General features: G+C 43.0%; 2 protein-coding genes across 4 annotated transcripts; one reads left to right on the forward strand and one right to left on the reverse strand.

The window, feature by feature from the left end:
• Positions 1 to 9,808: 9,808 nt before the first annotated feature.
• Positions 9,809 to 20,718, reverse strand: rasgrp2 (RAS guanyl releasing protein 2 (calcium and DAG-regulated)). Its single transcript, XM_038965663.1, has 17 exons — positions 20,597 to 20,718; positions 19,812 to 20,131; positions 19,514 to 19,616; positions 19,284 to 19,340; positions 17,103 to 17,234; positions 16,735 to 16,885; positions 16,389 to 16,562; positions 15,139 to 15,255; positions 14,703 to 14,984; positions 14,531 to 14,611; positions 14,316 to 14,414; positions 14,120 to 14,235; positions 13,859 to 14,000; positions 13,116 to 13,152; positions 12,592 to 12,750; positions 11,713 to 11,775; positions 9,809 to 11,499 (listed from the first exon to the last, which is right to left on the reverse strand). Exons 2-16 carry the CDS (start codon positions 19,879 to 19,881, stop codon positions 11,717 to 11,719), a joined length of 1,779 nt encoding a protein of 592 aa, XP_038821591.1. The 5' UTR covers positions 19,882 to 20,131; positions 20,597 to 20,718; the 3' UTR covers positions 9,809 to 11,499; positions 11,713 to 11,716.
• A 9,146-nt stretch (positions 20,719 to 29,864) lies between these two features.
• Positions 29,865 to 43,676, forward strand: LOC120021531 (glycogen phosphorylase, muscle form-like). Of its 3 annotated transcripts, none has more exons than XM_038965323.1 (20): positions 29,865 to 30,110; positions 34,428 to 34,529; positions 34,741 to 34,819; positions 34,996 to 35,099; positions 35,403 to 35,534; positions 35,840 to 35,951; positions 36,126 to 36,208; positions 36,405 to 36,548; positions 37,051 to 37,143; positions 37,827 to 37,973; positions 38,177 to 38,340; positions 38,498 to 38,612; positions 38,809 to 38,910; positions 39,016 to 39,163; positions 39,405 to 39,463; positions 39,593 to 39,734; positions 39,844 to 40,054; positions 40,630 to 40,764; positions 41,559 to 41,625; positions 42,001 to 43,676. In XM_038965323.1, the coding sequence occupies exons 1-20, from the start codon at positions 29,868 to 29,870 to the stop codon at positions 42,151 to 42,153; spliced, it is 2,535 nt and encodes an 844-aa protein (XP_038821251.1). In that variant the 5' UTR covers positions 29,865 to 29,867; the 3' UTR covers positions 42,154 to 43,676. The 3 variants fall into 3 exon arrangements, with proteins under 3 accessions (XP_038821251.1, XP_038821252.1, XP_038821253.1); XM_038965324.1 differs by having other exon boundaries at positions 36,405 to 36,515; positions 37,018 to 37,143; XM_038965325.1 differs by lacking the exon at positions 34,428 to 34,529 and having other exon boundaries at positions 36,405 to 36,515; positions 37,018 to 37,143.
• The last annotated feature ends 13,221 nt before the right edge of the window (positions 43,677 to 56,897 follow it).

The raw sequence follows: 56,897 nt of genomic DNA on the forward strand, positions 1-56,897 counted from the left end.
ATGAAATACATTCCGTGGTGTTTTTCCACAACTCTTAACAAGATTTTTTGAATTGCTGAGATTTCCTTAAAAGCATCCTCCAACGCAAAGACCATTATAAACTACAGTGCAAAGTGTAATTCCATCCTCGAAAAAACCGCAACACAAAACAGGACCGTGTCAAGTTCCTAGAATGCAGAATAAGCCAAATCTAACAATGAATTTGCGTGCAGCAAACAACCTAGCCTGGCTACCCATCCACATCGTTCCGGAAAAATGGACATTCCTTCTCCACGATGAGTCTGGATTTGCCTCCCTCCCCTATGATTTGTAGAACACAAAGAACATTCTGACCGTTCTGATTGGTCCCAGAAACCGATGGATTGGGCCAGAGCCAGTCTACATGATGACTTCATCAATTTTGATACTCTGATTAGTTTTGGTTGGTTTTGTAGAGCGCCCCTCATTTTAACGTTACACAAACGTCTCCTAGGATGGCAGATTCAGACTGAATGTATGTAGCTATTGATATCAGAGGAATTGATTCAGGGTGAGTTGTCAGGTAAACAACCCTCATCCTGTCTCACACATCCCCTCAGAGTTCTGCACCACAACAGCAGGGGAAACGTTTGGCTACGGCATCTTAGCCAGAATCTGAGAGCCTTGCAAGGGATCGGTGAGCAGTGACATCGATGTGCTACGGAGGATCTACATGCAGGCAGGACAACACTCGAGACAAGCTGCTTTAGAAGAGACATCCTAAGGGAGGGCACAAGCATTTTTTGCAATGCGGCATAGGGATGGATTTTTCTGTGCGTATACTATTCCAAATCAGCATGAATCTCTCTACCAGGGGAACAGCTGCAGAGACAGACAGTGTGAATTGACATATAGGAGTGTGCTCCAGCTTTTACCAGCATGGCCCTGCTCACCAGCAGTGCCTGGGCCCCGCACAGAGCAATGTGATGGATGGACACCCAGACAGCTGCTAAACATCTCAAGATTTACACATTGCCTGATGCGTCACTCACTGACCGATTGCGCCCAAGTAAATCGCAGGTCTGGCATCAATGTGACACGATAAGCAAGAGGGACTGGGGAAGAAACAGCAGACCCTTCTTCTTCTTCATCTTATCCCAGGTCCTTGTTTTGTAAAAGGTGTATCCTTTCTCTGCCTCCTTTCCCTTCAATCATGCTCTTCTTCTACAGAGCCATTCTCCTCCTGCTGCTTTCTGTCAGAGGAGACTGGGAGTCTTTATTGAATGATGTCTGTGTTTGGCATGGCTTTAATACATCTGATCCCTAGGGTGACTGGCCCTAACAACACAGTACTGATGGGTCCTTTCTAAATCTGCTTTACAGCAGCGGGCCAACATTGGTGCATTTCTGTTGGGGTTGCCATTTGTTTCCATGGACTACTAGGTGTACCTGCATAATGTATTAGCCTGACAGGCTGATATCCTGTTTCATATCTCTAAGGGCATAGACTACACTGGCCACATCTTATTTAACAGCACAGTTGGAGTATTCTGCCCTCCTGTGGGTCACAGAGTAACAGTGTGTATCAGCGGAAAGTTTCAACTTACCGTTACACTTCCCAGCGTGGGAGATAAACAGAGACAGGACCACTTCCTCCACACAGTATCACCACTAGCTTCTTTGCTCCTCCGACTATTAGGTTTCCTTATCAGCCGATTACACAACTCATGGTGATGCTTGACACAGTTAACATGTAATAAACAAAAATGTGTGAGTTCACAACACCTGTGCTAAATCCATGTACAAACTGTGCCTTCCTGTATTAAACTTATGCAGCAAAAAAAAAAGTTTTCTATTCTACTGAGCCATTTACTTTATGTTCCTATTCTTATAATTGTGTTATTTCTTATTGTTGTTCCATTGTGGAGAAGGAACCTGCCAGTAAACATTTCATTGGATGGTGGGTACCATGCGTATCCTGTACATACGACTATTAATGCGACTCATACAGGACTTTCCTGTGTAAACTTACTGAAAATGCAAAGTCCCTTCCAATACTCACTGCATTGGGTTATGACTTGTTATGCAAATTGGACTAGAAAGACAAACTGACTCATTACAACAGGCTGTGTGGCCAGCATATCTAACATAGCATTGTGATGTCTAGCTCTCTCTAGTTTAAGCTCATTTAAACATGGGCTATTCCCAGAGAGCCACACACTCCCACATCCAATGTGTTGCTGCATCCTGAGAACCACTAAATCTTCTGCTCTCGCTCCCTCTCTTTTCTCCAGATCTCCTCTCACTCTTTCTCCAGATATCCTCCTCTCTCTCGCTCTTCCACAGATCTCCTCCTCTCCCTCTCTTGCTCTTCCTCAGATCTCCTCCTCTCTCTCTCTCGCTCTTCCACAGATCTCCTCCTCTCTCTCCCTCTTCTCCAGATCTCCCCCTCTCCCCCCCTCCAGATCTCTTCCAGATCTCCTCCTCGCTCCTCCAGATCTCTTCCCTCACTCGCTCTCTCTCTCTCCTCCAGATCTCCTTCTCGCTCTCTCCTCCAGAACTCCTCGCTCTCTCTCTCTCCTCCAGATATTCTACTCTCTCTCCTCCAGATCTCCTCCTCTCTCTTTCTCTCTCCTCCATATCTCTCTTTCCTCCAGATCTCCTCCCTCGCTCTCTCTCCTCCAGATATTCTCCTCTCTCATCCAGATCTCCCCGCTCTCGCTCTGCTCCCTCACTCTCTCTCGCCTCCAGATCTCCTCCCATCTCTGTCCTCCAAATGTTTTCCTCTTTCCTTCAGATCTCCTCTCTCTCTCTCCTCCAGATCTCCTCCTCTCCCTCTCTCCTCCAGATCTACTCTTCCTCCCTCGCTCTCCTCCAGATCTCCTCTCCTCCAGATCTCCTCCTCTCCCTCTCCTCCAGATCTCCCACTCTCTCCTCCAGATCTCCCACTCTCCCCTCCTCTGTCTCGCTCTCTTCCAGATCTCCTCAATCACTCTCTCTCCTCATTGCTCTCCCTCTCCTCCAGATGTCCTCTTCCTCCCTCTCTCCTCCAGATGTCCTCCTCTCGCTCTCCTCCTCTCCCTCTCTCTCCTCCAGATCTCCTCTCTCCTCCTCCCCTCTCTCGCTCTCCTCCTCCTCCTCCTCTCTCCAGATCTCCTCAATCGCTCGCTCTCCTCCAGATCTCCCTCGCCTCCTCGCTCTCTCTGCTCCAGATCTCCCTAGCTCTCTCTCCTCCTCGCTCTCCATCTCTCTCCTCCAGATATTCTCCTCTCTCTCTTCTCCAGATCTCCCATCGCTCTCTCGCCTCCAGATCTCCTCCCCTCCCTCTCTCCTCCAGATCTCCTCCTCTCCCTCTTCCCTCCAGAACTCCTCTCTCCTCCAGATCTCCTCCCTCGCCTCCAGATCTCCCTCGCTCTCCTCCTTGCTCTCTCTCCTCCAGATCTCCTCCCTCGTCCCCTCTCCTCCAGATCTCCTCCCTCGCCTCCAGATCTCCCTCGCTCTCCTCCTTGCTCTCTCTCCTCCAGATCTCCTCCCTCGTCCCCTCTCCTCCAGATCTCCTCCCTCGCCATCTCTCTCCTCCAGATATTCTCCTCTACAGATCTCCTCACTCTCTCCTCCAGATCTCCTCTCTCCTCCAGATCTCCTCCTCCTCCTCCAGATCTCCTCTCCCTCCTCCACCTCTCTCTCGCTATCTTCCTCTCTCCCCTCCAGATCTCCTCCTCTCTCTTGCTCTCTCCTCCAGATCTCCTCTGTCGCTTTCTCCTCCTCTCGCTATTCTCCAGATCTCCTCCTCTCGCTATTCTCCAGATCTCCTCCTCTCGCTATTCTCCTCCTCTCTCTTGCTCTCTCCTGCTTTCTCCTCCAGATTTCCTCCTCTTGCTATTCTCCAGATCTGTTCCGTCTACGTGGCATCTAAGCAGCCTCTCAGGATTCATAACGACTTGCAGTTATTTTGGGCTGTTATTCTCTGTTTTTAATAGGTACCAATCAGATACCCTTTGTCAATCAGCTGTTAGTGCTGCTTGTTTTCTTCAGTCATTTCCAATGTTCACTCTTCCTGGATTTTAGTATTATCCTTCTGGATATAAATACAATTAATCTCAAGTGTTTCCTCAAGAAAATAGCACAGAGACCCACATGGGATTTCCACCATAATGCCTTGTATTCCACATAATGCCTTGTATTATTGTCATGTGCACATGGGAACCTACGGCATAAAGCAAATCATTCCAGTTAGTAAGCAAAGTTCAACGAAGCCAAAGCCCCAGAATGAAATATATAAAGCAGTGATCCCTTAAGGTGTAGAGAAACAAATATCTCAACAGTGACCTTTTTTCCTCTTCGTCATCCAGGGAAGCGCTCTCTGTTTGGCTGTATGTACAGCTGGCATGCGGCTGAGTCACGCGTCAGGCCTGATTAAAAGCAGCAGTGCTCTCCGGGCAGGGCCCATTTCTCTGGCAGGGCCAGGAGTGCAGTGGGCCAGGGCCACTGTGCTCAGTCTGTGGACATGACCTTGGTGGGGCATGATGGAGAAGGAGACACACAAGCCAGAGTGACACATGGTGTATATAACCCCGCCAACTCACACACACACACACACACACACACACACACACACACACACACACACACACACACACACACACACACACACACACACACACACACGTCATCTCCAACTGGGCTCATCATCACCTCAAGCACAACTCCCTGTCTCCTTCAATGCATATTGACTGATATGCTTTGACTGAAACATTTCTGAAGAGAATCAAATCTACTTACAAACCAAATAGTGCTGCATTAGTTAAGTCTCTACAGCTGTCATTCAAATAATACAATTATATCAAGAATGTACATGATGAAAAAAGGCTATCCAGTAGCTTCCATTTAAAAAAAAACAAATTGCGTAAATATATCTATTTATTTTATCCCTCAACGGGCAACAGTCTAAGGCTGAGTTTCCCTCATTATAAATACAACAGGAACAGTTCCAGTGAGATGAAGGCAGCACTCTGTCGGCTGTGATGTGACAGAGAAAATAACATCAGGTCTAATGCATCACAGCTCTGGAGCAGGAAGCAACCATGTTTCTTAGGACAACAGACGGTTCAATGTTCACTGCAGTAACATCCTTAGGGTGGTAAAGTAAAGACATCCAGCAGCTTTCCACATACAAACTGTTGCTTATAAATAAGCTTTGTTCAAAGGCTGGGACATACAGCACAGGGGTGCTGTCCACAAGTGTGGTGCTGAAATTAGATACCATCTCACTGAGTAGAGCAGCAGTCATCTCATCTGCTTCTAGATAGAGATGAATAGAACTAAGAAATCAGTGTGTTTTACTATTGTTTGGATTCACAGTATGGCAACCGAAAGAGAGACCAGCGAAAATAAGATCATTCTTTCTACCCGCTCCATCATACATTCACATTTGAATAATTTAGCAGTTGCTCTTATCGGGTGATTCAAACCAGAAACCTTTCGGTTACTGGCCCAACGCTCTTAAACGCTAGGCTACCTGCCATCCCTTCCCTAATAACTCATTACCATTAACATGTTGATTGTCACTGGCCATTAGACAATTACAAGGTAATCTCTGTCACGTCTACACTGTTAATTTGCTCCCTTCTCACGGCAATTAAAACACTAGCACTAGGCGAGAAGACATGTCATTAGTCGCACTATGAGAGAGAAGGAACATGGGGGAAGGAATCCAACAGTCATCCTGGTCCTTCCAGAGCCACCTCCTCACATGCTCTATATGGAGTTGTATGACACATCCAGATTATGGGATTGTTGTGTTGTTTTTATACTCAAGCTGCCCTTCTGGTCAGGCCTCTCACCAAAAAAGAGATAGGATTTTTATCTCAAGTGACAAATGGCTAAAGAAAGGATCAACACAAACAAAAATATGTAATTGATGGGAATAAGAAGCTTCCTCTGTATCCGATAGGCTACCTCTTTACTCTGTTTGAACAGGGCTGATTATCAGGTAGCTGTAGGCTACCGCTTTACTCTGTTTGAACAGGGCTGATTATCAGGTAGCTGTAGGCTACCTCTTTACTCTGTTTGAACAGGGCTGATTATCAGGTAGCTGTAGGCTACCGCTTTACTCTGTTTGAACAGGGCTGATTATCAGGTAGCTGTAGGCTACCGCTTTACTCTGTTTGAACAGGGCTGATTATCAGGTAGCTGTAGGCTACGTTTGACCACTAATCAGATGGCCCAGAAAGACACAAATCAAACAAATCCCATCTGTAAGCTATTTAAACATAACATGTAATCAGATCACCCTAGAAGGCTAATCGGTCAGTGCGCTGCAGTTCCAAGTCTGAGTGAGTGAGGCCCTGCTGCTGGATCAGTTTGACCACTGGGGTGTGAGGTGCAGGTGGGATGATGCTACATCATTAAAAAGAGAGAAAGATATTGTTTATTTCACTTTTGTTTATGATCTAGTTCGCTTGCATTGGTAATGTAAACATCTGTTTCCCATGCCAATAAAGCCCTTTGAATTGAGAGAGAGAGCTGTGGACAGTTGTTAATAAAGCGCATCACACTAGGACACCTCTACCGGCTGAGAGTAAGGTGCCGATGGTGTGTTACCCTTAACGGGGAGCTGAGAAGATACACCACCAGAGGCCTGAAGTGGCCTTGTGTATTTAAGTTCTCACAGACAGGGAGATGCCCCCAGGTGTGTGTGAGAGAGAGAGTCTCGCCAATGTTTGGAGCAGAAGCTTACTTCATTCCAGAGGAAACAAATGCGGTGAAATGACAAAAATGGTCATGATTATACTCTACATTATTGGAGGGACTGTGCGTCACCTAAAACACAGAGCACCACCTTGACAATAGTTTCGCCAAGTGTAAAACTGGCCCGTTGCCTACATCTGCTTATAGGCTACTACACGTCACTGTCTAATTCACACTATTCACTATTGCGTGATGTGAGCCAGCAAACAAGCTAAATCTGCGGGCAAGCTTGCCAAGCCATTACTACCCGCATGCAATTAAGCGACTTTATGCTCTCATAGATATATATATCTATGAGTTTGACTGTACTCTCCCCTCAATTGATGCTGCTCTAACCCAGTCAATACATAAAGAAACGGAATGACTCCGAGAAGCCTCATTTATAGCATAAATATAACGCATGTCCTATTACTTGACGACAGACAATGATTATTTAATGATTGGAAAGCAGGATATTTGTAGGCTAGTGCAGACAATCACAGGTCTGGTGATAGCGAGAGAGATCCGTCCTGCTAAATCAAACCACGGGTCGGAGTCTACGGATACAATATTTACTGCAACACATGGAACAATATGTCAATGTTTATTTATCGAGGTCATTCCGCAGAGAAATGTGTAGTGGTCTCACCTGGGCATTATTCTGTGCTCCAACACCCGATAGAAATACAACGTGGTTTGTTAGAATTATCCCGGGGTTCGGGGCAGAATTCCTGCGGTCTTTTGAATATTTACATGGAGGTGATATGCTGCAGACTTCTTCGTCTTCCGGAAGGACAGACTTCAGACTCACATGCCGTTATGAGCCCAGCCGATCCACCTGAATCCCCGCATTAGACAATGGTTGTCTTCCTACGCCGCACTGAAGGTAGCAGCAGAAGCATCAATCCCCGTACTCACCGGTGCTGATTGTTCCGTATATGGTTGAGGGCGCGGTCAGCAGCAGTTGACCAATCATTTGCACTCCCAATGAAACTTACATGTGCGTTGCCATGGAGGACAATCACACCGTTAATGGGTTCAAGCTGTATCTCCCTATTATCCGATCAAATAGAGCCACAGCGTTGGAACATTTTGAGAGCATTATCGTAACCACCAAATTAATTTATTAACTCAAGGACAGCTGTTATAACGGTGGCAACTTTCAGCATGAGCATTTTGAATATAACGTCACCAAACCTTTTCATTGTTCCTTTTTAAATGTTTCATGTTATGTAGCCTATTTCACATGCAACATACTCTGGCCTTCATGTAAATGTTACACACGATAACTGGCCTCGGAGCCGTGCTCCATCTGTTCCACAAAACTGTTAATGCAGTGTGACAAGGTCATATGGGTTGGAAATCTCCCTCAGTAATAACCATGTTTCAGTAGGGGAGAGTGGGAGGGAAAGTTGTGGCCTTTTTTCCACATTCAGCATCACTCCGTCAAGGGGTAAGGGGGTAAGGGGGAAATATAGGGGTAAGTTGAGCCAGCTACAAAGATCTGCACTGAATAAAACATTACCACTACCTTTTTAAAAACATGTCTTAGTTTCCCAAACACAATCCCTTTGTCTTTAATAATTTTAAGCATCTTTTAAACACAGACAGAACACCTAAAAAACAAACCCTTTGTACTTTTTTAAACACTTAACATAGGCCAAGCCCTGTTTCCTCATATCCAAATGGTAACGCCTTGCATTATGCCTGAGAAGAAAACACTAACATTTGCCTCAATTTACCCCAAGGCAAACATTTTTACGATATTATCCCACACAGCTACAAAGACGCACTTTAATGCTAGGTTAAGGACCTAATATTGAAGCTTAGAGACCAACTGGTGTATAGAACAATATTAAAATGATATACTTTGGTTTAGATACAAGCAACAGGAAACCTCAACACATTCATTTGACTTGGTGAAAATCAATTTTTGGATCTAATTTACCACTTTTCCCATGTGGTTTCTTCCTTCAGACTCCATGAAATGACCACGCTCTTCCTAGATCTTTGATCCAATTTTTAATTCTGTGTATGTTTGAGGTTGATCCAGTGGTAGGATTGAGGCTGACAATGAAACTGTTTTTTTCTGCTCACAGCTTTTATTAGCAAACATGAAGATAAATAGCCACTGGAAACTGTACAAGTATTTACAAAACAAATTGGTCATGGCAACCAAAGGATATACACGAATAACACTCTTCAACCAAAACCCAGCAGTTTGCTGTGACATGATTTAAGTACACATACCCACAATGCATCAGCCAATGGGAGGAAGACTTGACACAATGATCAATTAACATTCATAATGCATTAACTACAATACAACATGTTCAGTTCATAGACACGTGTTTATACAGCACACATGTCAATAAACTCTAACACAAGTTTCTTCTCTCTTTCACAGATGATTATCAATCAAAAGAGCATCGCTAACCACACAATTACAATTAATAAATGTGTTTCTTATAAATAATTAACCGTTTGCAATGTCTGATTATTGATACTAAGGCCCTGCTTTAGATGAGGTGACAGTGGACATGAGGAGGATCATCACAGTATGGTTTCCTAGAAACAAGGGTGGCTCAACTTAACCCTTTGGCTCAACTAACTCCACTCTCCACTATAGGGAACGCTACCACAATAGGAACAGGACTAGCCATTGTGAGATGGCTTCAGTTGTCACAGGCCAGTAATAGCCTACAGGATACCCGGTGTGGTTACTATGGTGACAAATCCTCAGCTGGACCCAGGTAGCCTACCACAGTTGGCAGGAGTCATCAACACCTGAAGGCTGTGAGTTTGCAAAATGAGTGGTTCAAATAAGGACAGCACAAAGTGTTAAACATTTACATCATTTTGCAGACGCTCTTATCTAGAGTGACTTACAGGAGCAATTAGGGGCAGATGGAAAGAGCTTTCACCGATTCAGTTCAGGGATTTGAACCAGCTACCTTTTGGGTACTGGCCCAATGCCGCCAGGTTACTTGCCTCCAACACGATCAATATCTTTTATTCTCACAGTATCTACAAAAGTTCATTGCAACAAAATGCTTTAAATTGGAATCTGTTTGAAAGTGGAAATAAGGAATTTAAACTGGGTTTCAGAGCATAACATTTATTTAGGATAAATCACAATATTTTTACATGACACCACATTCATTATTTTTGATCAGTTTGGAATATATTTCAAAATGATAGTTTAAAATGTAGCCTGTATTTGTGCTGCTCTCCCATTTTACAGTGTCACTGAAGCCCATATGTATAAAGGTAGAACAAACGTGTGGAGTAGTTTCTGTACAATGATATTACTATATTTATAATTTTATATTCTAAAATAATTACAGTATGCATGTCTTTTAAATTGTACCACAGGATTGTCTAGTTGAGGAAATAACCTCAATTGATCTTGTCATTAACAATCCACTCCCACATTTTTCCTACTCAACTAGACCACACAAACAGGGAATGTAAAAAGGCAGTGTTAGCCTACACTATCCAGTGTTGTGACACACAAACAGGGAAACACTAAAAACAGGGAATGTAAAAAGGCAGTGGTAGCCTACACTATCCAGTGTTGTGACACACAAACAGGGAAACACTAAAAACAGGGAATGTAAAAAGGCAGTGGTAGCCTACACTATCCAGTGTTGTGACACACAAACAGGGAAACACTAAAAACAGGGAATGTAAAAAGGCAGTGGTAGCCTACACTATCCAGTGTTGTGACACACAAACAGGGAAACACTAAAAACAGGGAATGTAAAAAGGCAGTGTTAGCCTACACTATCCAGTGTTGTGACACACAAACAGGGAAACACTAAAAACAGGGAATGTAAAAAGGCAGTGGTAGCCTACACTATCCAGTGTTGTGACACACAAACAGGGAAACACTAAAAACAGGGAATGTAAAAAGGCAGTGGTAGCCTACACTATCCAGTGTTGTGACACACAAACAGGGAAACACTAAAAACAGGGAATGTAAAAAGGCAGTGGTAGCCTACACTATCCAGTGTTGTGACACACAAACAGGGAAACACTAAAAACAGGGAATGTAAAAAGGCAGTGGTAGCCTACACTATCCAGTGTTGTGACACACAAACAGGGAAACACTAAAAACAGGGAATGTAAAAAGGCAGTGGTAGCCTACACTATCCAGTGTTGTGACACACAAACAGGGAAACACTAAAAACAGGGAATGTAAAAAGGCAGTGGTAGCCTACACTATCCAGTGTTGTGACACACAAACAGGGAAACACTAAAAACAGGGAATGTAAAAAGGCAGTGGTAGCCTACACTATCCAGTGTTGTGACACACAAACAGGGAAACACTAAAAACAGGGAATGTAAAAAGGCAGTGGTAGCCTACACTATCCAGTGTTGTGACACACAAACAGGGAAACACTAAAAACAGGGAATGTAAAAAGGCAGTGGTAGCCTACACTATCCAGTGTTGTGACACACAAACAGCCCCATCTAGTGGAGAAGCAATCTTCTGCAGTCATGAACCACATACAAATACACACAGGGATATGCATATACTGTAGGTTTACCTACTGTGAAAGCTGTGAGCAAATAATATGATGTTGAAGGATGAATCAATCAGATGAAGGATGAATCAATCAGAAAATTTAAAAAATCCTTCCTCAGATGCGAAATGCTCTTAAACTGGAAAATTGGAATGTTTCTAACATCCGTTGTATCTTCAAACAGGAGCATTACGTTTCCATCACACTGAGATCTTCAGAGTGCCGTTGCTGCCGGGAACATGGGCAGTCATTGTTGTTTTTGTCCTCAATGTTGGTCTTCATTCTGATATAAAAATGAACTAGTAAGTAGACTACAAAATTAATTCAAGGAAAATATAGAAATGCAATCTAAACGGGATGTGCTTAGATATGATATGCTTAGAGACCACTTCAAAACACCTGCAGACAGAGCATAATGGTCCAATTCTGACCAGAACCTTTTCTTGCACTTGGATTACTCCAACACATATACCCTGTATTCTCCTACACCTCTTACCTCCTCAAAGGTGGACATCAAACACTTCATCCCCCAGGGAGTCAGGAGCTTCCTCTGTAATGACTGGGGAGAGAGAACAAAGTCTATCTGTGTTAAGGGCACCACATCAGCCATATTGGAGAACAGCAGCGTTCAAAAGCATTTGCACTGAGTAAAAATACACACCTGTAACTATGGTAACTATGTATCTGTTCATGGTTATACCAAGAGGTCTACGGGTAGAAAACTAGATTCAGCCACTGAACGGACCGTAATTATAATAATTTGTACACTGTAAATTGACCACAACTAAGCCCAAAAAGAGATTTTATTTAAAAATAACAATAAGTTCATACCTTGATGACATTGAGATATGATCACGTCTCTTTTTGTATTCGTGGGAATACTTGTTGAACATATTTCCCAAATTAAACAAATATTGAGCTGAATTCCTGGTGATTTGAGTCTTTTCTGACCAAAAAACGAGAATCTGCAATTTTTGGGGGGGACCCAAAAAATCACTCGTGGACTGATTTTGGCCCGTGGGCCACCTATTGCTGACCCCTGATCTACGGTATAAAAGCTTATAGGCTTATGAATATGAATATATTAATGTGAGAGTGAGCCATTAATCTTTATTACTATGACAATGTTTCAAGTAGATTGGACAGGAGCAAAAGCTCATTTGTGCCAGCTACTGACATGAGATAATATGCACTAAATTGGCTAAATATACCATACCTAACCATACCTAACCATACCTAACCATACCTAACTGCAACAAGCTGTACAAAGTACTGTACCAGTCCTTGTGCTTCAAGACTACAGTAAGTTTGAAACATCCAGGTAAAGATTTGAACATAAAGGAAAAGAGAGGTGAATTGGGAGGTGTGCTTGTACCTGTATGTTGTACAGTGTGTAGTGGCTGAGCTATAGTAGGCACACTGAAGGAACGGGAGTGTTGGGGAGAATGGTATTCGTGACAGGTGCTCTGTGTTCGTTTGCGGCACTCCACAGCAAGGCGGCTGCGACAATCTTTGTGGCAGCTCACCCCACAGGCTAGAATAGAGAAGAGGGGTTGAATCTCTTACATCTGAAAACAGACAGCATTGGTACTGGCATTGCTATTGTATTGTTATATATCTAGCCTTGGCTTCCTATAGGCATTGTAATATGGCTTTTGTGTTTAACTACACAATGTGTCTTGGAAAGGTCTTGGAAAGGTCTTGGAAAGGTTTTGCTCAACTTCTTACTGTGTACACTAATCAGTGTCTGTCTCAATGAGCAAGAGTATCTGGTAAATAACTGAATCCTGAAATATAAATAAGCAAATAAGCAATATAATGTTGGTCAACATTACACAACATTGTGCGTGGGGTGCGATAGGTGCAGAATACCCGACAGAGATCATTTTATTTGTGTACCTTTACACTTGTATCTTTGTTTGTAAAATCTCCACATCTGAAAAATACAATACATCTGTTACATATCATATTTAGCATTAGAAAAAAAGACAGGTTAATGGTGACTTTGTAAATGAAACTGATTGTTGAATAATCTTTTTATTCAAATTTCACATGCATTAATTTCAAAGCCTTTCGTCAACAGTGAGCAGTTAATTAAGTCTTGTTTGTAACTGTCACTTCAGCTTTCTCAGGAGTCAACAAGAGTCAACTGCTGACAGCTTGATTGGTTCACAATGATAAGTACAGAACAGACCTGAAGTGGGGCACCATAGGCTACAGTATGAAAGGAAATTAAATGAAGTGTCCTCAGAATAACAGACTAAACATGAGTGAGAGACAGTACGAAACACTTGAAAAAAGGAAACAGAACTGTTGTGTTTGGGTGGAAGCCATCAGAAAATGTGAGATCAGGAAGTCAGTTCTTTGTTTTGTTAAGCAATGTCACCAATAGAACCATTATCTTTCCACATCCAAAATGGTGTCCTCTAAATACCTTATTCCAAAATATCCACTATTCTGGTCACAATATGTGCTTCCTATAATATGGGTACCTTAACATCATTTGTATATACAGGTCCTCATAATAATTGGTTTATACCTAATTGTTTCATATTTATTTACTTATGATTGTATATTTTTTGTTTCTAATAGCTTTTACATGGAGTTGTACACAGTTGAAGCATAGGCATCATTGTACTTACCATGCCTTTACAGTGATGGCAACGCATAGGCTTCATGCAGGGCTTCTCTGAAAATGTGTGGATGAACCCCATCTTGCTGTTCAGTAAAGAGCTGGCCTTGGTGAAATAGTCAATCATCTCCTCCTGACTTATTTTGCCGTCCCTGAGAGGGTGAGGGGTCAAAGGTTGATATTACAGTAATAGCAAGATGCTCTGTGTGACTTGTGGATCTAAAGATAGTTGAAATGTTGGCCATCAATAGTTATGACTTGTCATACTCACTGATTCTTATCCAGGTCGTCAAACTTGCAGAGGTATGGGAAGTTAGTCCTAATGATCTCAAATTCCTCCTGAGTGACGTAGCCGTCTCCATCAGTGTCAAAATTCTTAAACACAGACTGAAAAATGACCAAATGTAAGTTCTCATTGCCATCTTTTATAATTACATTTCATATTTCAAATATGTTGAACAGCCTACCTCTACCATCTTCTGTATGTGTTTACTGATGATGGTGGGGTCAGCTTTGGGCTTCACTGAAGATGCCCACTCTTCTATCATAGGTGGGCTTGGGGTAGACTGGCAAACCAAAATAAATATTTGACAATAATTAATATTTCCTCTAGATTACATACAAGCTCTGTGTCTGTGTCCGTGGCCATGTCTGTGTCCGTGTGTCCCTGACACACACTCACCAATGGCCTGGCTGTGCGGGGCTCCCTCTGCAGGGACAGCTGATAGATCTCTTCCTCTGAGTGATACTGGTCCAGAGACACCTGAAAGGACCCAAACACAAACTGTTCAATCAAATGCCAACAGGTTAAACAAATCTACCAAGTCGTACAGTATCAGTCAACAGGGCCAGACCATGAGCAGGTTGAGCAGGTCCATGTTGGCATCGACGCTGGGTGGCATGGTCTGGATCAGCGCAAGCTCCTGGAGGATGGCATACAGCTGTTGGGTCTTGGCCAGGTTGACCTGCGTCTTCTCCCGGTCACTCCAGTCGGGCAGGGCTACGTGCACAGCAATCAGGTCCTTGAGGTGCACGCCCAGGATGGGGAAACGGAAGCCTGTGCTCTCTGAGAAGCGCTGGCGGTACTGGCTATAGTTCCCACAGGATGTCACAAGCTCCACCAGGTTGTTGAACACCTGAGGCAATAAGGATGTCACATAATGTTGGACATCACATAGCTAGAGCCAAATAATAGGTCACATTTTGACGTAGATCTACATTCAAAATGCAAATGTTTAGTTGTAATTGGTAAGTAAATAAAATAAAATAATTATGATCGAAACTGTTTACCTTGCTCACATCGTTGCTGATGTGTGACTGTGTGTCTTTGAGGCGTGAGATGGAGCTGTTACTGAGACCCCCCACTACTGCCATCAGAGTGTTGAAGTTCTGCAGCTGTAACAACCTCTACAGAGACCAGATACAAAAATATAACCCATCTTAGCCCTAACAGAGCCAACAAAAAACTGCATGGAACACAAGACAGACCAACTTCTAGAGGGAGTTTGGATTCCATTCACTGAGAAGCAGTGGCACTAATGGACTTCTCTTTATCTGAGGGATGATTCACACTGACTTGGGAGATGACTCAGTTAACAGGGAGTGGACTCTTTCTGACCTGGTAGCTGACTTTTTCTGACTCGGTAGTTCAGCCTGATCTCATAGTAAGATAGTAAGGTACATCCGCGAAACACTCAAATTAGTATGATATGTTATGTTTAATATGGTTACGTAAGACAGAACACAGCTAACTTGAGCATTTCACCTAATAAACAACTTTTCAACTAGTTACTACTTTTTAGCTACTTTGCAACGTCCTAGCATATTAGCTAACCCTTTCCCTAACCTTAACCCTAAACTTAAGCCTTTTAGCTAACCTTCCCCTAACCTTAACCCTAAACTTAAGCCTTTTAGCTAACCTTCCCCTAACCCTGTAACCTTAACCCTAACCCCTATCCTTAACTCTTAGACTAACTAATGCTAGCCAGCTAGCTAATGTTAACATTAGCCACCTAGCTAACATTAGCCACAACAAATTGGAATTCGTAACATATCCTAAATATTTCAAATTCACAGCATATTCTAACACATTAATACATACCATACGAAATGTAACATCATTCTAAATGGAATGTCTTGGATATACAGTACATACAGAATAATATGAAATGCTCTTAGACCAGGTTGGTGATTATTTTTTGACCTGGTAGTTGACTCTTTCTGAGCTGGGAGTTTACGCTTTCTGATTTGGGAGTTGACCCTTTGTGACCTGGAAGTTGACTCTTTCTGACCTGGTAGTTGAGCTTTTCTGACCTGGGAGTTGATTCATTGACCTGGGACTGGGAGTGATTCATTGACCTGGGACTGGGAGTTGATTCATTGACCTGGGACTGGGAGTTGATTCATTGACCTGGGACTGGGAGTTGATTCATTGAACTGGGACTGGGAGTTGATTCATTGACCTGAGACTGGGAGTTGATTCATTGACCTGGGACTGGGAGTTGATTCATTGACTTGGGACAGGGAATTGATTGACTGACCTGTGCGACCCTAATAAAGTGGGAGATGACTGCAGCCCTCTGGGGGGCGGTGGGCTTGCTGAGCACCATCAGCTGGATCCACTGAGACACGCTGTTGAAGAGGGTGATGAAGCGTTCCAGGATGGGGTTATCCACTGTGCAGCCATGCATCACAAAGCTGTGGTAGTCCTGGAACTGGAGGGCAAGGGACCATTTTAAAAACAATGTCCAATATGCAAACACACAGTCTATCTTACTTAAACCACAAATACAACAACTACTGCATAATTCAGCCAAAAGCAAAGTCACCTGGGTGAGACCCATAACGAAGCTGGCGAACAGAGCCACCTGCTGGCCACCCACTCACCAGTATCCGACAGAAGGACTTATACTCCATGTAGGTGAGGTGCTCTGCTAGTTCAGATGAGTCCAGGTGATCAAAGAGGAGAGACGTCTTCCTCTTCTTGAAATCAGACTGAGCTGGTTGGCTCACCTGCCTACTCCACTCATATGACGGCCTAGGGAAAATAAGAAAGGAAGCTCAACTATCAGTAGTTGCGAGAGTACTGCGAGAGTGGCCGAATGTAGATGCACTCATGCACTCTGAAAACTGTTCTACTGTATCATTGAATGCTAAGCTGTCACTGTGTCACTGTGAAGGAGACTATGCCTGCCTGGCTGGTTAGCTGCTACAATGCTTGTATGATTGCCTGGCTGAAGACAGGGGGCACTTACACACTGTCAACGTTGATGAGTGTGCTCTGGTGCTCCTCTCCCTGCTGAGCCAGCTGCTCCTTCAGCCCTCTGATCTGCTCTGCCAGCTCTGGGTTCAGGTCAAACTCTGCTGGGAACTCGCTGATCCAGTACCTTACGGTGCAGTATGGAGAGGAGAGGCGGGGTTTACAGGGACAGAAAGGTAGGACAGGAGGAGTTAGTGTTGTCATTTCTGGCTCGGAGCCAGAGAGTATGGAAATCATATACCTACATGGAGATTGTATACCTACATGGAAATCATATACCTACATGGAGATCATATGTCTACATGGAGATCATATGTCTACATGGAGATCATATACCTACATGGAGATCATATGTCTACATGGAGATCATATGTCTACATGGAGATCATATGTCTACATGGAGATCATATGTCTACATGGAGATCATATGTCTACATGGAGATCATATACCTACATGGAGATCATATGTCTACATGGAGATCATATGTCTACATGGAGATCATATGTCTACATGGAGATCATATACCTACAGTGGCAAGAAAAAGTATGTGAACCCTTTGGAATTACCTGGATTTTTGGATAAATTGGTCATCAAATTTGATCTGATCTTCATCTAAGTCACAACAATAAACAAACATAGTGTGCTTAAACTAATAACAAACAAATTATTGTATTTTTATTGTCTGTATTGAATACATCATTTAAACATTCACAGTATAGGTTGGAGAAAGTATGTCAACCAGTAGGCTAATGACTTCTCCAAAAGCTAATTGGAGTCAGAAGTCAGCTAACCTGGAGTCCAATCAATGAGACGAGATTGGAGATGTTGGTTCGAGCTGCCTTGCCCTGTATAAAACATTCACAAAATTTGAGTTTGCTATTCACAGGAAGCATGGCCTGATGTGAACCATGCCGCGAACAAAAGAGATCTCAGAAGACCAAAGATTAAGAATTGTTGACTAGCATAAAGCTGGAAAGGGTTACAAAAGTATCTCTAAAAGCCTTGATGTTCATCAGTCCACGGTAAGACAAATTGTCTATAAATGGAGAAAGTTCAGCACTGTTGCTACTCTCCCTAGGAGTGGTCATCCTGCAAAGATGACTGCAAGAGCACAGCGCAGAATGCTCAATGAGGTTAAGAAGAATCCTAGTGTCTGGCAAAATATTCTGTGGACAGATGAAACTACAATTGAGTTGTTTGGAAGGAACATGCAACACTGTGTGTGGAGAAAAAAGGCAAAGCACACCAACATCAAAACCTACCCAATTGTAAAGTATGGTGGAGGGAGCATCATGGTTCGGGGCTGCTTTGCTGACTCAGGGCCTGGACAGTTTGCTATCATCGACGTAAAAATGAATTCCCAAGTTTATAAAGACATTTTGCAGGAGAACGTTAGGCTATCTGTCCGCCAATTGAAGCTCAACAGAAGTTGGGTGATGCAACAGGACAATGGCCCAAAACATAGAAGTAAATCAACAAGAGAATGGAAGAAAAGACAGAAGAAAACAGAAGAAAATACGCCTTCTGGAGTGGCCCAGTCAGAGTCCTGACCTCAACCCGATTGAGATGCTGTGGCATGACATCAAGAGAGCAGTTCACACCAGACATCCCAGGAATATTGCTGAACTGAAACAGTTTTGTAAAGAGGAATGGTCCAAAATTCCTCCTGACCGTTTTGCAGTTCTGATCCGCAACTATAGAAAACATTTGGTTGAGGTTTTTGCTGCCAAAGGAGGGTCAACCAGTTATTAAATCCAAGGGTTCACATACTTTTTCCAACCTGCAGAGTGAATGTTTACACGGTGTGTTCAATAAAGACATGAAAACGTATCATTGTTTGTGTGTTATTAGTTTAAGCAGAGTGTGTTTCTCTATTGTTGTGACCTAGATGAAGATCAGATCAAATTTTATGACCAATTTATGCAGAAATCCAGGTATTTCCAAAGGGTTCACATATTTTTTCTTGCCACTGTACATGGAGATCATATACCTACACGGAGATCATATGTCTACATGGAGATCACATGCCTCCACATTGCTTACAGGGAAATCATATACTGTACCTACAGTACATGTGTTAATGTTGACAGACAAGCACAGAATCTATCTCACGACTAAGACCTATAGCAGTGCTTCCTCTGTGGCTCCATGATTTTCTATGCTGTATTCACTCACTTGATAAGATGGCAGATTTGTGACCTGAGTTCAGGCAGACAGTTTTCCTCCAGCGACCTGTTGTGTGGTTAAGGAACAAAATTCCACAAAAATTTCCACCAAAAGCATTTGAAACCCCTGGTCTAGTAATCCTTAGGCCCATCACTATTATGGAAAAAAATAAATCTCTGCTAGCATCTCGGGACATACATTTAAGAGAACAGTGGTGTGTCATTCATCTGAAAGGATACTTGCTGGAGAGTTTCTTGGCCAGGTCAGCAGAGGAGAGGTACCATGGATGCATCATGAGAAACATCCGGACCAGAGACTCATCATTCAGCCTGCCTTCATAATCTACCAGGAGAGGAGAGACCGAGATACATGGATGAGCTTCACTGTACAAGGCAAGCTGCCACATATTGTGTAAATCATTTATATATAGGCAACTACTGCAGTTGTACAACCAAACAACAATGAAAATGTTATCTAAGCATGTACTGTCTGCAACTATTTACACCAGGAGAGAGGCAAAGGGAGAGTAATCCTGACCAAATGCTTTGATGCAGGCCTCCGTAAGCTCATCGACTGTCGCCGACTGATCTAATTTGATAGACTTCATCCTCCTCTGGTTCTCTCTCCAACAGTCCTCTCTGTACTCTCCTCCGTTGAAACATACACAGTGAGACTGTGATGAGGTGTGGGATTTAGAAGAATGGCTGTGTTCTCTATTCTGTTGGGCAACCTTCCAACAGAGTCCTCTGATGAGTCTGTTAGTCCTCAGGCAGGCAGCTACCCTGCTCCAGTCAACAAGCTAAGAAAGTCTCTTCCTCTTTTATGAAAGCTTTTAGTTTGTGTGCTTCCTGCCCCACCTTAAAACAAGAGCATTGGTATAGTCATGAAAAACCCCAAAACCCAGTTGAGAGTAGGCCTTTAGCAATTCACTATTCAATTGTTTGCTTACTGATGATAATACAAACAAAACATTTTTGTGACACAAGAACCTGCAATATGGCAATACTAATTCACCCTCCACATACATTATCTATCTGATTATTCATGATGCAAGGAAAAGATAATCCCAGCCAAATGATTACCCATCAGACAGAGATTAAAGTGTGTTGGTGGCTGTTTTCCCAGGTATCAAATACATGTCAACAGTTATCTCAAACACAATTAGAGATTGCACTGTTTTGCACTTGCAAATTGAGTTTAAAAACATTGACTGGTTTTATAATTTGATAATTTATTAGATACAGTACATGAGTCATTAAGAAATGACACCACAACCAGTCTACCAAACTATGTTATATCATACTAATAAAAAAAGGTCTTACCCTCTTGAATTGACCACAGCAGTCTTGTCATAAGATGTGGAAAATCACAAGACTACGAAAGGTGTCTGCACCCCTCCATTGCTTCTTCAAAGCAGTTTGTCTAACTAAGTGACAGTTATATATCCCTTCAGTTGCCTTTTGCTCTCAGTTTCCTTTTTGCTGTGCATTTTAGTGCGGTCACATTTCCTCTTTACAGACCGTGCCCCAAAGTGTCAACCAGTCCTTCTAAATGAAATGCACTTTCACTGTCAAGGCAGTGCTGTTGGTGGTGAGATTTCAATAAGTATTATTAAGGGTACTTAGATGAAATAACAAAGCACTTACATGTTGTAATGGAAATTATATATTATTTGACAATTTAAAATACATAAAGAAGCCACTCCAGGCAACAAATACATGAACCACAACGACAGAGGATTATATACTGTAGAAAAAAAGTTAAAAGATGTCTGTCTATCTTGCTCTACACACACGCGCACGCACACACACACACACACACACACACACACACACACACACACACACACACACACACACACACACACACACACACACACACACACACACACACACACACACACACACACACACACACACACACACACACACACACACACACATACACACACACGCCCTGAGGGTGTTATGCTGGTTTTCTAGTTATTCAGTTGCTCTGAGGTAGCAGATCCCTGACTTCATATACAGTGCCTTCAGAAAGTATTCACACCCCTTGACTTATTCCCCAAGAAATTGTGTTACAGCCTGAATTTAAAATGGATCAAATTTAGATTTTTTTTGTCACTGGCCTACACACCTTTTTTTTTTATTAATTACAAACGTGAAGCTGAAATGTCTTGAGTCAATAAGTATTCAACCACTTTGTTACTGAAAGCCTAAATAAGATCAGGTGTAAAAATGGGTTTAACAAGTCACATAATAAGTTTAACATGATTTTTGAATGACTACCTCATCTCTGTACCCCACGCATACAATTATCTGTAAGGTCCCTCAGTTGAGCAGTGAATTTCAAATACAGATTCAACCACAAAAACCAGGGAGGTGTTTCAATGCCTTGCAAAGAAGGGCACCTATTGTTAGATGGGTAAACATTTGAAAAAGCAGACATTGAATATCCATTTGAGCATGGTGAAGCTTTTAATTACACTTTGGAGGGTGTATAAATACACCCAGTCACTACAAAGATACAGGCGTCCTTCCTAACTCAGTTGCTGGAGAGGAAGGAAACTGCTCAGGGATTTCACCATGTGTCACACCCTGATCTGTTTCACCTGTCTGGTGATTGTCTCCACCCCCTCCAGGTGTCGCTTATTTCCGTGGTGTATATATCCCTGTGTTTCCTGTCTCTCTGTGCCAGTTCGTCTTGTATGCCTTTCAAGTCAACCAGCATTTTTCCCGTACTCCTGCCTCTATTCTCTTTTGCTAGTCCTCCTGGTTTTTGACCCTTGCCTGTTTTTCTGGACTCTGTACCCGCCTGCCTGACCATTCTGCCTGCCCTGACCTCGAGCCTGCCTGCCAATCTGTACCTCCTGGACTCTGAACTGGTTTTGACCTTTTGCCTGTCCACGACCATTCTCTTGCCTACCCCTTTTGGATTGTTTAATAAATATCAAGACTCAAACCATAAGCCTCCCGGGTCTGCATCTGGGTCTCGCCTTGTGCCCTTATACCATAAGGGTAATGGTGATTTTAAAACAGTTACAGAGTTCAATGGCTGTGATAGAAGAAAACTGAGTATGGATCAACAACACTGTAGTTATTCCACAATACTAACCTAATTGACAGAGTGAAAAGAAGGAAGCCTGTACATAATACAAATATTTTAAAACATGCATTCTGTTTGCAAAAAGGCACTACAGTAATACTGCAAAAAATGTGGCAAAGAAATTCACATTTTGTTTTGAATACAAAGTGTTATGTTTGGGGCAAATCCAATACAACACACTCTCCATGTTTTCAAGCATAGTGGTGGCTGCATCATGTTATGGGTATGCTTATAATCATTAAGGACTGGGTATCAGGTTTCAGGTATGACCCAGATGCAGACAGTGTCGAAGAAACAAAAGTTTATCTCTAGTACAGGGCCAGGCAAATAACAGGTCAAAGGCAGACGGAGGTCAGTAATCCAGAGAGGGTACAAAAGGTCCAGAACGGCAGGCAGTCTCAGGGTCAGGGCAGGCAGAACGGTCAAAACCGGGAAGGACTAGAAAACAGGAGCAAGAACAGACAGGAGCAGGGGAACAAATGCTGGTAGGTGTCACGAAACAAATCGAACTGGCAACAGACAAACAGAGAACACAGGTATAAATACACAGGGGATAATGGGGAAGATGGGCGACACCTGGAAGGGGGTGGAGACAGGCACAAAGACAGGTGAAACAGATCAGGGTGTGACACTGGGGAGGATTTCAGGATACAAAAATCAACAGAATGGAGCTAAGCACAAGCAAAATCCTAGAGGAAAACCTGAGTCAGTCTGCTTTTCACCAGACACTGGGAGTGTTGAGGTTACTGTAAACTTGGTATTGTTTGATTGGTCAATAGTGGTTGGTTTTGGGTTGCAAGGTTACACCTTCAGATGTTATAAATGTAATGGAAAACTTTTCCTGTATCCAGTCCATGGAGGAAGGCTAGATTATCAATTCTAATTTCCTGGGCTTCTAGGCTTCTAGCCTAGTAACCATCTCTTTGTTCATGCTTTGTCCTGTAAGTTAACCTTAGGATCTATATGCCTAGAAGTATGCTTTGTAATGGTTGTTAATGCTTTGTAACTTAAGCTTTATGCCTTGTATGTGAATTAATTCATTGTACAATGTTAATTAAATATCTGCCTTTGATATAGACAATTCTCAGACCAATTATTGCTAGTCAACGTCAGCTCATTGCCTCATGCTTGCTTGTATATTTTAATTATCTTTATGGAGTCAGGTTAACATTTTAATAGGCTAATTGCTTAGTCTCATTACGAGTCACATGTGAGGTATTTATAATATCATATGTAATGTTTGTCAAATATGACTGCCCACTACACATTTATTATACAGCAATTACAGATGAGCTGTTGTACTCAGAGACAATCTCAAACAGACAGTAACTGTGCACAAGCTGTCAAGCTCTAGGTTCCTGTTCCATCTGTCCAGGCCAAGGGGTCATTTCCTATGACCCTACTATGACCCATGACCCTACGCTACTGTTGTGAGCATGACAACTATAGTATAGGAATGTTCTGTATAATTTTTCTTTCTGTATAATTCTATTTAATTGTAGCTGGTTTACATCCCAGTCTTCACTGGGATCAATGTCAAAGGAAGGAGGGTTTTGACTACTGGAAGTCAATGGAGTAGAACTGTACTGCATTCTTTCATGTTGTCAATGACAAAGAATGCAATTTAAATTTGAGAAATGCAAACATGTTTTTTGTTGTAAGTAGGCCTATTTGTAAAAAAAAAAAAAAAAAAAAAAAGGATTACTTATTATGACTGTGATAATGTGGTTGTCTCACCTAGCTATCTTAAAACCTCTTGGAAATAGGGGGCACCAGTTTATTCTACGTTTATTTATTATGACTTTTGGAATTTTTGGGGAATTTTTCGTTCCATGCGCCAAGAGTTCATGGACATGTGCGCTCCACCATGCTAGCCAAAGTTGCTAATTCGACAGAAGAAATGGACATTCTAAAACAAAACAACGATTTATTGTGGAACTAGGACTCCCTGCACTGCATTCTGATGGAAGATCATCAAAGGTAAGCGAATATTTATGATGTTATTTCGTATTTTTGTGGAATATGTTGGCTCCAACATGGCGGAGAATGGCTGGGCGCTGTCTCAGATTATTGCATGCTGTACTTTGTACTAAAGTGATTTTTTTAAATCTAACACAGCGGTTGCATTAAGAACCAGTGTATCTTTCATTTGCTGTACAACATGTATTTTTTAGCAAAGTTTATGATGAGTTTTTTAGTTAGATTACGTGACTGTCCAAAATTTCTCCGGACAATTTGGTGCATTTTGGCGCCATATTCACAATGTAAAACCAGGATTTGTAGCTATAAATATGCAAATTTTCGAACAAAACATAAATGTATTGTATAACATGATGTTATAAGACTGTCATCTGATGAAGTTGTTCAAAGGTTAGTGATTAATTTTATCTCTATTTGTGGGTTTTGTGAAAGCTACCTTTGCGGTGGAAAAATGGCGGTGTATTTTTGGATATTGTGGTGAGCTAACATAAATATATGTTGTGTTTTCGCTGTAAAACAATTAAAAAATCGGAAATATTGGCTGGATTCACAAGATATTTATCTTTCATTTGCTGTACAACATGTATTTTTCATAAATGTTTTATGATGAGTATTTATATATTTCACGTTGCTCTTTGTAATTATTCTGGCTTTTTTGGTGCCATTTATGATCATGGCACCAATGTAAAACCAGGATTTGTAGCTATAAATATGCACATTTTCGAACAAAACATAAATGTATTGTATAACATGATGTTATAAGACTGTCATCTGATGAAGTTGTTCAAAGGTTAGTGATTAATTTGATCTCTATTTGTGGGTTTTGTGAAAGCTATGTTTGCGGTGAAAAAATGGCGTTGTGTGTTTGGCTATTGTGGTGCGCTAACATAAATATACAGTATATACAGTATATTCGCTGTAAAACATTTTAAAAATCGGAAATGTTGGCTGGATTCACAAGATGTTTATCTTTCATTTGCTGTATTGGACTTGTGATTTCATGAAATTATATTATATGATATCCCTGTGGCGCAAGGCTAGGCTGTGCTAGTCAGCGTTGCCCTGCCCTGTTAATGCATGTATTAATTCTGATGAGGAGGATCCCGGATCCGGGAGGGTGGGTCGGTAGAGGTTTTTAAGATGAATGCACTAACCGTAAGTCGCTTTGGATAAGAGCATCTGCTAAATGACTAACACATAAATGTAATGTGACCTACCATTCTCTGCCAGTGCCTCTACCGGACCTTAAAAAAATAAAAACATTTAATGTAACATTTAATGTTGATTTAACTAGGCAAGTCAGTTAAGAACAAATTCTTATTTACAATGACGGCATATACCGGCCAAACCCGGACCAATTGTGCGCCACCCTATGGGACTCTAGCACTGAGATGCAGTGCCTTAGACTGCTGAGCCACTGCATTTCCTAGCTCATACAAATTCACTGTTCACCTTTCTATGTAAATACATATGCCAACATGTGCATATGACAACGAGAGAACATTTTTGGACGCAGATGGTCAATGTAAATTTCAAGTGGTGTTGAGTTGTTGGAAATATGGAATGTTTGGCTCATGTGACCTACCGATCCCTGCCAGCACCTCTATCAGACCTAACCCTCCCATTCTGTTCTTTGTTATATTTTTGCCCTTTTCGTGAAGTATTGTAATCTTCTGTTTTCAGACAGCGTTAGAATTGTTGAGGTCTCTTACAACCAGAAACAAATGCTTTGGAAATTGTTAACATACGTGTATATTCTATGAGTTTCAGTTTTTCTATCAGTTTTCATTATGAAACAGCTTCTACAGTAAGTCAACTCACTGCAAGGACAAGACGCAGTAATGATTACACCATCCTAATGCAGAAAGGTCACTGAAACAAATATTGCCCTTCCCTTAAAGCTGTGGGAGTGTTTGGTTTGTGTCAGGCTTCAAGTGTTGTCTACTGGCTCCTGACATTAACCAGACATGCCTTCCAAATATCATGGCCTTTGAGACTGGGTCACAGCTGCTATTAATGAACCAGGCCTCCATGATAGCGCCAAAGACAGTACAGTATGAAGATAGGCAGAAACTGCTTCTCCAATAGAAATCCCATATCACACTTGTAGGCGATGTCATGGTTAAGTTGGTTAGCTAAGCTCATGTGGAGATACACGTCATCGGGTCTAACGGTTGTCTCGCACCAAACTGTGCATGTGCAGGCCATCAAATCAAAGTTACTCATTCAATACAAAGTTGTTTTTGACGAAAATTAAAAGTGTGTCTCTTCCACGAGTAATAACATGTTCCACGAGTAATAACATGTTCCGCGAGTAATAACATGTTCCACGAGTAATAACATGTTCCGCGAGTAATAACATGTTCCGCGAGTAATAACATGTTCCACGAGTAATAACATGTTCCACGAGTAATAACATGTTCCACGAGTAATAACATGTTCCGCGAGTAATAACATGTTCCGCGAGTAATAACATGTTCCGCGAGTAATAACATGTTCCGCGAGTAATAACATGGTCCATGAGTAATAACATGTAATAACGGGCCTCCCGGGTGGCGCAGTGGTCTAGGGCACTGCATCGCAGTGCTAGCTGCGCCACCAGAGTCTCTGGGTTCGCGCCCAGGCTCTGTCGCAGCCGGCCGCGACCGGGAGGTCCGTGGGGCGACGCACAATTGGCATAGCGTCGTCCGGGTTAGGGAGGGTTTGACCGGTAGGGATATCCTTGTCTCATCGCGCTCCAGCGACTCCTGTGGCGGGCCGGGCGTAGTGCACGCTAACCAAGGGGGCCAGGTACACGGTGTTTCCTCCGACACATTGGTGCAGCTGGCTTCCGGGTTGGAGGCGCGCTGTGTTAAGAAGCAGTGCGGCTTGGTTGGGTTGTGCTTCGGAGGACGCATGGCTTTCGACCTTCGTCTCTCCCGAGCCCGTACGGGAGTTGTAGCAATGAGACAAGATAGTAATTACTAGCGATTGGATACCACGAAAATTGGGGAGAAAAGGGGGTAAAAAAACAAAACAAACAAAAAAAAAAAAACATGTAATAACATGTTCCGCGAGTAATAACATGGTCCATGAGTAATAACATGTTCCACGAGTAATAACATGTTCCACGAGTAATAACATGTTCCGCGAGTAATAACATGTTCCGCGAGTAATAACATGGTCCATGAGTAATAACATGTTCCACGAGTAATAACATGTTCCACGAGTAATAACATGTTCCGCGAGTAATAACATGTTCCGCGAGTAATAACATGGTCCATGAGTAATAACATGTTCCACGAGTAATAACATGTTCCACGAGTAATAACATGTTCCGCGAGTAATAACATGTTCCGCGAGTAATAACATGGTCCATGAGTAATAACATGTAATAACATGTTCCACGAGTAATAACATGTTCCACGAGTAATAACATGTTCCACTACTATTTAAGACATCGGCTCGAATCTAGGTTGTGCCTTTAGATTTCGATAAAATTAACCACACTCAAACCCCAAACCTCAGCCATCCAAACCCCGGCCATCCAGGACCTCTATATCAGGTTGTGTGAAAGGAAGGCCCGGAAAGTCGTTAAAGATTCCAGACCAACAAGTCATACACAAGTCATACACTGTTCTTCTGCACAGCAAGCAGTTCCGGTGCATCAAGTCTGACACCAACAGGCTCCTGAACAGCTTCTATCTCCCATGCCATAAGACTGCTAAATAGCTAACAAAATAGCTAACGAAATAGCTAACAAAATAGCTACATGTACTATCTGAGTTGTCCCTTGTATTTTATTCTTATTTGTGCACTGTCTCTATGCACACTCACAGGGTCCTACACACTCACACACACTGTCACTCCAACACACACACACTGTCTCTATACACACTCACAGGGTCCTACACACTCACACACACTGTCTCTATGCACACTCACAGGGTCCTACACACTCACACACACTGTCTCTATGCACACTCACAGGGTCCTACACACTCACACACACTGTCTCTATGCACACTCACAGGGTCCTACACACTCACACACACTGTCTCTATGCACACTCACAGGGTCCTACACACTCACACCCACTGTCTCTATGCACACTCACAGGGTCCTACACACTCACACACACTGTCACACCAACACACACACAAACCCTCACTCAAAAATTTTCTCACTCACAATAATATGCACATACATTTAAAGTGACTCTACACACACGCACACCCACTCGCATACAAGCTGCTCCTACTCTGTTTATCTTATATTGTGTTGCCTAGTCACCTTACCCTTATATTCCTGAACATTGTAAATATGCTACTGGAACTGACCGTGTATATAGTATGCTTACTTACTTCATCGTGTTCTTCTTATTTTTATATCTCGTGTGTTTTTGTTCTAACTTGTTATTTGTAGTATTACATTGTTATTGATTACTGCATTGTTGGGTTAGAGTTTGCAAGAAAGGCTTTTCACTGTACTTGTGCACGTGACATTAAAAACTTTGTCTGTTTCGCAATTGTTTTCCGGGAGTCTGGTTTAGAAACTCTGTGGTTGTAGAGAGAAATACACATAGATGTCTGGCCACATACTAGTAGAATAAATTCATAGGATCATTCCTATTGTACATTTTATACCAGTAGAACACTGTTCACACTTGAGTCGACCCCGCGGTAATCTCGACATTATTTTACCCCATAAAAATACACCTCAATCCACCGCATCCGCCGACGTCGGCCTTCCACATCTGTGGTAGAAGGTGGCAGAGCTTCAGCTGTGTTTGTCAGACCAGGAGACATTCCGAAAATCTGCCTTCTCATAAAAACGTCCGTTTTGCTCTACGACACCCACAAGCATCATGGGACTCGTCTGAAGTCGGTACCGCCGATCTGCCGCTTCTGTCTGTACCGTCCGAACAGTTTGGGCTACACACTAATATGTACAATAGTACCCACCATTGAAAGGTGAGACTCTTAGGAACATACAGGTCGGTTGTTTTGCTTTAGGATGCACACAAGACTCGTCTTTAGGTAGCCAGGTACAAGTTTAAAAAGTATGGAAGTACCTTGGGGCCAAAAAAGGGGTTAAATATGAGTCAATTTAAAATAAAATAAAAATCTGCGCTTTCTTATCTCTCAGATAGGCCTAAATCCATAGACACTTCAAAACCTTTATTTTTTTTACCATCTGTTTTGTCATTTATGAAATGTTATTCAATGCGTATTATTCAAAGTATTTTTTTTAATGACAATTCAATTCAGATTAATTTAGTTTCTAGACTGCAAGATGTGAAATAGGCCTTAATCTAAATATTTGAAAATATTCCTATGTAATAATTGGGACTGAGTAGTGATTGGCTTTCCCTTTTGAGTATGCTCCGCCTTCTTCTTAATATTCATGATCACTCTTATAAATAGGTGAACATGACCCATCCATGTGGGTGCTTCTGTAGTCGTATCTGAACTGGCTGGACGTGCACCTGAAGTTGTATTGGAACAAGGAAGCCAGGGGTAGAGCATAATGTCAAAACCGTTGTCAGACCACGATAAAAGGAAGCAGATCTCCGTGAGAGGTCTTGCTGGTGTGGAAAATGTCGCTGAACTGAAGGTCGCTTTCAACAGGCATCTCCATTTTACACTGGTCAAGGACAGAAATGTGGCAAACAAACGGGATTACTACTTTGCTCTCGCCAACACCGTGCGCGACCACTTGGTGGGCAGGTGGATCAGAACCCAGCAGTACTACTATGAGAAAGATCCCAAAGTAAGTTCCACTGTTGAAATGTTCATATCATCTGTAGCCTCCTAAAATCCATAGAATAGAATAGAACAAATAAAATGGAATATAAACTAATATAATATAAACGAAAATAGTAAAATCTAATATAGTATAAACTAATATAATAGAAACTAATATGATAGAAACTAATATAAACAAAGAGAGAAACAAATGGAATAGAATGGGATGTCAAATTTCCCCTTTGGTTTCACAGTACCATCTAGCAATGAAAAATAGACATCATTAGTAATTTATCATGAAGAGCATTCCATGTAAAAAAAAGGGTTAACATAAGTATATGGGAAATATATGGGCATACTGTGAGAACAGTAAATAACATAGTCATTTTACATTCTAGTGGTCTTGGTCATACCACACAATATTTGACAAATTATTTATTATTGTGTGCCTCCGACCTCAGGTGATAATCCCACTGTTCCAGAGGCCAGTGTTATTGGCAGGATAATAGGCAATTTAGGACATATGGTTTGAAAATATCATATTTTTACATTTTAGTTGTCAGCTTATTTTTCCCAGAGCTACTTAGAGTAGTGAATGCATACATTTTTAAAACATTTTTTTCATACTGATCCCACATGGGAATTGAACCCATAATCCTGGTGTTACAAGTGCCATGCTCTATCAACTGAGCCACACAAGATCATAAGAGCTTCAAGGCAATTTAATATCACACCTATCACACATCCTGTATACTCTTATCACGCATACTGTATACTCTTATCACGCATACTGTATACTCTTATCACGCATACTGTATACTCTTATCACGCATACTGTATACTCTTATCACGCATACTGTATACTCTTATCACGCATACTGTATACTCTTATCACGCATACTGTATACTCTTATCATGCATACTGTATACTCTTATCACACATACTGTATACTCTTATCACGCATACTGTATACTCTTATCACGCATACTGTATACTCTTATCACGCATACCGTATACTCTTATTAAACATACTGTATAATCTTAACACACATACTGTATACTCTTATCACACATACTGTATACTCTTAACACGGAGTGAAATGACACATTTGAAGCCTGGTTGTATGATTCACTACTGTAAGTTTTTTTTACTAGTCATTCCCCAGCAACATGCTGCTGTCCACAGAGGGCCTCTGTCCTGGGTTACTTCTCTTTGCCAACTGTTGCATTGCTGCATTAATGCAAGCGGTATCACCATGACATTTCCAATTTACTAGTGCTCCTCAGCCGTGATGATCTGCCAATGCTGTGCTGTAATACTAAACCTCTCTGTGACCTTCTCCCCCCGTTCACCCAGTTCATCCTAGAGTCGATATAGCTACAGCTGTAGGAGTAGCAGAGGTGCCAATTGACATCAACGAGTGTAAAGGAGCAGGGGAAAACTTTGTTTCCATACCCTCATTGATTAGTTTTTATCAGACTGAGCCTTCTTTTTAGTTAATTCGTTTTTATCAGACTGAGCCTTCTATTTAGTTAATTAGTTTTTATCAGACTGAGCCTTCTATTTAGTTAATTAGTTTTATCAGACTGAGCCTTCTATTTAGTTAATTAGTTTTATCAGACTGAGCCTTCTATTTAGTTAATTAATTTGATCAGACTGAGCCTTCTATTTAGTTAATTAGTTTTATCAGACTGAGCCTTCTATTTAGTTAATTAGTTTTATCAGACTGAGCCTTCTATTTAGTTAATTAGTTTTATCAGACTGAGCCTTCTGTGTAGTTGTGAATCAGCCTCTTCCATAACTACCGTATTCATGAAACATCCTAACAGACAGTGAAACCTAGTCAGTAAAGATCAACAAGATCTAAAGAGATCTTCTTGACACAGAAAAAACTCTATCAGATATCAATATTGGAGAGTGAGGGTAAGGGTCAGGGTAAGGGTAAGGGTCAGAGTGAGGGTAAGGGTCAGGGTTAGGGTAAGGGTAAGGGTCAGGGTTAGGATAAGGGTCAGGGTGAGGGTCAGGGTGAGGGTAAGGGTCAGGGTCAGAGTGAGGGTAAGGATCAGGGTCAGAGTGAGGGTAAGGGTCAGGGTCAGGGTTAGGGTAAGGGTAAGGGTGAGGGTGAGGGTAAGGGTCAGGGTCAGGGTTAGGGTTAGGGTAAGGGTCAGGGTCAGGGTCAGGGTTAGGGTGAGGGTGAGGGTCAGAGTGAGGGTAAGGGTAAGGGTAAGGGTCAGGGTCAGAGTGAGGGTAAGGGTCAGGGTTAGGGTAAGGGTAACGGTCAGAGTGAGGGTAAGGGTAAGGGTCAGGGTCAGGCTCAGGGTGAGGGTGAGGGTCAGGGTCAGGGTGAGGGTAAGGGTCAGAGTGAGGGTAAGGGTCAGGGTTAGGGTAAGGGTAAGGGTCAGGGTTAGGATAAGGGTCAGGGTGAGGGTCAGGGTGAGGGTAAGGGTCAGGGTCAGAGTGAGGGTAAGGATCAGGGTCAGAGTGAGGGTAAGGGTCAGGGTCAGGGTTAGGGTAAGGGTGAGGGTGAGGGTAAGGGTCAGGGTCAGGGTTAGGGTTAGGGTAAGGGTCAGGGTCAGGGTCAGGGTTAGGGTGAGGGTGAGGGTCAGAGTGAGGGTAAGGGTAAGGGTAAGGGTCAGGGTCAGAGTGAGGGTAAGGGTCAGGGTTAGGGTAAGGGTAACGGTCAGAGTGAGGGTAAGGGTAAGGGTCAGGGTCAGGCTCAGGGTGAGGGTGAGGGTCAGGGTCAGGGTGAGGGTAAGGGTCAGAGTGAGGGTAAGGGTCAGGGTTAGGGTAAGGGTAAGGGTCAGGGTTAGGATAAGGGTCAGGGTGAGGGTCAGGGTGAGGGTAAGGGTCAGGGTCAGAGTGAGGGTAAGGATCAGGGTCAGAGTGAGGGTAAGGGTCAGGGTCAGGGTTAGGGTAAGGGTAAGGGTGAGGGTAAGGGTCAGGGTTAGGGTTAGGGTTAGGGTAAGGGTAAGGGTAAGGGTCAGGGTCAGGGTCAGGGTCAGGGTTAGGGTGAGGGTGAGGGTCAGAGTGAGGGTAAGGGTAAGGGTCAGGGTCAGAGTGAGGGTAAGGGTCAGGGTTAGGGTAAGGGTAACGGTCAGAGTGAGGGTAAGGGTAAGGGTCAGGGTCAGGGTCAGGCTCAGGGTGAGGGTGAGGGTCAGGGTCAGGGTGAGGGTAAGGGTCAGAGTGAGGGTAAGGGTCAGGGTCAGAGTGAGGGTAAGGGTAAGGGTAAGGGTAAGGGTGAGGGTGAGGGTCAGGGTCAGAGTGAGGGTAAGAGTAAGGGTCAGGGTCAGGGTAAGGGTCAGGGTAAGGGTAAGGGTCAGGGTCAGGGTCAGAGTGAGGGTCAGGGTCAGAGTGAGGGTCAGGGTCAGAGTAAGGGTCAGGGTCAGAGTGAGGGTCAGGGTTAGGGTCAGGGTCAGAGTGAGGGTGAGGGTGAGGGTGAGGGTAAGGGTCAGGGTCAGGGTCAGGGTAAGGGTAATATTTAAGAGATGCCTTGACCCAACATATCATACTTGTACCCAAATTGTTACCAATTTTGTGATAGATGTTCATATCTGTTTAGTACACATTTAGCTGCACATTTACACCTCTTTTGGAGGGTTCACTCGTACACTGTACCCCCAGAGTACAACATTAAGTCATTTATTAGACTTGATACACTAGACCTCTACATACTTGATACTCTAGTGCATCAGTACCCTCCCTGGTACAGCTACAGTATGTTTTCAGACCTCTCTTTCACCATTCATGAGTATCACACATAGACTAACCTTTACAACAACCCCAGCTGAAGCTATTTTTGCCTGAGCCAAAATGCCAATGTTAGGTAACACCAACAGCAATCTGTCTCCCATAGCACCTATCACCTCTCTTCTCTGTCCTTTGCCCCCTCCTCTCTGTCCTCTGACCCCTCCTCTCTGCCCTCCCCCTCCTCTCTGTCCTCCGACCCCTCCTCTCTGCCCTCCCCCTCCTCTCTGTCCTCCGACCCCTCCTCTCTGCCCTCCTCTCTGCCCTCTCCTCTCCCCTCTCGCCCCTCTACTCTCTCTGCCAGAGAGTGTTCCAGACCTCCCTATCCAACACCAAGAGAACAACATGTGAAATGTCAAAGGCTAAACTACTGTAAGGCTCAGGTGTCAGATTTCCACACGCAGTCGTTCACCAAGTGTTCAACAGTCCTTAAAATAATTCAATGCACTTATTAAAACAGCAGACTGTAACTCATTGGGTTAGAGACTTAATAAGATGGCCATACTCATAATATTGTCTCTCCTCTGGATGTTGGCTCTGCTACGGTATCCCACTCTCATCTCTCTCTCACTCTATCCCCCTCATCTCGTCCTCAGCGTGTGTACTACATCTCCCTGGAGTTTTATATGGGTCGCACCCTGCAGAACACTATGGTGAACCTGGCCCTGGAAAACGCTTGTGATGAGGCCATATACCAGGTGAGGGATGCTCACAGTCATACAGATAGCTTTTTCATTGCTGTGGCTCACCACGGCTGTCAAACTGACTGCACCTTCTGTAACATAACTACATTTTCTACCCTCATTCATTTTTTGGGGGGTCAAAATATCTACCCCTGTTTTAACTGAATGTCATGGCCACAGAGCTGTGATTTTAACCTGACTTGACCTGAACCCCTTTGTTCCGTAGCTGGGTCTGGACATGGAGGAGCTGGAGGACATGGAAGAGGATGCTGGCCTGGGAAATGGTGGTCTTGGCCGTCTTGCCGGTCAGTTGCCTAGCTACTTGCTCTCACAGAGAGAGTGCAACATTCGTGTGCCTTAGACAATTGTATGAATTATACTAGAATTATCAAAACATTAAAATAACGATATAACATGATTATAAAGATGATAAGTTAATTTAGCCAGTGCAACCCTAACCTAAGCCTTCCCTGGTCATCAGCATGCTTCCTGGACTCAATGGCTTCTCTTGGCCTTGCTGCCTATGGCTATGGTATCCGCTATGAGTTTGGCATCTTCAACCAAAAGATTGTCAATGGCTGGCAGGTAACCTATATACACTCCTATGCTTTTGAACTTTTTCTTTGGTTTCTCCATCATGTTCAGACCATAAGACACAGGGGAGTACTGTGAAACAACTTTGCCCGACAGACTGTATTACATTTCAATTTTTGTCATTTAGCAGATCCAGAGCAACTTACAGTTAGTGCATTCATCTTAAGATCGCTAGTTAGGACAACCACATATCACAGTCGTAGCAAATACATTTTCCCTCAATAAAGTAGTTATCAGCAAAGTCAGTGCTAGTAGGAACATATTATATTTGTTGTATAACCCAATGATTGACAGGTTGAGGAGGCCGATGATTGGTTGCGTTACGGCAACCCCTGGGAGAAGGCCCGCCCTGAGTACATGCGCCCCGTCAAGTTCTATGGCAGGACTGAGCACACCCCAGATGGTGTGAAATGGGTTGACACTCAGGTGAATAAAGGACAGGGGTCGGGGTGTGATTGAGCATAGGAGGGAGACGTGTGTGTGTGTGTGTGTGTGTGTGTGTGTGTGTGTGTGTGTGTGTGTGTGTGTGTGTGTGTGTGTGTGTGTGTGTGTGTGTGTGTGTGTGTGTGTGTGTGTGTGTGTGTGTGTGTGTGTGTGTGTGTGTGAATGTGTGTGTGTGTGTGTGTGTGTGTGTGTGCTACGGCAACTGGATGCAACCAATGAACCATCAATGAATATGGATTCTGTTAGCAGGTTTCTTTAAGTTCAGTCTCTTGTAATTGTGTTGACAGATAGTGCTGGCTCTGCCATATGACACCCCTATTCCCGGCTACAGAAACAACATTGTCAACACCATGAGACTGTGGTCTGCTAAGGCCCCATGCGACTTCAACCTGAAAGACTGTAAGTCTACACGTTGCTCGGCTAATTGTTTTCACCTTGACTGGCTGCATTCCACCATTTCATATGCTTATTGTGTCAAATCTGAAAATGGCTAACATGGCTACTCATGTAGCATGACATAATTGGCCACTGGGAACCATTATCCTTAGGGTGTGTTTTTCCCTTTCTCAACAGTCAACGTTGGTGGCTACATTCAGGCTGTGTTGGACAGAAACTTGTGTGAGAACATTTCCCGCGTGCTGTACCCCAACGATAATGTAAGGATAGATTTCTCTCTAATATCCATGTGCAGCGATTATATACTGTATATACTGTACAGTGCATTCAGAAAGTATTCAGACCCCTTCCCTTTTTCCACATTTTGTTAGGTTACAACCTTATTCTAGGTTGTAGAATGTGCAGGTCAGATGTGCAGGTCAGTGTGGATTCACCACTACATGTGTTTCTCCCCAGTTCTTTGAGGGCAAGGAGCTGCGTCTGAAGCAGGAGTACTTTGTGGTGGCCGCCACTCTGCAGGACATCGTCCGTCGTTTCAAGGCCTCTAAGTTTGGCTCCAGAGAGGTCGTCCGCACAGACTTTGCCGAGCTACCAAACAAAGTGAGAACCCACTATTGGTTATTCTAACATATACTGATATGTTTTCATGTCACTTACAGTTGTGGTACCCTTGCACGATTCGCTCTCTTTATTTTAAAATAAGTTGAAATTGAAAACTTTTGTTAAATTTACAACGTATTTGTTTGATTTGCAATGACACCGGACCCAAAAAATTATAATCAAAACTAACATTTTTATTTTTCTAGTCAAAAAATGGCCTGGACTAAATTATTCAAAATTCCAATGAATTTGGCAATTGTGTCATTTATCTCACCTGTGGTAAGTTACAGGTGCCTACAGAATAAAAATAACCATTCAACCTGTTTTGAAAAGAGAAGACTGAACATTTTGCTCCATTGTAAAGTGCAAGGATGCCAATATATGTGACTGCAACTGTCTCCGTGTCACTGGTTTAAGTATAGTTGTATTGATGACTTGTTCTGATGTGAATGTGTGATATAATAAAAAGAATAACAATGTACTCGATGTCTTTCACATCCAGGTTGCCATCCAGCTGAATGACACTCACCCTGCCATGGCTATTCCTGAGCTGATGAGGGTCCTGGTTGATGAGGAGAAGCTGGGTTGGGACAAGGTGAGTGGAAGCTGATGAGGGTCCTGGTTGATGAGGAGCTGGAATGATTTATACATTAGATGACTGATGAGGGTCCTGGTTGATGAGGAGCTGGAATGATTTATACACTAGATGACTGATGAGGGTCCTGGTTGATGAGGAGCTGGAATGATTTATACACTAGATGACTGATGAGGGTCCTGGTTGATGAGGAGCTGGAATGATTTATACACTAGATGACTGATTGAGGGCGCTGTGTTGAAGCCACCTTGCCTCCATCTTGGCACTCCCTCACCATTGTAAACAAATATTTTAAAAGCTATAGAAATGTATGTATTAATGTCTATATGTGTTTTTGCCACATGTATTCATGTGTATTCAGACAACTTAATGCATATTTAAAAATGATATCATATGAGCTAAACATACAAATAAAACATGAAACAAATTGATGACTAATGTTACTGTCCCCACTACAACACAAACATACTTAAATTCATAATGATACCAGCAGGGGGCAAACAATACCAGCATAGTAGAATGTGTTGGCTTGGCAACACACCACAGATAAAGACTTAGAACAAATGTAAAGCTAGGACTACTAAGACTACCGTTAATGTATCCTACTTCTGTCTAGAGAGGGTCAAATGAACCATGAGGTATATAAACTGTATTATCTTACCTCTGTCCCTGTGTGTGTCCAGGCCTGGGACGTGTGTGTCCGTACATGTGCCTACACAAACCACACCGTGCTGCCTGAGGCCCTGGAGCGCTGGCCCATTGACCTGTTCCATCACCTGTTGCCCCGTCACCTGGAGATCATCTTCGAGATCAACCGTCGCTTCATGGAGGTACGTGAGGCCGATGGCACACAGACTAACGCTAGCCTACCATAGAGAAAGTGTTTATCACCTATCAGTGTTCCTTTATCTAACTGAAACTATTGTACCACGATGTATTATTATAGGCTAACTTTATTGAAATCCAACTTTGTTACAGAATATTAATGTCTACCTTGTGGAAACCTAAACCTTTGTTTCACCTGTCCCTCCAGTATGTTGCCTCTAAGTTCCCTGGAGACCACGACCGTCTGCGCCGCATGTCCCTGATTGAGGAGGGAGGATGCAAGAAAGTCAACATGGCTCATCTGTGTATCGTTGGTTCCCATGCTGTCAACGGCGTGGCCCGCATCCACTCTGAGATCCTCATCGCCACTCTGTACGTGTCCTACACAAACACAAATACATTTAAATCATCATATTTAAACGGCACAAACGCAACACATTATGATACTATTGGTGATGCACATTTTGATTGGATTTGTTTGAAGAGCTTAAGTGAACTAGTTTGATATTGTTTGTGCTACTATGTGCAGGTTCAAGGACTTCTATGAGTTGGACCCACACAAGTTTCAGAACAAGACCAATGGGATCACCCCCCGTCGCTGGCTGGTTATGTGCAACCCCGGCTTGGCGGAGGTCATCGCAGAGGTGCGGGATTGTTGCAAAAGTGTTTTCACTGGATGTAGCCATTTGTCTATATGAAGAAATATATATATATTAATCCTTATATTTATAGAATCATTTATAATATCAGTGTAGTTAAATAGATGTTTCTGTTCTTGATGATAGTATCAGTAAGTGGATACTTGCACACTAACATTTCTCATGTCATCCCATTGGTCAGAAAATTGGAGAGGAGTTTATCCGTGACCTTGACCAGCTTAAGCGACTGTTGAAGTTCGTTAATGATGATGCTTTCATCCGTGACATCGCCAAAGTCAAGCAGGTGAGTCTCACTAAGTTGTCACCTCTGGTGTTTACTAAGATCCTGTAACAGCCTACTGTGTGTCTGTGTTAACTCCACGCCCCCATCATATCCCCCCTTATGTAGGAGAACAAACTGAAGTTCGCTGTGCACCTGGAGGAGCACTACAAGGTCAAGATCAACCCCCAGTCCATGTTTGACTTCCAAGTCAAAAGAATCCACGAGTACAAGAGACAGCTGCTCAACTGTCTGCACATGATCACCTACTACAACCGTTAGTACTACCTTGGCACTCACTCACTCACTCACTCACTCACTCACTCACTCACTCACTCACTCACTCACTCACTCACTCACTCACTCACTCACTCACTCACTCACTCACTCACTCACTCACTCACTCACTCACTCACTCACTCACTCACTCACTCACTCACTCACTCACTCACTCACTCACTCACTCACTCACTCACTCACTCACTCACTCACTATATACCCCTCTGTCTCTTTCTCAGGTATCAAGAAGGAGCCCAACAAGCACTGGACCCCAAGAACCATCATGGTCGGAGGAAAGGTATGTTTGGTGCCCCTCAGCCTTTACAGCCACCAGCGTTTAGTTACAGGAAGTACATATAGAACAATACCTCCCATCCACAACTCACTGTTATTATGCAACTTCCTCTCCCCCCTGCTTTTCTCCCAGGCTGCACCAGGCTACCACACAGCCAAGATGATCATCCGTCTCATCACAGCTATCGGTGAGGTTGTCAACCACGACCCCGTTGTCGGCGACCGCCTCAAAGTCATCTTCCTGGAGAACTACAGAGTCACCCTGGCTGAGAAAGGTGACTGACTAACCCGTAACTCCATGGGTATCTGTTGTTGTAACGTATACTCTTCTTGTACTGCATCCCTATGCTTATAGTTTTGCTCACCCTCCTTGTCTCCTCCCAGCCATCCCCTCTGCCGACCTGTCTGAGCAGATCTCTACAGCTGGCACCGAGGCCTCTGGCACTGGTAACATGAAGTTCATGCTGAACGGTGCTCTGACCATCGGCACCATGGATGGAGCCAACGTGGAGATGGCTGAGGAGGCTGGAGAGGAAAACCTCTTCATCTTCGGCATGAGAGTGGAGGATGTGGATGCAATGGACGCCGGCAAAGGGTGAGCATGAGGACATGGACATGGAGATCGGAAGGCAGAGAGGACACTGGGTTAGGGTAAGGGACAGGGAAGTAAGGAGAAATTGATCCACAGGAATGGGAGTGCTGTAAGCAGAGAAGGGGATTACAGAGGCTGTGCAAGTCAGGATACAGAGGCTGTGCCAGTCAGGATACAGAGGCTGTGCCAGTCAGGATACAGAGGCTGTGCCAGTCAGGATACAGAGGCTGTGCAAGTCAGGATACAGAGGCTGTGCCAGTCAGGATACAGAGGCTGTGCCAGTCAGGATACAGAGGCTGTGCAAGTCAGGATACAGAGGCTGTGCCAGTCAGGATACAGAGGCTGTGCCAGTCAGGATACAGAGGCTGTGCCAGTCAGGATACAGAGCCTGTGCCAGTCAGGATACAGAGTTGACAGTGAGGTCAGAGGGAGATAGACAAGTGACAGGGCAGACATACTGTCTGGCCAGGTCTCCCTTGTATCTCAACGTTTAAGATAACACATGTTTTTCTGTTTAAGATAATAGAGAGACATCCTTCTGAACAGCGAGATTTAAACACTGCCTTTGTCTTGCACAGATACCACGCCTCTGAGTACTACAACCGTATTCCCGAGCTGAAGCAGGCCATGGACCAGATTGCTGGCGGCTTCTTCAGTCCCAAGGAGCCTGACCTCTTCAAGGAACTTGTGGACCTGCTGATGCACCACGACAGGTAATCACATCAACACACACACTCACTCACACTCACTCACACTCGCTCACACTCACACAGAGGGCCGTGCAATGACCTTTGGTGGGGTAGGTGCTCAAAGTTTAAAAAAGGGCACACTCACTCATCACACATTGTAGAAGTAGCAAGCTAGAACCACAGATGAAAGGGAGTTAAGCATCTTTGCCCCCTGTTGGGGTGGGCTATACTAGCTGATCATCAGTAATACAGGCCAGATGAATCAGCTAGTTAGCTAGGCTATGCTGTCAAAACAAGCCCACTTTTTTCCTCCTACTCTGACAGTCTACCTGCAGTTGCCCCTTCCCTGGCCCTGACTGTGAGATAGAACACATGCTAGCAACCCCAAAGTAACCTACTGGTGGTATTTTTTTATTCGCCACTAGGTGGCGGTAGGTAGCTCGCACAGGCAACGAGGATGAGCACAGCAACCCACTGTGCCAGTGGCAGAACGGTGGGGAGGGTACTTTTTTCAAGATTTATGAGTTGATGAGAAATTATCTAGTTTGATAGGCAAGTTGTTGCATTTAACATTACAAGATAGAAAAGAGATGATTTCATATCTTATTTCATAGTTTTGATGTCTTCACTATTATTCTACAATGTAGAAAATAGTAGAAATAAAGAAACTCTTGAATGAGTAGGTATGTCCAACCTTTTGATTGGTACTGTATATATATTTTTTATACCCCACCAATCAAAAGGGCAGGCTTTATGTGTGCAGACGCACCTCAAATGTATTTTCTTGTATTTATTCATATCTAATGTTTTATGTACAGGTTCAAGGTGTTTGCTGACTACGAAGCCTACATCAAATGCCAGGACAAGGTCAACCAACTGTACAAGGTCAGTGTTATGTCTAAACCGCATAGGTCCTAGGTCACCTGGTTAAGGTATCTGTCCATACCTTCTCAAATATTGCACTGCAAAAAGTGAAATCTAAGCAAGCCTAAATATCTTATATTGAGTGATAATTCTTCTTATTTCAAGACATTTTTCAAGATATTTTACCTTAATAAGACGATAAAGGTAAAATATCTTGAAAGAAGATAAATTACTCGTATTAAGACTTTTTTAGGTTGCTAAGAAAAAACAAAAAAAGCACACTCAATTTAAGTGAATTATCACTCAATATAAGATATTTAGGCTGGCTTAGATTTCACTTTATGCAGTGTGATCTCAACATAATCTTTCCTTCCCTCCGTCTCTCTCTACTAACAGAATCCCAAGGAATGGACCAAGATGGTGATCCATAACATTGCGGGCTGTGGTAAATTCTCCAGTGACCGCACCATTGCCCAGTACGCCCGAGAGATCTGGGGCATGGAGCCCAGCCTGGAAAAGATCCCTGCCCCCGATGAGAAACTCAAATAAGCTGTCCGTCTAATCCCATCTCCACCACTTACCCTATGCTACTGCTGTTAGGAGATAAGCACCGTTAGATACGTCTGAGGAAAATGGCGAATAATTTCTCAAAGCACTTGAATGACTGTAATGATTGATGCCTGTCTAATTTGTCTCATACACAGAGTTCTGGCTATTCACATGGCTCATACCTTATTGTGACAGGTCTTGAGACCAGAATAGCAATAAATGAAAAATGAAGCAATGCCTTCTGTTTTGTAAAAATAGAGAGGTGAATTTACCGGTGTTCTCTGTTCCGTCACTAATCAGACCGTGCAGGTAGTTACAATCTAAACTGCTGTCGTGGAGAAGACATAAGAGTTGTGTGGTGGGTTTTGTGTTTGGTTGTGCATTCTGGAGTGTATCAAAATGTATGTATGCTTGGATCCATTCTGAATGAGTTTCTGTGGTCTTAAATGCAAGAGTAGGTTGAGCTGTGTGTCTTTTATCTTAGCTTGAATGCTGTCAGTATCGTGCATGCATTCTCAAAGCATAGACTCTAGTCCACGATGAGAACAATCATTCTCTTAGGGTACTGCCATGATCGTGCTGTGTTTGTCCCTCTTAGCGGACAATAGACACTGGCCCTGATCGGACAGCTCAGAGCGTCTGCTCTTTTCTGTCCATAAAAACACATGGATGGGTTTACCCCTCTACACCCCATCTACCTTATATGTATGGCAGTGTTGGCTGGTGAGGGTAGAACGGCTCATAATAATGGCCGTAATGGACCGGATGGAATGGCTTCAAACACATGGAAACCATGTGTTTGATGTAGTTGATACCATTCCAGATATTCTGCCCAGACATTAATACAAGCCCGTTCTCCCCAATTAAGGTGCCAGCAACCTCCTGTGATGTATGGTGCCAAACCCTCTGAGGGGACATAGGCCTGCAATTATATGTTGATCTGAATCTCCCACAGAAGGTTTGCTGAGGGGAGAACGGCTCAAAATAATGACTGGAAGGGAGTGACTGGAATGGAGTGACATGAATGGTATCAACAACATGGAAACCCTGTGTTTGATACTATTCCGTTCCAGCCGTTACTATGAGCATGTCCTCCCCAATGAAGCTGCAACCAGCTACCTGTGGATCTAGTCTTTTTACTTTTTAGTTGGGTAGAAAAAAACAATGCTAAACAGCTTTATGTTTGTCAACTTGCGTATGTTTCGTCTTTACCTGAAGAAACCAACGTTTCCATGTAGTCTATTTGAAGGCCTCTGAGGGCTAGCCTGGGAACCAGTGAAGCAGAGCAGCGGAGGGGTGGGATAACACAGCTGCTCCACAGTTGGAGGAAGCATGTCAGTGTTTTGATGTTGGGACCCACATAATGGCCTTGCCACCCATTCTGAAACCCAGCTCTCTGTTTGTTTCACCTTACGGCTGTCAATAATGCCAACTGTGGCCAACGAAGCCCCATCCTCCGACCACGTCTTTTCAGGATGTTCTAGTCTAGTTATACAACCACATTAAAGTATACTAGACACTAAGGCCTTTTGTCTTTTCTTCACCACGCACAAACATTCCACTACCAGCATGTGCATTCTAGAGATGTTGCATCTTAGAATTGAAGACACATGTCCCCGAACTGAAATTATGAAACAAGTATAGTTGCCACCTCCCACTGGGCACAAACTGGTTGAATCAACGTTGTTTCAACGTAATTTCTCAACGTATTGTGACAAGTCATCCCAAAAAAGTCAACTGTTGTTTTGAGGGGAAATTTCAACCACAGGGTTATGTCATCATGGTAACCAAATTTTGACATAGATTAACCTTTAATAAAATATGTTGAATTTGTACCTTTAAAACAACGTCTGATCTTCAACGTTACATCCACTATCAGGAAAAAATATATAGGCTGTGCAGCAGCTCTTACTGGAAAAAAATATTATTTATTGCTACCCTCTGGTCTCACATCCAGGTATTTTTTTGTACTTTTACATGATATCCAATTGGTAGTTACAGTCTTGTCCCATCGCTGCAACTCACCTACGGACTCGGGAGAGGCGAAGGTCGAGAGCCATGCGACCTCCGAAACACGACTCTGCCAAGCAGCACTGCTACTTGACACACTGTTCACACCAATGTGTCAGACTCACGGGGGTGGGCAACTCCAGCCCTCATGGGCCTGATTGGGGTCACACTTTTTCTCCATCCCTAGCAAACACAGCTGATTAATCAAATTGCATTCTAAACTGAAGATCATGAATAGGTGATTATTGGAGTCAGGTGTGTTAGTTCGGGCTGGAGCAAAACTGTGACACCAATCAGGCCCTCGAGGACTGGAATTGCCCACCCCTGTCAGAGGAAACACCAGCCTGCTGGCAACCATGTCAGCTTGCAGGTGCACAGCCCGCCACAAGGAGTCGCTAGAGCGCAATTGCGACAAGGAAATCCAGGCCAGCCAAATCCACTCCTAACCCGGATGACACTGGGCCAATTGTGCGCCGCCTCATGGGACTCCTGGTCATGGCCAGCTGTGACACAGCGTGGGATCGAACCCGGGTCTGTAGTGATGCCTCAAGCTGATGCCTTAGACTGCTGCGCCACTCAGGATGTGCTATTATGAGAATGATTGTTGAGCGATCTCCACTTAAAAATAAAATAGATTCACTGTGGCTATCAAAGTCATTCCAAAGGGTAGGTTTAAAAGATTAAATTAAATGTGACCTTTCATTATCACTCATATACACTACCGGTCAAAAGTTTTAGAACATCTACTCATTCAAGGATTTTTCTTTATTTTGACTATTTTCTACATTATAGAATAATAGTGAAGACATCAAAACTATGAAATAACACATATGGAATCATGTAGTAACCAAAAAAGTGTTAAACAAATCAACATATATTTTATATTTGAGATTCTTCAAAGTAGTCAGCCTTTGCCTTGATGATGATGCCTTCATTCTCTCAACCAGCTTCATGAGGTAGTCACCTGGAATGCATTTCAATTAACATGTGTGCCTTGTTAAAAGTTAATTTATGGAATTTCTTTCCTTCTTATTGCATTTAAGCCAATCAATTGTGTTGTGACAAAGTAGGGGGGGGGGGGGGGGGGGATAAACAGAAGATAGATCCTATTTGGAAAAAACCAAGTCCATATTATGGCATGAACAGCTCAAATAAGCGAATAGAAAAGAAAGTCCATCATTACTTTAAGACATGAAGGTCAGTCAACATTTCAAGAACTTTGAAAGTTTCTTCAAGTCGCAAAAACCAGTTGCAAAAACCAGTCGCAAAAACCATCAAGCCCTATGATGAAACTGGCTCTCGTGAGGACCGCCACAGGAATGGAAGACCCAGAGTTACCTCTGCTGCAGAGGATAAGTTAATCAGATTTACCAGCCTCAGAATTTGCAGCCCAAATAAATGCTTCACAGAGTTCAAGTAGTCTCAACATCAACTGTTCAGAAGAGACTGCGTGAATCAGGCCTTCATGGTCGAATTGCTGCAAAGAAACCACTACTAAAGGACACCAATAATAAGAAGAGAAGAAACACGAGTAATGGACATTAGACTGGTGGAAATTTGTCCTCTGGTCTGGAGTCCAAATTGGAGATTTTTGGTTCTAACCGCCGTGTCTTTGTGAGACACGGTTTAGATCCAGGGATAATCTCAGCATGTGTATTTCCCACCGTAAAGCATGGAGGAGGAGGTGTTATGTTGTGGGGGTGATTTGCTGGTGACACTGTCTGTGATTTATTTATAATTCAAGGCACACTTAACCAGCATGGCTACCACAGCATTCTTTAGCGATACGCCATAACCATCTGGTATGGGCTTAGTGGGATTACCATTTGTTTTTCAACAGGACAATGACCCAAACAGACCTCCAGACTGTGTAAGGGCTATTTTACCAAGAAGGAGAGTGATGGAGTGCTGCATCAGATGACCTGGCCTCCACAATCTCCCGACCTCAACCAAACTGAGATGGTTTGGGATGAGTCAGACAGCAGAGTGTAGGAAAAGCAAGTGCTCAGCATATGTGAGAACTCCTTCAAGACTGTTGGAAAAGCATTCCAGGTGAAGCTGGTTGAGAGAATGCCAAGAGTGTCCAAAGCTGTCATCAAGGCAAAGGGTGGCTACTTTGAAGAATCTCAAATATAAAATATATTTTGATTTGTTTAATGCTTTTTTGGTTACTACATGATTCCATATGTGTTATTTCATAGTTTTGATGTCTTCACTATTATTCTACACAGTAGAAAATAGTAAAAATAAAGAAAAACCCTTGAATGAGTAGATGTTCTAAAACTTTTGACCGGTAGTGTACCTGTATGTTCAATGATGCCATATAGGCCTATATAACATTTGCAAAGTCATCAACAGCTATTGTTTCAATTCAACACAGAACTCAATTAAAAATAGACAATACAACAGGCCGAGATAATTTTTATGATATTTAGGGCTCGATCCAATCTGTATGGCTGAAGCGTTACAGATTGTGCAATTGAAATGTAAAGGTAATTTCCGATTGATCCGACATATGCAGCACTTACCATGAACGCAGTCTCCGCTAAAGCAGGAACATAGCCTTTAAATTTCAATCAAGCTGTAACACTGAACTTCAGCGATACAAATTGAATAGAGTCCTTATATATTATCAAAGATGATGGATATACTGACAAGATACACGTCTCTCCGCCCTAACAATGGCAGTCGTTGTCCACAAAGCGGCACGGCGGGCTGTTTAGCTCCCGCCTATCCTTTCTTTGGATTGGTGGATACATCTCATTATTGTAATCTTTTATGAATATTTGATGAGGATTGTTGACATTAACTGCCCGTATTCAATGGAGACAGATACTATGCTACTAGCCTCATGACATGAATATGCATAGCCATCTGGAGACAACTCCAATATAAAGTGTTTTCTCTCAAAGTTGCCGGGATGTCACTCATAAGTATACTCATAACAACTTAAGCATTACGAAACTTATATTAGATCAGATAAACCTCACATAGCAAATAAACCATTTTGTTTACCAATTTCGACACTCTCTCATTGACCTCCATACAAACACTCCTTTCTTGGTGGGCGAGACAACGAAAAAAACACCACCTGCTGGAGGGAGACAGATTTTCTGCTGAATTGGGCCTCTCTCTTCCTCTCTGATGATATTGAATTGTGTTTGGTTGTGAACGCAACCAAACATAAACATTTGAAGGATATTTTTCTTAATTTAAAGTTAATTTAAAGTCTCAGTTGATGTAGTCCTATTCTTTAACTTAGATTTTTGGTTGAGATGGAGACACAATTAAATATCACTTTTGAAATACAATAAATTGCCTTTTAACTTACGACAAGATCACAAATTATACTGTATGTTTGATTCACGTCGCCAACTCAACCAAAAATCTAAGTTAAATTATGGGATTAAGCCAGTGGCTCAGATGTAATTATCCAAGTAGTAGACACATCTCCGTTAAATGTTGAAATTTGGTTGAGTTGTCAACCAAATCTTACAAACTAATATAACATTTACCTTAAAATGAGTAACACATCCATGGCCACATTTTGAGGTTACTGTACCTTTACATTTCTTCTTATGTAATCATATAAAGTGTGCATGTTCAAGATAGCATGCACAGGTCATCACAGATCAGTGGAGATCTTCACATTGCTGTAATAATCTGCTCAGTCTTGAACAGCTTTGATCAATTGCACCATGTACTTTTAATGTAATCTCAACTGCGATCTAGGTAACTTGGTTGTGCTATTAGAAGAAGACCAGTGATAACACATTATTATGTTGAAGAAATAAACAAAATATCTGACATTGTATTCCCCTTTAAAAGTTACTGTGCTTTTAAATGGTTAAAAGCATAGCAATAACACATTGGAAATTCAACTAACTTTTGGCTGTCTTTTTGAGTGGCGTTGAAATAGAAGCTGTTTGAATTGGCACTTAAAACCCTTACAAACTTTTACAGATGCACAATTGAGAGCATCCTGTCGGCCTGTATCACCGCCTGGTACAGAAATTGCACCGCCCGCAACCGCAGGGCTCTCCAGAGGGTGGTGCGGTCTATCCAACACCAACACGCATCACCAGGGGCAAACTACCTGCCCCCCAGGACAACTACAGCACCAGATGTCACAGGAAGACCAAAAGGATCAAGGACAACAACCACCCAAGCCACTGACTGTTCACCCCGCTATCATCCAGAAGGCGATGTCAGTACAGGTGCATCAAAGCTGGGCGCTGTTGTCATAACTCTCCTGTGACGATCTGAAGGATCAGTTTTCTCTCTCTAGTAGAGGGACTATCGATCACTACAGAATAAGAGCAAATCATAGCCGTAGAATTACTATTCTGCAGCTGGAAATGACGTAAATCTAGTAAGAGAATACCGACAACCGCGGAATCATCTATTCTGTACAACGACCATCTGTACGCCTGACGTATCCATTACAACAGAGCCGCTGAGAAAGCTACAACCACGAAAGACATTGTGACTTCTGGGGAAGTTAACCAGAGACTCTCTGATGAACTGACTCTCCAGCAGACGGAGCGGCGATTCCAACTGGTGAAGACAACAACGACAACCGGGCGTAAATATATACATTGCAATTATTTTCGAATGAGCGGCTGTTCATGTGCAAAGGATTAGCATTTCAATGAATATAATTATCAACTGTGTGTAGGGAATCCATTTAGTGTTTTCCTGTCCCCACCGCTCTTTTCCTGTCCCCACCCCTTTCTATTGTCTACCAAGTCATCATACCGGTTTAGCCCACAAGGGACTTATCAATGCATCGTGTTAGTAACCAATGACTATATTGTTTGTTTATGTATTTCTGTGATTTGTTTAGTTAGTTAGTAAATAAATAATTAAGCCAATTTGTAAATCATTGAGTCATTATGGAGACAAGGCTTCGTACAAATATCAAAGGGTTTGCGACATTCAGAAATGAGGCTGAAGAGGTAATAGTGATACATTAATAGAAGACTAATTGATAAGATATGAAAATATCTGAAGAGTCGATTCGGGAAATAGAGACTCTATAAAAATTTTCCCATGGTGCCCCGACTTCCTAGTTAATTAATGTTTACATGATTCATTTAATCACATAATAATAATTACACATAGAGAATTTATTTGATAAAATAACAGTCTTCACATTTTATGATAGTCACAGACACGACACTGTTAAATAACAATCACTAGCACGTTAGTGGCTGCTGCCCTACATACATAGACTTGAAATCACTGGCCACTTTAATAATTGAACACTAGTCACTTTAGTAATCTTTACATATTTTGCATTACCCATCTCATATGGATATACGTACTGTATTCTATTCTATTCTGCTGTATCTTAGTCTAAGCTGCGCTGACATTGCTTGTCCAAATATTTATATATTCATAATTCCATTCCTTTATTTAAATTTGTGTGTATTGAGTGTATTGTTGTGAAATTGTTAGATATTACTTGTTAGATATTACTGCACTGTTGGAGCTAGAAACACAAGCATTTCGCTACACCCGCAATAACATCTGCTAAACACGTGTATGTGACCAATAACATTTCATTTGATTTGATACACATACACCGGCTTACCTCACGTTCCCATACTGTGTGGCAACTCAACACCGACACACATTGCAGTCTGTCTGACGATAGGATCCAAGCTGTTACCAGTATTTCTGCCAGAGATCTGTAATGCATTAAAAGACATGGGAACGAAATGAGTCACCAGTTACTCCAGACAGTCTTCTCCATTACACATCTACATGCCTTGTTTCAACAGTTGATTACAAGACAAATGTATATTCATCATGTGTACTTTATAAAAAGTTGTTGTTTACTTTATAAACAGTTGTCACATTGACGTTCCCAGGAAATTAGCGAAAAGTTTAGCCTTCTTAAGGTGTCGATGACTATTCGCACCACCTGTACAAACACATAGTGCATCGAAACCTACAAGGTCAAACTCTCCCTCACTGAATTATAAGCTGTTTTAACAGCATAAAAACTAGAGTTGATGTCCGCACCCCCCGCGGAAATTTAATTAGCATAATAAAAAATATCCCAAAATCCAAAATCCGAGATATCCATTTTTTTTCTTCATGGGTTGCGTTTCAATCCACTGCATCCGCCAATGGAGGCCTTCCGCATCTGTGGAGTTACAGTGATGTTTGTCAGACCATGAGACATCCCGAAAATCGGTCTTCTCACGAAAACGTCTGTAGCACCCGAACGGTTTGGCCTACAAACTAACATGAAAAAGGAATGGTGAGACTCTCACGAACACGTACATGTATCTCTAGGACGCTCTAAAACTAGTCTGAAGGTAGCTCGGTACTAGCTTAAAAATGAATGGAAGTATAGTTTAGTGTTAAATATGGGTATAAAAAATAAATAATAATATCCTGATCTATCTTATTTCTCAGATATAGGACAGACACAATTAAAACAAACTTCCTTTTGATTAAGTGTTGGACTACCTGTTTTTCCATGAATTAATCTGTTATTCAATTTGTTTCTGTGGGCTAATAGCAGTAAACCCAAATTCAAATTTTCAATAAATGTTTTGCTATATTTTTGGATACCTAAAGGGGTCACATAGCTAATTTACCATATTAATACAATTTCATATGTTAGCTTAGTAAAACCCTTGTCTTTTACTCCATAATTACCTAAGGCTGGAACAATACATTGGGAACTCTTGTTCAGTGTGTCTCTGCATAACTCAGGCTAAACTGGTCTGGAATTGTCTGGTGGCACCTTACAAGTAGAGAGTCATTCATTCTGACAACTCATGCTGTTTCTTATTGGAGCAGAGCAGATTCCTCCAAACCAATTGCCACTGTGGTAGATATCTGTAACTCGACTAGCAACGTTTCTTACTTATAGACAGTACATACTGTATACATGCATGGATAGCTAAGGAAAATACTACTTCCAGAGAATGACTAATAATACTTTAATATCTTCAGTATAGCTGTACGTCTTTCACCCTGTCCTCTGGCTCACTCTCTCAGGTCAAATGTCTAGACGACCCCCCTCTGTTTCTCCCAATTCCTGTTAATATAATTTGATCATTACTTTGTTCCTTTGTCAGAAGTGTCCCAAAGTATTGCTAACTCACGGTACTCTGGGTCCAAATGTCAAACGAGTGGAATAACCGGATGGGATAATGTGAGTGGGGTTCTGGTCACTTATTGGCCACAGATTGTGAGACAATGTGAGACATGAAGTAGAAAAGTAAATACATTTGCACAAGAGAAAACCTTTCATACTATTTATGGATACATTCAACTCCATGATATAGAGTATGTCTGGATACATTCAACGCCATGATATAGAGTATGTCTGGATACGTTCAACTCCATGATATAGAGTATGTCTGGATACATTCAACTCCACGATATAGAGTATGTCTGGATACGTTCAACTCCATGATATAGAGTATGTCTGGATACGTTCAACTCCATGATATAGAGTATGTCTGGATACATTCAACTCCACGATATAGAGTATGTCTGGATACATTCAACTCCATGATATAGAGTATGTCTGGATACATTCAACTCCACGATATAGAGTATGTCTGGATACGTTCAACTCCATGATATAGAGTATGTCTGGATACGTTCAACTCCACGAAATAGAGTATATCTGGATACATTCAACTCCATGATATAGAGTATGTCTGGATACGTTCAACTCCATGATATAGAGTATGTCTGGATACGTTCAACTCCACGAAATAGAATATATCTGGATACATTCAACTCCATGATATAGAGTATGTCTGGATGCGTTCAACTCCATGATATAGAGTATGTCTGGCTACATTCAACTCCATGATATAGAGTATGTCTGGATACGTTCAACTCCACGATATAGAGTATGTCTGGATACATTCAACTCCATGATATAGAGCATGTCCGGATACATTCAACTACATTTGGTTGACCTCAGGTCTCCCACTGGAAGCCTGAGGTCGGGGGAGCGGGGGAATCTTTCAAATAGCGCACCTCTAACTTTGTACAGTACTAATGCAATTAGTAATACAATTAGTTGTGCAATTTAGTTTGTGTGTTTCTTGTTTGAAGCGCAATTGTAACGTTCGTCTTGTGGTGAATGAACGGACCAAGGCGCAGCGGGTGATGAATACATACTGAATTTATTTAACGAAAGACGAAACACTAATGAACACTATAACAAACTACAAAACAATAAACGAAGGCAACAGACCTGAAACAAACGAACTTACAATAGACACGAAGAACGCACGAACAGGAACAGACTACCTAAAACGAACGAACAAACGAAACAGTCCCGTGTGGTATACACAGACACAGGAACAATCACCCACAAACAAACAGTGAGAACAACCTACCTTAATATGGTTCTCAATCAGAGGAAACGTCAAACACCTGCCTCTAATTGAGAACCATACCAGGCCACACATTAACCCAACATAGAAAACACATAACATAGACTACCCACCCCAACTCACGCCCTGACCAACTAAACACATACAAAACAACAGAAAACAGGTCAGGAACGTGACAGAACCCCCCCCTCAAGGTGCAAACTCCGGGCGCACCCCTAAAACTCAAGGGGAGGGTCTGGGTGGGCATCTGTCCGCGGTGGCGGCTCCGGTGGTGGACGAGGACACCACTCCACCACTGTCTTTGTCCCCCTCCTTAGCGTCCCTTGAGTGGCGACCCTCGCCCCCGACCATGGTCCAGGAACCTTCACCAACGCCCCTCCTAAATAGAGGAGACAACTCAGGACATAGAGGTAGCTCAGGACACAGAGGTAGCTCAGGACAGAGAGGTAGCTCAGGACAGAGAGATCGCTCCGGACAGAGAGGTAGCTTAGGACAGAGGGACAACTCTGGACTACTGGCAGCTCCGGACTGAGTGGCAGCTCCGGACTGAGTGGCAGCTCCGGACTGGAGGGCAGCTCATGACTGGAGGGCAGCTCATGACTGGAGGGCAGCTCATGACTGGAGGGCAGCTCATGACTGGAGGGCAGCTCATGACTGTGGGGCAGCTCATGACTGTAGGGCAGCTCATGACTGGAGGGCAGCTCATGACTGGAGGGCTCTGGCAGCTCCTGACTGGCTGGCGGCTCTGGCAGCTCCTGACTGGCTGGCGGCTCTAGCGGCTCCTGACTGACGGACGGCTCTAATGGCTCGGGACAGACGGGCGGCTCTAATGGCTCGTGGCAGACGGATGGCTCAGAAGGCGCTGGGCAGACAGATGGCTCAGACGGCGCTGGGCAGACGGATGGCTCAGACGGCGCTGGACAGACGGATGGCTCAGACGGCGCTGGGCAGACGGATGGCTCAGACGGCGCTGGGCAGACAGATGGCTCAGACGGTGCTGGGCAGACGGATGGCTCAGACGGCTCTGGGCAGACAGATGGCTCACTATAGGCCTGGTGCGTGGTACCGGAACTGGAGGTACCGGGCTGAGGGCACGCACCTCAGGGCGAGTGCGGGGAGAAGAAACAGTGCGTACAGGGCTCTGGAGACGCACAGGAGGCTTGGTGCGTGATGCCGGAACTGGAGGTACTGGGCTGGAGACACGCACCACAGGGAGAGTGCGTGGAGGAGGAACAGGGCTCTGGAGACGCACTGGAAGCCTGGTGCGTAGTGTAGGCACTGGTGGTACTGAGCTGGGGTGGGAAGGTGGCGCCGGTTATACCGGACCGTGCAGGCGTACTGGCTCCCTTGAGCACTGAGCCTGCCCAACCTTACCTGGTTGCATGCTCCCCGTAGCCCGTCCAGTGCGGGGAGGTGGAATAACCCGCACTGGGCTGTGTTGGCGAACCGGGGACACCATGCGTAAGGCTGGTGCCATGTACACCGGCCCGAGGAGACGTACTGGAGGCCAGATATGTTGAGCCGGCTTCATGGCACTTGGCTCAATGCTCACTCTAGCCTGGCTAGTGCGGGGAGGTGGAATAACCCGCACCGGGCTATGAACACGTACAGGAGACACCATGCGCTCTACTGCGTAACACGGTGTCTGCCCGTACTCTCGCTCTCCACGGTAAGCCCGGGAAGTTGGCGCAGGTCTCCTACCTGACTTCGCCACACTCCCCTTTAGACCCCCCCCAAGAAATTTTTGGGTGAGCCTCTCGGGCTTCCAGCCGCTCTGCCTTGCTAGCGCCTCATAATGCCGCCTCTCCGCTTTAGATGCCTCCAGCTCCGCTTTGGGGCGGCGACACTCCTCTGGCTCTGCCCAGGGTCCTTCTCCGTCCAGAATCTCCTCCCATGTCCATTCCTCCTTGAACCACTGCTGCTGTCGCTGTTGCCCGTTAACCCGCTGCTTGATCCGGGTTTGGTGGGTGATTCTGTAACGTTTGTCTTGTGGTGAATGAACGGACCAAGGCGCAGCGGGTGATGAATACATACTGAATTTATTTAACGAAAGACGAAACACTAATGAACACTATAACAAACTACAAAACAATAAACGAAGGCAACAGACCTGAAACAAACGAACTTACAATAGACACGAAGAACGCACGAACAGGAACAGACTACCTAAAACGAACGAACAAACGAAACAGTCCCGTGTGGTATACACAGACACAGGAACAATCACCCACAAACAAACAGTGAGAACAACCTACCTTAATATGGTTCTCAATCAGAGGAAACGTCAAACACCTGCCTCTAATTGAGAACCATACCAGGCCACACATTAACCCAACATAGAAAACACATAACATAGACTACCCACCCCAACTCACGCCCTGACCAACTAAACACATACAAAACAACAGAAAACAGGTCAGGAACGTGACAGCAATAGTGTAATCATCAGGTTCTCTTCTTTATAAGTTTATTGTTCTATTTGTGTATTTGTGTGATATATGATTTGTTCAATTTAGTTTTATTTGTGTGTTTTTTGTTAGCAATAGGGCAATAGTGTAATAATTCAATTATATTTTTTATTTGTATTTATATACTACAATTTGTTTCTATTTGTCTTTGTTACTTCTTTTTGATATTTATGAGTCTTATTTTTGTATATATTTTTTATATTAATATAGTTTTATATGTAATGATCACTTATTTCTGTTGTTCCAAATGTCTGAATAAAAATGACAGTTAGTGCAGAATGGTGCTTTTTTTGTTGGTGGGGGGGCTGATGGGGGGGTTCGCCCAGGGAGCCATACAACCTAGAACTGCCACTGCTTACCAGTGTGTTCCCTGTGCTCTAGTTTTTGGTTTTTCTTAGTCTTCCCAGTTCTGACCTTTCTGCCTGTCCTGACCTTGATCCCATCCTGTACCTGCCTGACTCTGATTTGGATTACGACTCTTTGCCTGCCTTGACCTACCGATTGCCTTCCGTCCTGTACCTGCCTGACTCTGATTTGGATTACGACTCTTTGCCTGCCTTGACCTACCGATTGCCTTCCGTCCTGTACCTGCCTGACTCTGATTTGGATTACGACTCTTTGCCTGCCTTGACCTACCGATTGCCTTCCGTCCTGTACCTGCCTGACTCTGATTTGGATTATGACTCTTTGCCTGCCTTGACCTACCGATTGCCTTCCGTCCTGTACCTGCCTGACTCTGATTTGGATTATGACTCTTTGCCTGCCTTGACCTACCGATTGCCTTCCGTCCTGTACCTGCCTGACTCTGATTTGGATTACGACCATTTGCCTGCCTTGACTTACCTTTTGCGTGTCCCTTGTACTGTAATAAACTCTGACACTCGTACTATCCACCTCTTGTGTCTGCATCTGGGTCTTAGCCTGAGCCGTGATAGGTGAATATTTCCAGATTGACAGCCAATTGACAGCCCCTTTTGTAGGCCTGTGGATCTATCCTCCCCCCAAAAAATAAAAAACACTTAGTTGGTGTCTCAACTTACTATGGTGCAGTTTCAAAATGTGTTTGTATATCGGCAGGTTTTCTATTGCTATGTGAGCGTCACGAATACGCAGGGAGTCATGAAGCATGTGCAGAAAGAGAGTTTAATAACAATGATGAAAGGCAAATGAACAAAACAGGAGATGCATACTCTACATGAAAGCAAACCAATACTGTCTGATGACTGAGGCTAATGAGGGCTAAATAAAGGGAAGGTAATGAAGGTGATGATGTGTATAATGATGGTGAGCAAGTGTGTGTAATGATGGGGAGCAGGTGTTTGTAATGATGGGGAACAGGTGTGTGTAATAATGGGGAACAGGTGTTTATAATGATGGGGAGCAGGTGTGTAATGATGGGGAGCAGGTGTGTGTAATAATGGGCAACAGGTGTGTGTAATGATGGGAATAGGGGTGTGTAATAATGGGGAGCAGGTGTGTGTAATGATGGGGAGCAGGTGTGTAATGACATTATATAATGAACAACAAAAAAGGAAAATGATAAATGGAAGAATGACATATTACACCTGAAATAAAATACTGAATGGAAATGTAGCTTGTCAATTACGCTGATTTAGTTAAAACATTTAATTGCAAATATTACTTACCCAAATTATGCCTACAATCTTCAGTGAAAATAACATGATTGAAGACCAACTTTTAATGAATTACCACATTGTAAATGAAAATGATATGGATTACAACAACATTTGTGATAGACAATTAAAATATCATTATGATGACACACTTTGCATCTGTTTCTTTGGTTAAGATAGCAACTTCTAAATAATAAGAAATGACTTTCCCTATTTCTTTCCGATTCAGACGTAGGCGCTTCAATAAAGTA

This window comes from Salvelinus namaycush, chromosome 26 (genome assembly GCF_016432855.1).
Source record: "Salvelinus namaycush isolate Seneca chromosome 26, SaNama_1.0, whole genome shotgun sequence".
Taxonomy (NCBI): Eukaryota; Metazoa; Chordata; class Actinopteri; order Salmoniformes; family Salmonidae; genus Salvelinus; species Salvelinus namaycush.

Bases quoted from the DNA above. Each gene is read 5' to 3' on its own strand.
- rasgrp2 (XM_038965663.1), bottom strand. From the start codon at position 19,881: ATGAAGTCTATCAAATTAGATCAGTCGGCGACAGTCGATGAGCTTACG. The intron at 19,617-19,811 runs GTCAGGATTACT...CTCTCCTGGTAG, and splicing joins GGCCTGCATCAAAGCATTTG to ATTATGAAGGCAGGCTGAAT. The intron at 19,341-19,513 runs GTATCCTTTCAG...ACCACACAACAG, and splicing joins GCCAAGAAACTCTCCAGCAA to GTCGCTGGAGGAAAACTGTC.
- LOC120021531 (XM_038965323.1), top strand. From the start codon at position 29,868: ATGTCAAAACCGTTGTCAGACCACGATAAAAGGAAGCAGATCTCCGTG. The intron at 35,952-36,125 runs GTAAGTCTACAC...CTTTCTCAACAG, and splicing joins CGACTTCAACCTGAAAGACT to TCAACGTTGGTGGCTACATT. The intron at 38,341-38,497 runs GTACGTGTCCTA...TACTATGTGCAG, and splicing joins GAGATCCTCATCGCCACTCT to GTTCAAGGACTTCTATGAGT.